The sequence below is a fragment of the Amblyomma maculatum genome, chromosome 2 (genome assembly GCF_055883805.1).
Source record: "Amblyomma maculatum isolate TAMU_Amacu chromosome 2, ASM5588380v1, whole genome shotgun sequence".
Lineage (NCBI taxonomy): Eukaryota > Metazoa > Arthropoda > Arachnida > Ixodida > Ixodidae > Amblyomma > Amblyomma maculatum.
In genome coordinates this window covers 116,094,598-116,158,668 of record NC_139345.1, presented here as the reverse complement: position 1 = coordinate 116,158,668, position 64,071 = coordinate 116,094,598, and the positions used below count along the sequence as shown (strand labels likewise).

The 64,071-nt window shown below is 45.2% G+C and overlaps 1 protein-coding gene across 1 annotated transcript; it reads left to right on the top strand.

The window, feature by feature from the left end:
* The first annotated feature begins 6,019 nt into the window (after window positions 1-6,019).
* Window positions 6,020-51,189, top strand: LOC146199637 (sodium-coupled monocarboxylate transporter 1-like). The gene is made up of 16 exons (XM_084592792.1): window positions 6,020-6,239; window positions 20,193-20,690; window positions 25,386-25,451; window positions 27,257-27,308; window positions 30,478-30,545; window positions 31,715-31,869; window positions 32,669-32,809; window positions 33,560-33,689; window positions 41,079-41,167; window positions 41,717-41,829; window positions 42,690-42,757; window positions 43,913-43,999; window positions 46,709-46,890; window positions 48,615-48,718; window positions 49,851-49,972; window positions 50,285-51,189. The coding sequence occupies exons 2-16, from the start codon at window positions 20,295-20,297 to the stop codon at window positions 50,486-50,488; spliced, it is 1,977 nt and encodes a 658-aa protein (XP_084448918.1). The 5' UTR covers window positions 6,020-6,239; window positions 20,193-20,294; the 3' UTR covers window positions 50,489-51,189.
* Window positions 51,190-64,071: the final 12,882 nt, after the last annotated feature.

Genomic DNA, 64,071 nt, shown 5'->3' with positions numbered 1-64,071 from the left:
GGCAATCACCTATTAAACACCCAACTGCGCCTGGAGAAGGCACTGCTGACTTCGAGTGACTAAATTTTCTTTTGATTTCATTTACTTTCCAAGGGTTTCAAGTGTTCAAGTGTTTCAGGCGACGTTGGTCCGGTGAATTCAAGGATCGGGTACTCTATAGCGTTGGCACAAGCATATCGATTACAAACATCTTATGCACGCAAGAAGTCAACCAGGCACAAACACAATCACAGAGCATTGTGATGAAACTTCTTATTTGCAGTAAAAGGGAAGAATTCGTGTTTAATAATAATGATAATAAACTTTATTACAGAATTTTACCAGCATTACATCATTGGCCTGCCAAAGCCGCAGTGGGCTGGAAGGGCGAGACGACAGGCAGCGTTAACAAACTATAATATCTGAAAACCACAGTATACTTTGAAATAACTTAAGCAGAAACTTGCAAGAAAAGAGCTGACAGCATTGAAGAGAGAAAAAGAATAAGAAGCCACGTAATCTGAGCTAAAATGAAATGTGAAGTAGCACTTCTAGTACACAGTAACGAAGGCAAGAAAAAAAACGATTTTCGACGGCAGTAACAATTCAAAATGAAACAAATAAATGGAACATGATATATTCACATATCAGCAGAGTACAGGACAACAAAACAAACATTCTTCGTGCTTAGCTTACTTAGCTTAGTTGTGTATTTGTGCAGTTATGTAGGACATTATAGGTCTTATTTCAGGACCCATCCCTTCCGCCTATACATTTCTGGTAGGCCTGACATCAATTGCGCAGGACGGCTTCGCTTGATTGCGGGTTGGTTCTGTGATGTTAGGTATATCTGAGATTTTTTTTTTTCGCAGGAAGGGGGGGCGGGGCGGGGGAGGCCCAGATCATGATGCAGAATTCGGACGTCTAGGTTGTGCGTCTCTGGGTTTTCAGCGTGCAGTTTCTTGAGGAAGATGTTAGCTTGCGCTCTCCTAAGAGAGCTTTCTTCTTCCCTGTCTAAGCTTCTGTCTTGAGGATGGATGAGGAGTCGGTAGTGGGACAGAATTTCGGACTAAGTGAGTGGTGATTCCTCGTAGCTGTAGTTCCTGTGTGCTGGAGCTTGGGGAAAGAAAGCGAGAGCTTAGAGGCGGCGAGACTTTTCCCCTTAATGCATTGAAGTTGAAAGTTTATTAGGGAACCCAAAGTTACAAGCATATACAGTGAGAAGTTTCATGGTACACGACCCCAGTTGGGACCTTCAAGGTGTCCATTATATAGAGGAGTTACCTTTCTAGATAAGCGTTTGAACCGTCTGCACGCGTGAACCGGCTGGTCCTACTCCGCCTTTGGTGCAGTTCGTACAGGCCGTTTGCGGGTCTTGAACGATGACAGCCTGTGGGTTGACTTGAATAGCTATTCCGCGATGAAGCTGTCTTTGCACCTAATTGATGCGCTGCTAACTGTGGCGAGCCCTGTGTTGTTGCCAGTATGTTGTCGTCGACATCATTGTCCGTATAGAGGGCATCGGGGATCTATCTTACAACCTTTCAATCTTTCTTGCCATAGCGCTTGTTTTGCACTAGCTGCACGTTTCGCGTTATGGGGCCGAAGCGGATCACTTCATTTCTTTCAAATACGCGCACTAGAAGGAAGTGCGAAGAGCACTTGCGAGGGAAGCTGCGAACGAGTGCTCAAGAACACTGTGCAGAGAACGCGTCAAGATGGAAGACTTTGCACATCCCAAGAGGATAAGATGTTGCGACGTATTAAATGACTTTCGCTTTGTTCCTCTCGCGAAAATGTTTTTCTTGTGATGATGGTATATATATGTTTTTAACTGCGTTTTATATATCTAACTTAATTTCTATTCTCGCTTCACTGTATGTAAAATTAGATTAGTTCTTAGCTAGACAGTTAGTTTCATACTAATTAGGAGATGACTATTGCACACTTTTCAGAAAATATGCACCTGCGGCCTGCATTTATCAAGGGTCATCCCAAAATTAAGGTCTGCATTTCTTTTATAAATCGAAATAAATATTTATATTGAGAAATTTACAAATCACTTAAAAGGCCAACCGTTCTTCTACTTTTCCACATAATCGCCGTTGCTATCTATGCATTTTTGCAGACGCTGGGGCAGTTTTTGTATGACCATGTCATACCAGGTCGCCGCCATGCATCCCAAAATACAGTTGCCATGACTTTGCCGGTAGCCTGTGTTCGCTTGAATTTTTGCGGCTTGAGTGAAGAGGACTGCCGCCACTCACGTCGTTCTTGGTCTCACGTGTGATGTGAAAAGCCCAGGTTTCGTCACTCGTAACAATGGAATCCAAAAAAGGTGTCCTTTTCATTCCATAAGGCCGAAGAAATTCGCGGGAGGAGTCAACGCGTTACCGTTGACGGTCGTCTGTGAGCATTCACGGAACCGATCTTGCGAATACCTTCCGATATTTCAACTTTGCTGTCAAAATCTATTAATATAGTGTTTTAGAAACGCCAGGGACCAATATGCAGAGGTCGTTGACTGTGATTTCCGATCTTGCCGCACCATTTCTTCTTCTCATCAGAATTTGACGGTCTCCCGCTTCTTTCTTCGTCGTGAATTTCAGTGCGACCAGCTGCGAACTCCCGACACCATTCGCGGACGTTTTTGACATCCATGCACGACTCTCCATACACTTCCGTCAACTGGCGATGAGTTTCGATCGGTTGAACGCCTTTTGCGTTCAAAAATCGAATAACTGCGCGAACTTCGCACCTGGCGGTAGCGACAGACGGGAGCTCCATTTCAAATGGCTGCCATGCCAAGACTGACATTCCCTTTCACACTGATCCATGGCTTGTTTGGAAGACGGGGAACAATGAACCTAGCAGCATGGCGAGTAACCGCGCAAAAAGTATCCCTGCGACCGCATTGGAGACCTTACTTTTGGGATTAGCCTTGCAAAAGAGGAAGTATATCGGGTGTATCTGTCTCGAAGGTAACTGCGATCTTTGCTGCCATGCACGCCTTCTTTTTCATCTTTTTTTTTCTACGGGCTTTCTTTTCATTGCACGTGGCAGTGGCCCAGCTGGAGCCAGTCGACATTTTCTTGGTCTTCTTTGTTTTTGCAATTGCAACAACATCCACACGGCAGTCGTATAGAGGCTCCAGTTGGAGGCATGGGGTAGGCTTATGCTCTTTTCTGCCTTTGTTCATTCAGCCTGACCAGCTCTGTTTGCTCATGTCGGTATAAACGTCCTCAGCGCACCGCTTCGCCACTGCCATTACTAGCACCTTAAATTCGTCGGTACTAATCACACTCAAACCTTTACTCTTCCACGTGGTGTGCAAAAGTGTGCGGAAGAATAGAGGATGTAGCCGTTAAAATCATTCCTTCGTTAAAACGATGGAACCTCATTTACCGTGAGCACTTCACTGCAGCTGCTCTGTTGCTGTGTCGTCTCTCTAGAAAGTACGTATTCTTCTGCAGCCCGAAAGGTGAGAGGCGCATATGATTTCTAAGCGCCACAGAGAGCAAACTTTTATTCACCTTGCAGTAAATCTGCGAGCGCGGCAACAATTTCTTTTAAAAATTCGGTGCCTCCAAGCGCTCTCGATCCAGCTACGCATGTCCGGCTTTCATGGACATCAATTTTCATTGCCAGGCAACTTTGCAATATTGTAACATGCTGTTATGGGATTACTGAAAAGAAATGTCCACTCTTCCGGAGCGCATCTAAATATTTCTTTTAAAGTCGGTCCTTCGCTTCGAGTAGATAAAACTGCCATGGAAAACTGATGGGAAACATTTCTGACGATGACAAGAACGTTAAAAGAAAGAAAAAAAAAAGCTAGGAGCCTGCCGAAGGGAGATCTGGTGATATATTGATTGTTACTGTGAAATGTTTCGATATTAAAAAAAAAATGCATTTATAAAGCATTTCTTGCTCCAAATTCACTTGCGCGCAATATTTGTGCACGAAAGATTGATATGCAATTATCAATAGTACCCGCTGTGAGGCCTCTAGGTCCACAGTGTACGGGATGTTTTGAGGCTGAGTCAAGTGACATCCAGACACACGTATCTCTTGCGTTGGGGCGCATCGGAAGGAACAGCGGTAAACTCTTTATGTCGTGTGTTCCGGTGCCAATAGCCAGGGTCCAGAAAACGTTGAGCAGCATTTTGCGTCGATAACGTTACTGGAAAAGAGGTGAAATTCAAGCAAACGTGTGATATTAGGCAGACAAAGACAAGATACGCCGATGAAAGCAGCATTGCGTTTGGAGGAAGCAAACACACGGACGGTTATTCAGTATTTCTCCTAGAACGCATATATATACAACGCGCGGGAATAGGACGGGAACGAGAGAGGAGGTGTTGGGCAAGTAAGCAAGCAAAAAAAATCATAAAGGGTGTGTGAAACACATCTGTGGCAGAACAGGCAGAAAGAGGAACGACTATATGGTATATCAGGTTCAACGTCTGAAAGCGAGATGAACTATAATGGGCGCCGTAGTGTATATAGGGCTCCAATTAATTAAGGCCACCTGGGGTCTTCTTACCTGTACTTACATTGCACAGAAACGGTCGTCTTGCGTTTCACTTGCACCAAACCCCGCAGGGATCAAACTGCCTCCTCGGGAAAAAAAGAGGAGAAAGTTATCTACGTTTATTGCTAATTAAGTCAGCGAACTCTGTGAGATAGGGAGAACTTCTTTAATATTAGAAAAAAAGCAGAACATTTAGCCAGAACTCTTAATCTGCTGACTTGGCGCTGCGGGCAGGGAAGGGAATTGAGAGAAGAGAGGAGAGAAGAGCATGGTGTAGGGAATGAAGAAAAGAAGAATAAAACGATAAATTATGAGGCCATGTGTTTTGGAATGAGGTGCATTGATGCGATGTGGTAGACAATAATTGACATTGCGGTTAAAATAAGTGTGATAGAAAGCAATTGTGATGGAAAAGAAGTGACGTGCAGTGTCCCTTATACGTGCTCAGAGTATCCATCTCTTAGATATTACAGACTGCGCAGTATTGAGGAACGTCAAGTTTTTAAAGTTTTGTCATTGAGTCCGACGTGATACAGATGGGAAAATAAAAACTTCCTTGCGCGTCTGTGCTGCCTGGGGCAGGCTAAAAGACCTAATGCACTGTTAAAGGCACTTGGTTGAGAGTCTCCGTCAGATGTTCTTAAAGCGCACTTTCTTCGGCATACCCTGGGCATTCAAACGGAATACTGTCAGTGTGCAGAGACGCAAAGATGAACCAGGGCTATTGAACACAAAAAGAAAACAAAAAACAGTTAGTCGTTGGGCGACAACAAAGGACTGACTAACTCGCATTTCCTTTGTTTCGGTTCGTTTCCCTTTCTTTATGTGGCTATACATGCCAGCATCCCATGTGACGTGGCTCGTGTATTGAAAAAACGTTTTGCTGTTGCTAAAGGCCCGCTGAAGCCCTTTGAAGCTTACGCCATTAGAGCAGCACAAATCATCGCAGTGTCCGATATATGTGACACGAACGAAATTTAACATTCACTGGCATCAGTGGCGGAAAAAAAGAAAGAACAAATAAGTGGGGACCCATCATCGAACAACGGGCTAGTCACCGTCTATCTGGAAAGTATACAGCATGCATTCCGTGTGCGCACATATACGGCACATACATGGAGCAATTAAGCGATGCAGTTCTCCTGCAGTCGAAGCGCCGATGCTGTAGCGCTTTATCTGAGACCATGTTGAGCTTTGTAAAAAAAAAAAAAACGGCTTCATGACCACAGCTGGAATTAAGCTTTTCTTGTTATTTTCAATTGAGAGTGACAGGATTGCATCAAGCGAGCGTCACGCGGATGATTGCGGACACGTGGCACATTTTTTGTCATAAAAGCGACAGGTACACTGAGGGTTCGCAAACAAGGCCGTCTCCTGAATGCCATTTGTCTGACCTGCGTTGTCCTCAAAAAGGTCGCTTCATCGTGAAACGACCTGCGGTTAATGATTATAATACGAAACCGACTGTTCGCATGAACTATCTGCTGAACATTTGTGCTACACTGTTGCTGAGCTGCGCGGAGCTTGTATTCTGTGTTCTCTTTTGTCATGGCCTTCGCATCCCGCGCGGAGCAAACTGTTGCCACCTTACTCCGCCATTCTTTTTATTGCCGTTTTTATTTGTTCCAGTCTTCCCTAGTGCGGAATTGAAGGCCAGAGAGAGAGAGAGAGACAGAGAGAGAGAGGGAGAAGCATTTTTAACGCCGGCCGATCTGTCTACCTCTTCGTAAGTTAAATATTTGTCTCCCTCCCTTTCGGGTAAGTTGTAAATATTCGTCTACAGCCATATCGTATACACTACGTCTTATTTCTTCAGAAAGCAGAGGTTTACCATTAAGCAAGTCACTTCAGTGTTTTGTGAACATGTACCAAATGAGATTCTGTGCACATTTTCTTAGCTCTTCTTCTATTTGCTTTCCCTATCGTACGGTCCTTACACATGCTCTGAGCGAATGTGTCGGTCCCTTACTTGTCCCGCCTTGCCTAGCGCCGTTTTGTTTCCTTATTCAATCAAGTGTTTGCGGATAGTCGAAAAAAGCAAAAAAAAAAAAAAAAAAAGAATCGTAAACAGTTATCTAAATGGCTTAATACGGTCTTTTCCACAGAACTGGGAGCCTGTCATAATGTTATCCACGTCACCAGCGTAGATGGTAGATTTGGTGGTACCAGTACAAAAGAAGCTGTAGAAACGCTGTGAAGTACGCTATTCGGCCGCAGCTGACGTCTCACTGCGCTGTGCCTCCAACATGGGTACGCACTTATCGGAGCGATTTGAAATAATAAGGACAATGTCCTGTTCTTCGTCACGTTCGTGTATCGCACGGCCATATGAGGAACGGGCCGCTTTACGCAGTTTCGCATCTTCTTTGGGCAGGATGAGTAAAGCATGCGCGATTCCGTGCACCGGCGAACAATCGACAACTAGAAGTTCATGCCATGCTGCGCTGAGAACGCTGAGAAGCCCGCCAGATTGCCGGTATATGCATACTAGGTAGTAGCACCGGACGAATGCATACATTTACAAACAATATCCGCGACATGTCTTGCATCTGCCCGACGACAGTGTGTGAGTGTGGGCCCTTGTCCGCCGCCCAGTCTTGTCGCTAGAACACCTAAAGCACTACTTCGCACCATGCAAAATTGTTGCCCCGCATGCAGTATGTAGAATATAGAGTCGTTCCCGAAGGTAATACACAGAGTTTATACCATCGAGCCTAAAGTAGACGACGTGCACGTGCTCCGTATGAAACCTATACTTCACGCAGTAAAAGCACTTTTCCATTACTTCATGCCAGGGGTCATTCTGCTTTTCTTGTTTTGTTGTTTTATTGAGTAAGCAATACTGCGCCAGGTTTCGTGCCGTCGCATATCCCCGGCGGACGCCGTGCTTGACCTTGAGCCGCAGCTGCGTCGACACTTGAACCGCGCCGAAAGGGAAGGGAAGGGGGGTGTGCTCACGCACGTTCACACACATAGCGTCCGCTCTCCGTGCTGACGCACCGCTCACTCCCGTCCTCACGCACTTCGTACTCCTGGCGTTCCCCGAATCGCACTCTCTCACCGCATGCGATGCGAGCAAGGTCCGATGTTGCATGCACACGTCGAAATCCAGAAACGTGCGCCAAAGCGGTGGTCGGGACGCACCACCCAGGGTCTAAGGGGCGGACGGCCGCCACCCAGGGTAAGGAATCGCGCATTAATAACGTGAACAACGGCTAGCAAAACAGCGAGCGCAAGCCGCTGCTAGACGAGCGCGTTGTGCACCTCTAGACGCTTGTACGTCTGGTGATAATCCTGCATGAAGTCTTCAGAATGCCTTGGACAGCGATGACTCGGCATCAACAACAGGGCGAGAAGAATCAAAGAGCAGACAAGAACGTTGGAATGCAACCAGGCGACAACGACGTGCTCAGGAGGCTGCTGAAGAACGAGAGAAAAGGCTTGAGAAAGAACGAGTTCGCGATGCTGCCAGACAGGCAAAATGGTGTGAAGAGCGTAAAAGACAACTCCCGGCGTTCCCCGTATCGCACTCTCTCAAGGCATGCGATGCGGGCAAGGTCCGATGTTGCATCCGCGCGTCGAAATCCAGGCACGTGCGCCAAAGCGGTGGTCGGGATGCAGCACCCAGGGTCCAAGGGTGGACGGCCGCCGCTCAGCGTAAGGAATTGCGCATTAATAAAAAGACGATCGCTAACAGGAGTGGAAGTGGAAACAGAGAAATAGGAGTTTGCGTCGGGGTAAATCAGTTGCTATGCAATCTTACAACGAGAAGCATAGGCGATGCGCCGAAGCCAGAAAATGGCAACCGGTTCAAGAGATTGCTGAAGAACGTGAACAACGGCTAGCAAAGCGACGAGCGCAAGACGCTGCTAGATGAGCGCGTCGTGCACCTCTAGACACTTGTACGTCTGTTGATGATCTTGCGTGGAGTCTTCAGAATGCCTTGAATAGTGATGACTCGGCATCGCATCAACAGCAAGACGAGAAGAATCACACGCTAAACACGTCAAGTTACACCTGCAGCTACGCTACATGCCGAACCTTAAGCGCAACCTGCCAGGTTTAACCAGAGCTAAACTACTGCCATTTTTTCTTACTCCCAACAGCTAGTTCGAACCCAGCCGTGCTTTTCGTTTTGCTTCTTCAATCGAAAGAAAATATGTGTCTCACATTCTCCCGCCTGCCTGCGCCCCCTCCGCAGGAATGATCGACAGGTATTTCAGTAACAGATACGATAATCCCCTTTCCGCATTGCTAATGACGTTAACGCTTTTGTTGTTGCGGCTGAAAGAATGATGAGGAAGTGCTCCGGCCTGCTGTGCCTGCATATTGACTGGATGCAAGGGGAAGGAAGGCAGTGCGACAGCCCAAATTGAAATTCCACTTATGTATATTGGGTCCACTTGCGCCATAATTAGTTTCACGCGTAGACAAGGAATAGTTTAAGACTCGTGTCGCAAAAACCACGTCTGTCGGAATGACTACTACCTCAACAATGGACATCTCATCCCCCCTTCCTCCTCTCTTCAGGCCATTTCCTCCCATACGACATTAAACAGACGTCGTTATTCTTGCCAGTTCCATATAGCTAACAAAAAGGCTAAGAATAGTGGGAGCAATCTTTATTGGAAAATACTCTAAAAGTCTTCCCAACAGTCCAATACCCCTCTGATCGTCCCCTGCAGAATGGTACAGTCTGTCAGCTTAAGTTGTTTACAAATTCCGGTGGCCAGAAGGGCGGTCGCTCATTAGGCTGAGGTTGATGATAGGTGCTCTGATTGGGTGTGGACATTACCAGATGAAATGGTAGTGTTTAAGATGTGTTGGCTCCGCAGGTTGTCCAATATGAAGGAAACACGGCAGAGTGGAGCAAGCGTTCATGCAAATAAGTTAAAAGGTAGCTTCACGGTGTCTGCGTTGGTTCTTGGCGTTTGCCGGTTCTTGATTCACGGCTGGTACGCTGAATACATTTGTGCGCCGCCGTGAACCAGTTGATCCACCAGGAGGAACGGCTATCTGGGGGCAGCCAAGCGAGCGCACGGGCCTGTTCAACGGCTGCGAGGGGGGCACTTTCGGCGAGTACGCATGATCTGCGCCCGTCTGTCTTATTAAAAGACAGAGTATGAAGACTCCCATTTAGACGAACTTGAAAAAACGGGAAACATATTTTGTCTTATATGTTCATCATAACAGAAGTACCTTTAAAAGATGTCAATGCATACTAAGTGCTTCTTTGTGTATGTTATATAACAGCAATGAGTAGATAGAGAATAATTACAAACAGAGCGTTCATGAATAGAGCTGAGAACTAAAAGCGTGACACTAGCTTACCTTGCCCTAGTTGTAAATGGCATTGGTCTAGTTTTTGCTTTCATTCAGCTTTCTCACTGCATCCCACGGCGGCAGCTTTTTTTTTCTAAATTTTGCTGTGCACCTTGCTCTCTTTTCTTGGATGGCTTCCAGCAGGGTTGCGTATTCTGTCTTATCTCGCTCCTCTTGCAGCATAACTGTTACCACGCGAAGGCACACCACGCGCCTTTCCATACGCCACAAACATTACCTATGTAGGTAAGATGTGGCCATCTCAGCCGCGATAGTTCTCCCCAGCAAGACCGCTCACAATAAAACGCACCTTTGCGAGTTACCTTATTTGCAGTGCTCTGCGATGGTGCGCGGAAGCTACATTATGAAAATCACTTCCTTGCGAAGAATCATATTACATAGATTATTTTTCGCGGTTTACGGTCACCGAGAAAGCTCATCTCAGCTGAGGGGCATACGCTATAGTTAATCTTAAACCAGCTTTCTTTTTATTATAATTCGCTTGGAAGCTAACCAACGGTCTTACACGTTGTTCATCATATTCAGGAATCCATAGTAACCAAGTTAATTTTAACTAGTGTCTACTGTATACGTACCTATTGAAAGTGAAACCCAGGTGTCTGCGACGCATCGTTATCGGCCATTGATATGGTTCAGCAATTTTTCCGATCGTACGCCTATTTTATGAGTTACCGAATCATACTGTGTGCTCGAAGTGATGCAGCCGCGAGAGCATCGCAGCATGCTAAGTCACACGAGCGACGTTTTGCGCCCATTTCACGATACATGTAAAACGTCGTCAGAAGTGAACGCAGCAAGCTATGCAATTAAAGTAATTACTTTTTTTGTCGAAGAGTTTGCCACAAGACATGAGTTGAGAAAGGGGGAATGGGATGCAGGAGATAGAAAGTTAAAAGAAGGAGTGAAGTCCAGTTGCGCTTATGTATTCGAGAAGTAATTACTTGTTGTCTAACGAAACAGGAATGTAAAAACATATGGCTTGGTTTATAGGATTTATCGTCCCAAAGCGACTCAGACTATGAGAGACGCCGTAGTGGAGGTCCTATGAAATTTCGACCTCCTGGGGCTCTTTAACGTGCACTGACATCGCACAGTACACGGGTGCCTTGCCTTTCGCCTCCATCGAAATGCGGTCGCGCAGCCGGGATTCGATCCCGTATTCTTGGGCATAGTAATCGAGCGCCCTAACCAGTTAACCATCACGGCGGGACGTACAAAACTTAAATAGTCTTGCAGTAATCGCCAGCTTGGGTGCCTATCGAGACACACTGTTACATGATATGTTATAGGTGAGCTGTTGTTACCTCAAAAATTATTGTGCTGTCCGTTTAATAATGTCCGGAACAATACCAATACCTTTTTGGCATACCTTTCGACTAAGATTAGCATTATGCGTGCATTCAGTTCAGTTCAGTTCAGTCGTTCAGTCGTGTCCGACTTTTCGTGACACTATGGACCATGTCACGCCACGCTTTCCGGTCTCTCACTATCTTCCTAACATCACATAACTTCATCTGCAGCGCCTCGAGGATGCCATCTAACCATCGCGTTCGCTGCCTACCCCTTCTCCAGCCACCCTCAACCTTTCTCAACATCAAATCTTTCTCCAGCGACTCCTCTCTTCTCATCAGATGACCAAAGTAGCTGAGCTTTAACTTTAGAATTTAGAATTGCGTGCATTACCTGTAATCTTTATTACGTAACAGCCTGAACGGGAAAGTTCTTATTCGCAAACATTTGTGTTACTAGTACTGACACTGCATCTTTGATAAACGTTTAACATTATACAAGATCGGATTTTTTGTTTTTGATTGTTTTTTTTTTTCGAACACGCGCAGAACGAGTTTTAATTCTAGCTCCTCCAGTTGAATTCTTTTCCCTAACCCCTTGACATTTCAATACACATTTGGTCGCAATGTTTACATATCTTGACCGCGGAGAGTGAAAAATAAAACAGTTAATTGAAATAAAACAATTCAGCATATAGAAAGTGAAAGTTTATTAGCTTGAATATATTTACAAAGTGCATAAAAATACAGACAAGGGTCCTATAGTCAGAAGACTGCACCGGGACCCTCGCAGATTATAGAGTTAAGCGTCACTGCCTTAAAATGTCCCTGCAAATAATTCCGTGTATTGTAGCATTTAGTTTGGTGGCAGCATAACGATAAAATAAGTGTCTATACTTCCTTTTCAGGGCTCTTGACTTGTTTCTAAATTTTTCTTTTGGCGCCGAATTACGTACTGCATCGGCTTCATCGTCTTTCTATTCCTTCTTTTTGCGAGAAACATGCATTATCTTTCTTAAAAAAGAAAGTTTCCATGTGCGCTACGGGCAGCATGAGTTCGGCTTCTACTTTGAGCATATCTAGAGAGCGCTGAGCGACAATAACAGAAAAAAAGGCTTCCTCACCGACAACTCCGAGTCATCCACCTCGGAGATATCGGTCATGGTGCCGTATGAAATTTCTATATCTATCAGTCGATCTCTGCGATCCGGAACAAAGCGGTATTTTTACACAGTATATAAATCCGCAACTTCCAAAACTTGTCCAGACTGTGGTAACTCGGTAACATCGCTTACTGCTTAGTGTGTGACACGATCTTGCGCATTTCCATCTTAAATGTTCGATTCGTTTCCTCTTAAGGGCAGATGCCACTCAGAGAACTTCAGCAGACTCTGGTAAGATGTTCTCGCATATGAAAGCTAGCTCAGGATGAATAATCATGCTGTAATTTATTTGAACCAATGAAAGAAAATATAAACATTCATATGCTATGAAATAATTCAGCTTGCAACACTAAACTTCGTGCATTCTATGCACACTTAGCACTCCTCATAAAATGCTGTGATGTTTTCGATTCAATTGCTGTTCTCGCCATTGTCATCTTCATAAACAAATCGGATTCATTTGTACTTTTCCGGGACGGCCGGGAAGACAAAGACCTTCAGTATTTAAAGACTCATAAAAGCTTTTCCGCAAAAGTTAGAAAGCCATTTTCATCGTAAGGTGCTTATTCTCCAGTTATTTCTGTCACGTTATGATGTATTGAGTACGAATGGTAGAAAAGCGTGCTTCTTTAAATAGACAATATGAACAAGGTCGGCAGGAAATTCGGCATAGGCTGGGAAGAGGTAAGAGTCTGCGAAACAACACATTTAAACCGGAATTAGTGTTTTAAAATGTGCCCGAACCTTAATAGTCTTATTATAAATTATTGCATTCAAAGAAACTAGTTTTTAATGGACGTTAATTCATGAGAAATGATCATGAAGAGATATTTCACTAAACCTGCATGAATCTTATCTTATTTGCGGCTGTAAGTGAATAGATTGTTCTTGCTTTCACCATTTACATCAATTTCAAGCAGCACATCGTGTTAAAAATTGGAAGCGCATTCACGGATACATCCAGCAATGCGGCAATGTTCAAATGTTTTTTTTTCCTCAAATGCTGAGCGTGGAGCGAAAGGTATTATCAACCCGGATCACTTTACGGTAGCCTGAAAAAGGAAGAAATAACGCAGCGAGCAGGACTAACGAAAGAGACGAGCCGAACGGAGGCGCCCATATTTTATTGCAACGTTCTTTAGAGCTGTCCGTAATCATTCGCCGCAACTATTATAACCTATACTTTACTCTTACTTGAAGCGAATACGGCTAAAAGAGTGAGAATAGAGCTCCCCGCTCAGTAAATATCGACGAAAGCGATAGGGATGCTCCAACTTGTCCAGCTGCCGTGGTCATCAGCACTGGAAGTTTCTACCTCCTGTCAGCTAAGTTACGCGGAAAAGAGCGGACTTCCTCCTCAGTCTTTTTACATGCACTATGAGAATATTGTGCAGGAATTGCGACGCTTATGTGAAACATTTCTGCATAAAAATACTGCTTTCCGGCGAATCAGCTGCAATGGGTTCGCTGTCCGCGGTGTACCAAAAAAATAAACGCCTAGCTTTCTGCAACGCCCCTTTTCATTAAGAGACAATGGTTGAATATAGTGACACACTGCTGAGAATATATTGATTTGACTTGTCTGATTTTTCAGTGCATTACAAAATCTTGCTTTGAAAATTTGTTCTCTGTCGCACCAGGTAGTTAGGACTGCCATAGAAAATAGATAGGGTGGTTTTTCCCCCAAAACAGTGAGAAAAGTATGGTATGTTGTAGTATGCTGTTATGAGCATAATGATGTAATCGTCTAATCTTCCCATGCGCACCAAATTCACAATTTTAAATTTTGCTGTTCGCTTGCACCGTATAGTTAAGTCTGCCATAAAAAATGGAATGCGTTTCGACGACAAATATCCGAAAAACAAAATACAGGCCTCCTGATAAATGGTCTGTATATAAATACTGATTTGCATTACGCAACCCTACGCTGGGAAAAAATTCCCTCATAACCAACTTTTCGTTCAAAATATACGCATGTCCAAAATTTGGGAGCGTGATGTTTTTTATTTCCCATCACGCGTGATTGGAGAATTTCCTCTACCCCGACATTCATTCGACAGCAATAGATTTTCCAAGCTCACGCTTGTGCTGGTTACAGTATGTCTAGAAGAGAAGAGCGTCACACTATGTTAGGGAATTTCAATATTAGACTACTGGCTCAAACCTCTTTTATTATTATTCCTCAGATTTGTCATAAGGTTTACTAATAAACTCATGTAAAGAATTTTCTTGTAGGAACTGAAGAAGATTTCTGCTCTTATTGCTGTCGGTTGGCCACTTGGTGAAATCCCTTGTCACTCTTTTTCCGCCAGTCTGTGTATTTGACGCTGTTGTCCCTGCAAAAGCCCAGAGCATGTGGTGGACATCCACCTCTACAGCCCGTGTGGAACACTTCGGGCAGGTGGCTGGTCCTATGCATTCTTGAGGGCCCAATTAATATGCGACCGACAGGGCACTTACCCTTCTAAGGAATATCTCCTTTCGATTTAATTATGTTATCATCAGGAGCGGTAAAATGCTCGGGGTGAGGGTACGTGCCATTTTTCTTAAAGAGGATGTTATGATGAGGAGGGCGGAGCGCCCGTCAATGGAGAGCCTGGCAGGAGATGCATTTTTGTTCAGAGCTTGTTATGTAAGGCTGTCAATGTTTATCTGCTCAATGTTCTCAGTATCGTCTTCTGTACTGTGTATCTGGATGCGTATCCTTGTTCTTATTGAGTGCTTTGATTTGCTCGGTGACAGATACTCCCTTTGTCACTCTTTTCAGTTATTTTACGGCGGGTAAAAATTCTGTATTGATGTGGGCTCTCTATATAGACCAACACCGTGTTTACAAACAAAGGAGGCGCTCACGGCGCGGCAGCCCACTGGGGGTGAAAAGTAGGGTTAGCGCCCATAGGAATACATGAAACCGAAAGATTTTAAAGCAGTTTTCTCTTTTCACGGGGCATCTATGATGTCGTTATTCGACACAGAGCAACCATGAACACCCTAGAATAGATAGCGAAAATATAAAATCTCATTACCGAGGCGACGTATTTTTAAAATACCGCGAAACATGTGGGGGTGCGAGTTGGGAGGGTGACCAGTAGAAATACATCTAAACACAACTTACCGGAACATTTTTCTCATTTCGCAGACCATACGAAGTGGTGGCCAGTCGTTAAACGTTGACCAGCACTTTGAAGTAGTGTGTGATTAAGCATGGTGCGTCTTACGGAGGCAGTCTATTTTTAAAACTGCCCGAATAACCTGCGTTATGAATCCAGACACCGCCAAAAGGCAAGCTGGGTGTAGCGAATCGCGCAGTTTTGCTTACAGTCTGATATGCTGCCGCATAGGGTAAGTAAGCTTGATTATACTGTCGCTCCCGTGATACGTCCTAGACAGAATTACATTTAAAAAGCAGTTGTCAAACGCCATACAACAATATGGACCGAACGAGATTCGCGCATTGCAGCAAACGACAGCGCAGCTGGCGATACACACCGCGGCCGCCTCCAGCTCCGGAGCGTCTGCTAGCGACAGCGCCGATGGTGCATAGTCGTCTGCAACTGTGCGCGGTAAGTTTATCGTGTTGTGAACGGTCCCGCAAGTCGTCAAACTTGCATTACTTTCAAGAGAATGTAGTGTGTCATGCAACATGACGTCGGGGCATCGTACAAGATGTTCACCAAAAAATGAGAAGGGTTCAACGCTGCTGAACCGAGCAAAATGTTGCGGTAAGTTGTGTTTACATGTGTTTCTATGGGATCGCCCTCTCAACTCGCACCCTCGTACGTTTCGCGGTGTTTTAAAAATACTTCGCCTCGGTAATGAGATTTCACACTTCCACGATCTGTTCCAGGGCGTTCATGGTTGCTCTATACCGAATAACGACCTCCCAGATGACCCGTGAAAGTAGAAAACTGCTTTGGAACATTTCGCTTCCGTGTATTCCTATGGGCGCTAAGCCTACTTTTCGCCCCCAGTCGGCCCCCGCTGGCGATAGAAGCGCCACCGCATCGTGCTTACGTCACAGATCGGTGTTTGTCTATAGACTCGAGTTTATGACTGCCATAGCATCGTGGATTGCATAAAAGAAAGATTCGGTTTGGTTTGTGGGGTCGAACATTCCACAGCGACTCAGGCTATGAGAGACACCAATAAAAGAAAGGTTTTCCGGGAAGTAAACAATTGCGTTCGTAGTCATTACGCCCTCGTGCACCAAAACGTGACAGGCGACGGGGCTGAAGAAGACGTCATGGGGTGAAGGAGACGTCCCCAGGGCTGCACGACTCTGTGCGCTATCGTTAAGCCATACCAGGTATAGCTTTGATTTTCGGCATTACCGTTTTTGTGTAATCGCCATTTACCTTTTTTCTTCATAACCACCTAATGACCTGCCACAACTGCTTTATTAAAGACACCTCTTGATTAAGCTCTCCCAATTGATATCTCAGATTTTATACTGTCGAGAACACATGCAGTCTCTAAGACGTGTCAGTCTCACAAACCAAGTCTGGCTGCCCGGAGCCGGTTCTGCCGTGAGCACCGTCGCCGTTACGAAAACAGCACCGTTGCTGTTTTCTCTGTAGGCGCGCCACGCATAACACTGTTATCTGAGAGTCGCGCTGCCTGGCTCGCACGATAATAAAGCCGTTCAACGATCTTTATTCGCGTAGGGTGGCGGGGCAGGATGTGTATACGCCGCGTACTACGCGGGCAGCGCAGTCAGCTGTGGGCTCCGCCTCGCGCGTAGAGACGCAACGCCGTGACCGCCACCTTCGCACGCGCCGATCACATTCTCGGTTCGCGTAAAACCGCCGGTATCTCCTTCCTGCGGCCCCGACGAGGAATCCCTTAGACCACCTGCTCGTCACGTCCGCTGTCCCTCCCTCTCTGCACCGTCTGCTCCCTCTTTTCCGGTGCCAGAGAATTAATGTTTTCCGACCAGTACGAAGCGATATTCGCGTGGCCTATATATAGTGTGCATGGAGGAGAGGAAACGTGTGTCTGTTCACTCCGACAAGCTTTGTGAAGCAGCCTCAGCTTTCCGTTTTGTGTTCCCTCTTGTGCGTCTCGCGGAAGCAGAGAAGACAGAGCAGAGCTGGTGTGCTTGACAGTTGGTATCCGAATTTTGACAGGTCCGTGTCCAGAATATTTTTCTAGCATTTCTTTGTTGTTGTTTTTTCCAGGGATAACGCTGATATTGTCATTGTTGCTGTTGTTGTTGCCGTTTGTCGTTGCTGCGGCCGCCGTTGTTGTTCTGTCGAATGTTATTTGCGTGCTTTGCGAAAGTTGGCTCTCAGATATAGTTGAAAAAAACACATTCTCCTTTCTGGGACATATTTCTGCTACCTCGCAAGCTTCCTCGGAATCAGAGTGACAAGTCAAGCTCTCTGTGCAGAGCCGATCATGCGAAGTATTCGGAACAAATTGAATTTCGCCTATATTCATCGGTTACAGCACTATACTTAAAAAAGGTTGTATTCACCGAAAGAGGAGATTTTGTAAGGTTCAATGGCCACTAACCTGGCGACACGTTTGGTCGCAAGAAGCCATTTTCGCTCGCTAACTTTGATCGCGATAAGCGGCGGATCTTTGAGATTGGAGCACATTCCTGTTTAAAAGTAGTGACAGTTTGATTTCATTTGATTTATTTGTTGCTTTTTTCTGAAAAAGAAAAGGAGCAAGAGCAACAGGCGGACAACCTGACGATGGCTCTCGCTCCTTACACTGTTTCGTTATGAACTCACGGCTTGCTTTAAAACCACTGAAGAGTTTCGATTCTGAACTTTTTTATTTTCAATTTCAAGGTACGTAGAGACGAAACGTTGAAGTAATTGTGGACATTTTTCTTCAATCACTCTGGCGGTTTGAAAAGCGTACTGAGTATATTTGCAGAAAACCAGAAACATTGTGTATCCGCTCATAAACACCTAGGTCTCTCTGTGTGACCTTCTGATCCATCTTGAATGTTTTCTCAATTCAAAGTTGGTTCTGCGCTAACATTCAGCTGGCAGAGCAGCGCGGGTGGACACTTTAAGCTCAGTCCTTTTCTATGTAGCAGTTGATGCAGCCTTGAAGGCCGATTTGTGTAGGCTATTTAGGATATAAATCTCGGGGTAAGCCTTTCCGTCTAAAGCTAAAAAAATATAGACAAATGCTTCTTGCTCGCGCCGCTGCAGAAACGTAGAACGTCTCATGGAGCATCACAAATCGTGACACTGGATAATTGAACGTTTGGCTCACCCAGTATATTTATTATGGTCATCACAACTATAGTCGGGTACGAGCGCTGGGAGTATATTAATAATCGCATTCTGCAGTGGGTATGATGAGTCCAGCGTGGTTGGAAAAAAAATCCTCATGCTGCCTTGAACCGTACTAATTACTTTCTCTCTCTCCACTGCAAACTAAAATATCTGGCAGTTTATCCTTGTCCACTACCGATAGCCGGTAGATAGCGCTAGTTGGTGACTTCCACGAAAGCTGTAAATGTCAGCATTTGATATATTAGACATCGTGTTGTACATCAGGTGGCTGTCATGCGGTAGCGGGGTTTTTCTTTTTCCGTGTTCTGTCTGTTGGCAAGTGCCGTCCTTCATTTCACATCTTATTTTGCTCAAGATCCGGCTGTCCTCACAAGTGATGACGGAACTACGGCAACTTATTTTCAATTCATTAACGTGCAGTAGAAGTGCATGCTTAGGACAAGCTGGTGGTTGCCCGAATACTTTGTTTTTGGTCAACATCAGGTCTAATATTGAGAATTGCCGAATGTTTTCGAACGCCTGCTCATAGAAGGCTCGCAAAACCTGAAATCGGTAGACATTGCTTTAATCTGGGTTCGTGTTGCGTCCATCAAATCGTAAAAAATTTACACACTGTGAGACAGTAATATCTTAATATTGTTGATGTTTAGGGTTTTATGTACACGTGTCTAAACAAAACATTCGAGTGTTGTAAAAGTTCATATCTGTTGAAACCATTCTACATACACAAAACACACTCTATGTTCCTAGCTAACTCAAGACATTCTACAATACATAGATATCTCTGCACTTGATGTAGATCGGTTTATATCTGCTTAGGTCATTCATCCGTAATCCATAAAATATTTTATAGAATGATTTAAGACGCGCGGATACATAAGCTCCTGCAGTACTGCACTCTCAAAGATTTATTTATATCAGACAGTGCTCTGTATTGTCCTGAGCATGTCATTATGGCGGTAGTATCTTCCAGCTCTTATCAGACAATTTCAATGTAAAAACGAATATTTCGAAATATTTGTGATTCTTGTGCTTATTTCCAATTGATCGGCTCCACTCCTGAAATTGGACGATGTGACAGACATTTTAACTATTAGCCCCTCATCACTGTTTAACGAATGATTAAGAGCTTAAACGAAGACAGTAAAAAAAAAACAAAAAAAAAAGAGTCGTTCCGAATGTTTATATGCATTTATTTTCGACTAAGTCCGGTGAGAGATACAAACACGCAACCTTCAGAACCCTAGATGCCTTCTTCCAAATAAAGTTTTCAGTTAGACGAGTGCAATTTATTTCATTGCAGGAACGCTATATTTTTCTCGGCCATAGCGGCCTTTACTACCTCGATATCCACTGATGAACGACACCAGTGCAGATATTCGATTCAAACTGAGACACGTTTACTGGGCCATCATGAATAGCTTTGCCTATGCTGATCCTATCTAATAAGCATGCAGAAGCAGATTCGAGAGCGCGAAAGCTGTTAGGAATTGCAATCAAGGCGTATACTGGTCACAAAAGTGAAAAATATCCTGTAATGGGCTCGGTTTAATTCACAAACGGGCTTTGTCCGCGATCATTGCATCGACAGAGATTAAAAGAGCACTCTGATTTCACATTTATGCAGCTCCTGTCCCACTGAGTTCTGCGAAAAGCATCTCGTCACATTGCCACCTCTCCACCAACAGCTTGTCGCGTCCGAAGTAGATTCCTGCACAAGTTCCTCTGCATGGAGTCTCTGTCGTCGCCGTCACCCCTGCAGTTCCCCAGCAGCCAGGAGCTGCTGGCGCGGTTCACGTACTACGACTATGCCGTGTTCGTGTGCATGCTTGCCGTGTCCGGCTCTCTGGGCCTGTGGAGCGCCTGGCAGGATAGCCGCAGCGACACCCAGAGCGGCATCTCGCTCCTTCTCAATGGGGAGCGACGCCTTCCCGCCGTGCCCGTGGGCGCCTCGCTCATGGCCAGCTTCATCTCGGCTGCTTACCTGCTGGGCAACGCCTCCGAGGTGTACCGCAACGGGACGCTGTACCTAATGACCTTCCTGTCGTACGCACTTGCCCTGGCCGTGACCGCGCACCTCTTCATGCCCGTCTTCTACCAGCTTGGAGTCATGACTGCCTACGAGGCGAGTACTTTTTTACAGTCTCTGCGAGCGCCAAAATCAGAATAGATGCAAGTGGAAGGTGGTGTTGGTCACGGGCAGTACTTAGTAGCCTTTTTTGAGATAAAGTACTCCGCCAGGGTGGCCAACTACCATAAATATGAGATGCGGACTCAGGTGGGGTTCTTTCAACTCTAGCGCACCTTCTGGTTGAGGAAAGATCTTACGAATCGCTTCTTCCTGCAGCGGAACCACGACACGTTCCATGAGAATGTACATGAACACTGGCGATGAAGCATAGTGCGTTACTTGGTTGCCCTTGCGCGTGCCCGCTTTTTTTTGGCGTGCTTGTGATACTTTATTCACTGCACCTATTGTCTCATATGACACAATGCTGCTGTCTTGTAGTTGCAATTAATAATACATTGTACATATTAATCACTGTTTTGCACCTATTATTCCTGCTTTTTTTTGTTGGATTTGACATTCGTCTACTGATTTTTGCCCACTTTGCACAAACGTACCTATTTCAACCCTTCTTACACAATGCCTCACATGAGGCCTGTAAGGTAAGTATTTTGCATTTAAACAAATAATGTCGGGTATTCGTAGTCGACGGCCCCTAAAAGAAGCAAGGTAAATTCTACCGGGGGAAAATGTAATTGGAACGGCAGAAAGTTAGAATGGCCAGCACGGATTAGGAAAAGTGCAGTGATAGCATGTCCGATGCTGGAGTAAGACGCGGTTAGCTGAAACTGAGCTGAATAGTCCTTTGCCCTTTGCCCTTTGAGAAGGCGGATGGTACCACGGTTACAAAGTGCAGTACAAGGACTTCAAAAAAATAACAATGCGTAAAAATGAGGGAGAATATAGAGAGAAAACTGCTTGGCCTTTGGGGGTACCATGCGCTGTCAGAAATCGTGCGTCATCAACACAATCTGAGTTGAGCCTAGTGAAGGACGTATGTCTATTGTAATGAGCTTGGATCAGTCCTGTTTTGCTCCAATAGCGGTTATCTGACGGGGCAAAGAAACATTTAAAATATGTCGCTCCATCTGATCTTCTGACATTTTACGGCTCTTGCCGCCAAGTCTGTCACTAGAGCTGATGGCCAGATATCAGTTTTGCGCATTATATGACCGACCTTTGTCCATCTGTGTGCGCCATTACTTTTGTTCCAGAGCGACGGCTGTGTTTCTGTCTGAGCAGGGCGCAATACCCCATCTTTTCTGAGCTAAAGAACAAAACTTTGGGAGTGAAATATTAGTCAGGCAACACTGTGATGCGTCTGCGTGACGTTCTGGGTATGTAATGGAGGTGAACAGCAATAGCAGCAGTCGCTACTAAATTGCAGTTGTACAACAGCTCCTCGTGCTTACAGCACTTGTCGTGCTAAAGCACTGGCCATCACGGATGTAAAGACACAATTTCCTTACGTGGCGTAGTAACAGAGTCATAGCAGAATAAGGAATACTAAGTTAGATTCCTATAACTCTTGCAATGTCCTACAGGTACTCTCCTCGTGATCACATGAGCACCCTAAACATAGAAATAGACACTGACTGAGTAAACCGGTTGTTAGGTCTTCTCCAGTAGTTGTTTACTCCATAGAAATTGCTTGTGAAGTAAAGTGCTGCCATAGCCTCCTTTATAAAGGAGGCTATGGTGCTGCGTGCATCTCGGCATCAGTAGAGGCCATCTGTACTTCACAGGGGACAAAAAATCGACGGTGTTCTTATTCTGTCTGTCCAACGCAGCTATAGCCTGTTTGTCTGCGAATGTCCTGCATCGGCATGGTAATTTGCTGGTTGCAAAGAGAAGGGTGAAGGGAAGGAAAATTAAAAACGGAGGCGTTAACCCCTATAATAAGAAACAGTTTTGCTTTTCTCGAGTAGTGGGATGGGAGGGGGGTATAAAGGTTTAGGATAAAATTAAGCACTAAGAGAACAATGAAGTCAAAATGCTAGCTTTGGACTACGAGATTCATTTTTTTTTTCGCCGGCAAGAAGTGAAGCAAAAGCGTACTTCGGAGTGGAATACCGTTCTCACCTATGCATTGAAGCATAAATGGGAGGCTGTGTTGGCCCATACGGGTCTCTCCGAGGAACGCGGATTGCTCACTGGTGCCCGGAAGGCAGCTCAAGCCATTGTGATCCTGGACTAAGGAAAACCACGCACGAAATTCCGTCAACCAATTAACGTTTATTGTACCTCTCTCTCTCGCTCTTTAGGTAGAATCCTGGTTGACGTACGGGCCGATAATAATTTTTAAAACCTAACTACATAGAGCACACCCAATAAGAATGTTATTCTTGTGCACATGTCTCCGGGAACCTAAAAATATCTAAATATACGTACTGTGCCCAAACAGGATCGAAGCAGGCGGTAGCCACTCTCTTTTCGTGTTGGTCGTACACTTGTTAATATATTGCAAGAATTTACCCTTCGCGTAAGCTTGAACATTAAAATGTTTCGGTCAGATTTTGTTCATGAGTACTAAAAGAGCTTATTGCTGAGGCCTCTGGATCGAAACACACACATAACCGCGTTGTTTTCTTCGTCGCGCAAGCAGTTAGCCTGTGTTGTCACGCATTGCAGTCCGTGCTCTGCTGTGGAAATATACCTCAGGAGTGCTGGTGCATGCAAATTTCCACCATGAAAGGTAGAAAAGTCGTTTATAACCGTTGGGAATGTTTTCGGCGCCACCGAATACAGTGTGCAAATGGATATAGCAACTACGCACTATGTAGCACAGCGATTGCAGCATCATGGCAGTGGATTTGACATGTGGCACCGGGTCTAGAAAACAGAGGACTTCTTGTTACTAGAAGTGCGTTTGTGAATACAAGTCGCTATTAACATCGCTGAGCACGAATGACTAACGTAAACATTTCAATACATAAATTGAGGGTCTTCATAACCTACAATGCCATGTACCCATGTTCTTTCCTCCCCTCTTTTTTTTTTTTTGGCAAGTCCCACTCCCCTTTATAATGCCCATCGGGCCAAGAGGGTAACTGAAATAAATAAATAAATAATTAATTAATTAAAGAAGCCAATAGCCGATGAAATGAAAGAACGCATAAAAGAATATTTTCACGTATGCATTCCTGGGTTCTGCGACATTATAACTTAAATATTACGCGCATATTGTGCCTAAAATATTCAGTATTTTACAAATAATAAATCGCATGTGCAGTGATGATAATTACCTACTCCGATGTATAATATGTAATCTCCCACGTTGACGAAGGTTTTTCTACTCTTGATTCCTGTTATGAGTTACAGCTGGGGCAGACGCATAGCGATGTCTACGACCATCGGTGTTGACCACGAAGGCAAAGCAGATTATATAAATCATACGCGGTTAAAAATTTTTGCTGAACAGTTTCGTAACTTAAATGCTCGCGGGGCCAAGCCAAGCAGCGCCCGCGCTTTAAAACGCATGAATAATTTACAGTCCGAACAAATAAACCATATCGCATCAAAAGCGTGCAATTCACAATAGATCGAAAATACGCCTTCGTCCTGCCAGTAAGTTGCAACTGCTACGTTCACGCGACTGAGCATGTTGTGAGTTGGTAGCCTGCAGGTCTATTGAATGTTGTTCTGAGCAGATGCTACAGCAGAAGGCGCATCTCCTCCTATGTTTTATTTTCTGTACATGTGAGCTATGTAGGGTGTTTCACATATGAGCGATCATGCATTGGCAATTTCCTGGAAATTAGCTCATTCTGAAAATACCTCCACTTGGTTGCAATAACCTGTTAAGCCCATAGTCGGAATGTAGTCAACGAGACGTTTTGTGCTCAGGAAGATCGTAGAAATGCCGCCTGTAAAATGTTTATGGTACAGAAAAGGTGCGTCAGATTGCAGAAATTAATAAAATAGCAGCATAAGTGTCATAAACTCCTCCAACAAACTGAAGGTTTCCAGTTATTCAGAGCTATCCATACTATAGGCGGTTCAAAACCATTTGTCACTCTTCTATTGAAAGAGTAGGAAAGCCGTCAAAGTTTCGCTACATAATAAAATTTTTATTCACCCACCTAATTCGACAGTGTAAAAGAACAATATGCCTATCAAGGTCATTAGCGGCTGTACACACCTCTATATATTGTAGTGAATCATCTAAAAGGAATGGTTGTGCACTGAGATGACTGATGTTAAATAGTGAGATGTCTATTTTTGTATAAATTTCACACGAATATGAATATTTTAGCAGTAGGATAATGTTTGGTTCTATATAGTATGACACATTTTGCTTTTGGCTTGAAAATAAAGCAAGACGTGTGATCGAAGTAAGAAATTCACGGTGTTGCTTGTCCAGAAAGCAGACCAGAATACTTCACGTATTAAGCATCAGGAATATTTTACCCAGATGAAAGTCTACTAGTTCTACTCCAACATCCAAGCTTTGGTTCGAGGTTATAAAGAAGGCGTAAATAACAGCTTTTTTAGCTTTATCTTTTAGCTTGCATTAGGCAGTGCACGGTACGGTATGCGCCAGGCCGCAGCGCTGAGCGCTTCACAGTTATTACGGAATACAGGTAGTCTAACTTATATGCTGGGTTTATGTTAACTAGAAAAAAAAAAAAAGGCCACCGATCCTTGGTCACTGTAGCTGTTTGAATGTTTCATTTGTAACTGCTCTCCGAAAATCGCGACTTTTTCTTTGTTTTGAAATGATGGCGCCTTCCGATTGGTTTCTCCTTACAGTACTTGGAAATGCGCTTCAATCGAACCGTACGAATTGCTGCCGTCATCCTCTACATGCTTGAAATGGTAAGTCATAGCCGAAACATTTGCACTTTTCACTTTATCTCTTACTTTCCTAGTTACCGAAGAAACCTGAAAGTTTGTGCCGCAGTGCGCAGGAAGCTTATTACATTTATACAAGAGAGACTACTGCGAGCTGAACTAGCACCTGGCGTACCCTTCTAGGGGTCTTTGCACTCAGACGTGTATAAATCGGTGGTGGGAAGTTGGTCTCATTCATACATTTATAACTGAGTTGAGTACAGACAGAAATGTGGGGGTGTGGTCTGCTTTCAGGGGTGCGTGATAACCTGGAGTTATATATATTTCCAATACGGTTTCTGCATGTTCACTGAGGCAGCGATGACTTGTATAACAGCCTTATGCTGTTTATGGAAGGCAGCTCTGACTAAAAACATTTTTTCTCGCGACAGCATTGCGACCCTCATCGCGACTAAGCGTCTGTTGTCTATCCTAATAGCTGAGGATTAGCTAGGAGGAAGTGACGTCATCAGACTGAAATATTCCCACTGCTTGAAGAAAAGTCACAGCACCAGACCAAAATTGACAACTGTGCATTACGACTCAACTGTTTTAAAACCCATGCGTCATTTACAGATCAAACAAATAACCCATATCGCATGAAAAGCGTGTAATTCACGGTCGATCGAAAATACGCCCTCATCCTGCCAGTAAGTTGCAGCTGCTATGTACACGCGACTGAGCAAGTTGTGAGTTGATAGCCTGCAGATCTATTGCATGTTGTTCGGAGTAGATGCTACACCGGAAGGCGCATCTGCCCCATTGTTTTGTGCCGTCACTTGTAGACACCCTCAGGGAAGTATAAACACTAGCTGGAGGATCCAAACAAATGTCTGATATACTCAAACAGATATCAAGATCCTCAAACACAAAAATAAAATAATGACTCAAAACGCGATGTAAAGGACATCAACAGTTTCTGATGTGACCACACTGCCAGTACATACTGATACAATTAGGTGTCTGTTGATTTTTTCTTCACATCTAAAAACGTGTCAATGTGGAAATCACGCACTGACAACTACGCCTCATATAACTATTCAAGGGTGCTTACAAACGCACCCGCGCAGTTTTATTTTTCCTGGTAATATTGATTTTCATAAACAATTGACTCGGAGTGTACATAGAAACAAACCATGTCTACAACAGCCTAGCTAGCAACGTCTTCGTGCTTGTTTTCGCGGGGTAGAAGCGTTGACTTCTATACAGACAGTGCCGACGATTTCTGCCGAGGTAAGGGTAATAGACGCGAGGTAAGAGACGCCTGCATTGAAAGCAGTGATAGCTGCCGACTACGCACAGAACGTCACGACGAAGTTTAAACGTGATCGACCTGTCAGGATTCTGTAAGCACCGCTGCAAATAGGTCTCTATCACTGGCGACCAGCAGGCGTAGAACTTAATATGCTGAAAAGGCAGTGCTAGTAGTCTGACTTCATCTCCGGTGCTAGCGGCCTGTCTTCGCGGCTACATAGTCGCAGGGAAGATTTAAAAGGCTCACCTAAATTGTTATATCTTTAAACTAACATACTTCAGCTCATTCTTTCACTGCTGCAATTGTTATTACATATGTGAAATATATCAGTACACTTTGCCTGTGTAACGAGCACGGATTTGTTGCTCCGTGCTTAGTCAGAACTTCAAACTGAGAAGAAATTACTTCCAAAAATAGCAGACCCTTTGTTAGTGTACCCCCATTTTATGCACACAAAGAACACTTGCAAACGAAATGCGGATTTTCGCTACGTAGCAGAGTGCATCAAATCACAGTGATCAAATCTGTGTTTCAGACCGTTTACATCGCCATATCGCTGTATGCTCCAGCGCTTGCACTTTCACAATGTGAGTACCGGGTCATCGACCTTGCTATTTTTCCGGTAGCCTGTACTTTACCTTCTTTGCGGCGTTAGTCTTATTTGCGACCATTTATTTTTTCTATCTTGAGAGATTTTACACTGGAATCGGGACGTCTAGACTATATAGTGCAGTCACGCGGTCGTTCGATGTAGCCGGCAGCATGCGCGTCCAGCCTTGCGAAATAACAGAATAAGGCACGCTTCACACTGAATCCCTCATTACACGTGCATGAGGCTATCTCTCAGAACATATCACAGCTGTCAGGTCATATACGCAGAGAAATTCTTGGAAAGCACATGGACGCTCACGTGGCCTTTCCACGTGCGGAATCCGACTCATGAGTTGACCTCACATTCTGAACCGAGCACAAATACCTCTCTCCACATACGTCGCTGGCGCACTCGTGACTGAGGGGACATTGAAAGCATTCGGCTGTTGCCGTTGTGGAGCAGATGTAGCACGTACGCTAGGAACGGCTGTGATCGCGAAATAAATAATGGAGGAAATACCTAGCGTACCTACAGTGCCCCTTGACATCTCGTTGTTTGCAAACAGAGATAGGCGTGCAGTCACACAGGATGTGGCAGTCAAATTACTATAACAACTTGTTTGATATCCAGCTTTCTAGAAATCCCAAAGAAAAATGGAGGCGCTTAAACTTAGTTTTAAATAGAAACACACACAGCAGGAACATAACGAGCTTAATAATCGATGGTAAAGAGACCTCAGGTTCATGCCTTGCAAATGCATTTAATAAATTCTTTTCCGAAGTAGGTTATAGCCAATTCAATGCCGGAATCGCGAATTTCTTGAGTGACAAGATAGAGGCATCTCTCTTCTTAAGACCAACGGACGAAAGTGAAGTTTTTGCAATATGCCGAAAATTAAAAGACACCTGCAGTCTTGATGCACATAATATACAGAGCCGACCAGTTAAGTACATTCTTGACATAATTACGCCATGCCTAACCTATATATACAACACCGCACTTATTACAGCTCATTTCCCTACTGACATGCAGCTAGCCAGGGTAGCCGTGATATATAAAAAAGGCGATGCGAACAAGTTGGGAAACTATAGGCCAGTGTCTGTACTTCCGTACTTTTCTAAGGGTTTAGAACAACTGATTCGCATCCGTTTGCAACATTTTCTGCAGAAACATTCCGTAATAACCGACTGTCAGTATGGCTTTACACAAAATAGGTCGACGGAGCATGCGCTACTCGTCCAAAAAGAATACATTTTAAATAATTTTGAGTCACAGCTTCTAACTCTCGGTGTTTTCGTTGATTTCAGTAAAGCCTTCGATTGCCTAAATCACGATATTCTTTTTGCAAAACTAGAGAACTATGGCATACGCGGACATGCTCTCAGCCTAATCAAATCTTATCTGAATTCACGCTCTCAGTATGTGGTGATTAATCATTCCTCTTCACAGATTCTAGGAATTTCGAATGGCGTCCCTCAAGGCAGCATTTTAGGGCCACTCTTGTTTAATATATATATAAATGACATCCCTAATATCAGTAACCACGCAAAATACATTATATATGCAGATGACACCAGCCTATTTTTTTCTTCCAAAGACGTACAAAGCTTAGCAGACACCGCGAATCGCACGCTCTTATCGCTTGCCACATGGTCATCAGCCAACTCATTAAAGATAAACAAAGAAAAAACTAAAGCAGTACTCTTCCTTCCTAAAGGAAAACAAGTACTTTACCGCCCCTCGTTATACCTCAATGGCAGTGAAATCGAGTACGTGGACACATTCAAATCATTAGGTGTAACGTTTAGCAGTACGATGACATGGGATGCCCATGTTAATAATATTGTGTTAACGCTTTCTAGAATTGTCGGAATTACTTCACGTAACAGGCATATTCTACCTATCAAAACTAAAATTACTTTATATTATGCATTTTTTTATTCGCACCTTAGCTATTGCCTTCTTGTCTGGGGCCATACAACGGTATCCAATGTCATTAAACTGCAAACATTACAAAAGAAAATGCTTCGCGCAATTGTCAACGGGACGTATGATTCGCCTACTAAACACATTTACCTACATTATAATATTGTACCTTTCAACAAATTGTTTGACTACAGATTTACATGTCTCTATAAATCAACGATAAAAAAGGGTGATTCATTTTTTTCTGAAATTGTTCCTATTACATGTCGCCACTCATCATACGACATCAGACTGCAGAGTAGGTTTGCATTACCAAAGTGCAGAACTAACTATGGGTTTTGTATGTTGAGATTTATTGTGCCAAAGTTTCTAAATACCCCTTTGAGTGACCAAGTGAATATTATGTCTTTTTCTTCCATTCGTAAAAGCTTCATTCAGCAATCTATGCTACAGTGATGTCAATTGTGTTTGAACGTACTGTGCCACTCTGTGTTATAGCTTCACGGTCTTCTGCGTCTATTATTGCTGCCAGTTATGAGATATGTTCTGTCAACCTTGTTCTGTAGATGCACTTGTATTCATATTTTTTTTTTTTTTTTTTTTTTTACCAGTGGTTGTTCTTGCCTTGTGCCTACTGCTGACTTGTAGGGGTGGTGAGGCCCGTCAAGCGGTGCATAATTCACTGCTTTTTTCTCACCAACCCCAGTTTGTATGTACAAACTTAAATAAAGATTGATTGATTGATTGAAATGTGGCACTCAATTACCCTACGCATTCCCGCTCCTTAAGGCGCTCCTCTTTTGTAAAAGGTTTGGTTGGTTGGCTTGGTTTATGGGGTTTAACGTGCTAAAGCGACTTCGGCTATGAGAGACGCCGTATAGTGGGGGACTCCGAAAATTTCGACCACCTGGGGTTCTCTAACATGCACTGCATAGCACAGCACACTAACGCCTTGCTTTTAACCCCCATAGAAAAGCGGCCACCGCAGCTAGGGTGCGATCCCGTATTTTTGGGCACAGTAGTCGAACCGTGGCCGTAACAACCGCACCACCATGGTGGGGTTTTGTAAAAGCGCCGCAACTATTATTTTAAATAGGGCACGAGTAGAGCCAAACACATCGCGGGAAAGGTCAAAGCTGGAGAAAACGCGAATGTTTTGACAAGCGCGGCACAAAAAAAAAAAAAAAAACTATACAGAACAGTCCTTTGTAACGCTTGGCCTCATCTATATTTTACAGTGACTGGAATGACATTGTGGTCGGCAGTCGTCGCTATTGGACTTGTCTGCACTACGTACACCAGCATCGTAGGTTTATTGTTCTTATAGATTTTTTTCAGACTTGTCAAATACGCTTTTCACGGTTAGATGAATTTTGTATCATCTCTGAGCTGGCTGAAGTTGTTCAAAAAATATGAAAGCTGGAATATTAAGCGGAATCTAGCTTTCGTAGGCACCACATTTGGCTCTAAGGCAAATGTGAAATATTGTAAGATATCATTACGAGCATTTTGGTGGCAATTTTCTATTATTCCAATGCTTCGCAAAATCTCGTTTCGAGATTTTACCTGCGCTCGCACTGAGTAGTGAAGAAAATGTCATTAGAAACCAATGGGTTTCGTTTTGGCAATAAATAGCAGAAAATTACAAGGTGCTGAGGGAGAATCTGCAAAAATATTGATTGTTATAGGGCACTCTTACAATATCTGTGAACAATTAATTGCCTTAATAAGCAATTTTCTGTTCAAAAATTGCGCTTGCGCAGAATTTCTGGGTGTTCTAAAAAAATAAACTCCGGGGTAGAGGAATGTCGAGCAGCGCAATGGAGCCGCAAGGCCGGAGAGGAATATCATTAACACAGCAGTGTGTCTGCCATCTTTTTATACTAACTTAATCTCCTGTAACCACTCTACCAGTGTACTGAATGAAGCATCTCCTGTCGGAGGAGAGGTTATCTTGATATGCAAGGTTGCCCTGGGTTTGCACAGAAGGCGTGCCCGTTTTAGCAAGCAGACCTTCTGAGGATTTGGTTGTAAGCTGCAGCGCAGATAAATAAAGCAGCAGATATTTAATTTGACATCGCAACCGTAAGTAGTCGACTCGACAGAAAGAGTGACTGTGCTATAATCCAGAAATAGTCGCACCGTACAAATATGTGTCTTGTTGTTTAAGTAGCAAATAAGTTTCACGTAAACCTCAGCGCCAATATTGCAAGTGGTGTCCTCGATTACCAGCTGGGTACATTTACTCTAGCCTGAACGGACATTAAGTTAACGCTACACGAGTCAATAAATCGAGTCAAGTCATCCTACGAATAACGCGCTAATGGTCGACATTGAAGCTTTTCGATATCGATTGATTCTTTTTGCTTTTTTTCTATATATAACCCGTGGTGCTCTTGTCTGACGAATAAATGTACATTGACAATACGTAATGTAGCGCTGTGTTGCTCATCGTGTATGCGTGGTGTTTTGCAGGGCGGTATCAAGGCTGTCGTGCTGACAGACACATTCCAAGCCGTGGTGACGGTGGTGGCCATGGTTGTCGTGGTGGCTTTGGGGGCGCGTCAAATGGGAGGAATCCAGGCCGTTTGGGAGACCTCACTCAGTGGTGGACACGTACAGTTCAATGTGTGAGTTTTTTAGAACAAATCTATTGTGCACGACACCTACTACAGCCCATGAAACATCTACAACTTTCCGCACTATAGCTGTGGTCTTTTCATTTGGTTACAAAAACTCTTGCTACCATCCAAATATTTATACCGTGTCTGGCTCTCTGCACTGTACTTTTACTGTGCAAACCGTTGCTTAATTGGCTGACTTCCGGTGATGCTCCGAGTACAGTGGTACCTAGTACCGTGCAAAGAATATACGAATGGCCCGAAATGAGGAATCCAACATCCACATCTTCTTTTCTATGTCAGAGCTGTCCAGAGAGTGCATAAGTATCTAAACAATTCAATAAGCAAATGTGAGCATGTTCCTCAGAATGTTATAAGATTTTATTTTATGTCATTGTTAGTTCTCGCGAGCTTTAATTTGGAACGAGACACAATGTCATACAATAGTAAACGGAATCGAAATTGAGAGCTTGACGCAGACTGAAGCAGGCATGCTATGTGTACACCTCTGCACCTATTGCTTTCTTTGATCGCAAGAATGCAATATTACTGCCTTTTCAACGCCTCGCATGCCGAGTGAGACACGTATCTCGCTTAGTTTTGGACCGGAAATCTTTTTCTCTTAGGCGTAGCGCTTTAGCCTTGTACCCCTTGCAATGAAACAAACAGTCAGGCAATACGGAAAAAGGTTACCATTTTTTCGCAAAGCCGCTTAACAATTCAGTGCGAGGAGCTCGTACATTTTGCCGCACCAGTAAACATGCAATTAACACGGTTAGCGTTGATACCCATTGAAACGACTCTGCAGTATCGACCCGGATCCGACTATTCACTACACCGTATGGGGTTTGGCCATCGGAGCTTTCTTTTCCAATGCTGCCAGCTACGCCACCAACCACATGATGGTGCTACGCTACCTCACGGTGCCGACTCTGAGCCAAGCCAAGTTGTGAGTGATCTCAATCTTATCCGATGGCTTCTACAAGGCACGGCTTCTGATCTCGCGAGCAAGAGAGCGAACGACCAATAAAGATAAAGACGGCTCATGTTACAACCGTTCACGACACTTGAATAATATCGAAATACGGGGGCATCATTAAAGAAAAGCCGCGCGAACATTATAGTCAGCGTAGACGTCCTGAGGTGGGAAGGATGCGGTATACCAGCGTGGACATACCTTGGAGGGGTTACATGATGAAAATGAGAAGGTTAGTTAAAAAGATTTTATTGTTAACCTTAATTAAGTGGATGCTTACTGCCTCCACTTCACTGACCCTGCAATTGTGTTATCTTCAACAACCGAAATGACTTATCCAATAACATTGTGTAGCCCATTTTTCAACAATGTCCGCTTTGCGTGTCTTCGGTATAAGGTTACAATGCAAAAATATACTGACGAAAAGAAAAGAAGTGGGTGATACTACATCGTTCCATTTATGTGTGCATTTCCTTTTCCGCCGCAACCTTCAACAGAATATGTACTTAATAGTTTGGCAAAAAATATTCTTACTTTCTGCACATCTAGCGTCTTCGTGTATTATGATTCGCAGTATTATGTAGTTCGATTTCGCAAGATGCAGCCCGCTTTCTTCACTGGTTGATCACATTGATTTAAAATAGCAGTTCTAATTAAGACAAAATACCATTTAAGCGAACTTTTGTGGTGCCTATAATTTCGTTGCCCTTCCCTGTCCTGCAGTGTGGTGTGGTTCAACTTCCCCCTGCTATGCACCGTACTCTCCTTAAGCTGCCTCGCGGGTCTGCTCGTCTACGTCAAGTACGCCAGCTGCGACCCTGTGACCGCTCGCCAAATTTCCACCGATGACCAGGTTAGCCATTCGTCATAGATTGGAACACTGTTAAATAAACGGGGTCGAATTCAGTGGAGGCACTGTTCGCAGGCAAATAGTGGGCGTACATGTCGACGCACAGGGCCTGAAAAGTACCTTCTATAGGCCACTTCGTTTGCTGCTGATGCCGTCACCGAGCCATGCTATAAGGTTTCCTTTCCTCACCAAGAAGATACAAAAACCTTGCGGTTAGGAAGCATTACATTTGGTAGCCCGCTTTTTTTTTCAGTATATATATATATATATATACATATATATATATGTATATATATATATATATATATATATATATATATATATATATATATATATATATATATATATATATATATATATATATATATATTGTGAGCCTTCTGTGGACCTTCTTTCATTTGTACATACCATCATCATCGTCCCGCGGCACCGGCTCCGGCGCGCGCCTGGGTTCGTGATCGGATTAAAATGCTAGACAAGGCTTGGCTGTCCTTGCCGTCACGACCTCGCCGTCTCGACCTAGCTTTCTTTTACAAGTGGTGGAGGCGAAATTTGATCCCCTTGCTGCCTTGGGCCCTGCCTCTCGCTGGAGCTACGTTCCGGTCGCCGTTTGGCAACTGCCACCATCGCTATGTCTACCGACAGTACCCACGAACAAGCCGGACCCTCTACCTCGGCTGCACCACCCCCTCCGACTGTGCCCACACGACAGCGCGACCCGCCGCTGTTCGCTGGTCGTCGCGATGAAGACGTCGATGACTGGCTTGACACCTACGAACGCTGCAGTGCCTACAAAGGGTGAGACGATGCTCTGAAATTTTTCAACATCTCTTTCTATCTTATTGAGGTCGCCAGGACTTGGTTCATCAACCGCGAGCCCCACACAACTAACTGGACCACCTTCAAACAGCAGTTCCGACAGTACTTCGCCGACCCGGCAGTTCGGACTGAGATCGCGAAGACCAAGCTCGCTTCACGCCGTCAAGGTCCTGATGAGTCATATGCGCCTTACATAGAGGCCATACTTGCACTCTGCCGGCGTATTAGTCCCACCATGGCGGACATGAACGAGTACACCACGTCTCGAAAGGAATCAATTCTACGGCGTATAACATCCTAGTTGCTCAGAGTCCTTCAACTATTGATTCCATTATTACGACCTGCCAACGCATCGACCAGCTGCAGTCCTCCCGATTGCAGCCCGCCAACGCTACTGGCCCGACCTATGCTGATCTCGACCTGCGGGCACTTATTCGAGCCATCATCCGCGAGGAGCTCCAGGCCCTCAAGCCTGTCTGTCGACACGGGTGCGATCACTCTTCCGCAACATCTAATGACGCAGGTCTCCGCAGCATCATCAAAGAAGAGCTGGCAACAATCACCGAACCTATGACATCTGGCCCTCCGGCACCCCGCTCAGTACCGACTTACGCGCACGTAGCAGCATCCCCCCTCCTTTAGTTCCCCCGCCTCGACCGGAACCAACCTACAATCTCGTCAATGCAATAGCGACGGCTCAACCTGCACCACCCTATTACGCACCTTGGCGCCCCTCCCGACCAATTTGCCATTATTGTGGCATTAGAGGACATAAATCCCGCGTCTGTCGTCGCCGCCTCCAGAACGAGCGCCGTGGTTACAATACCTTTGAAAGTAACATCCCTCCAACGTCATATTATCAGCGCCGGTTTATTCCAAGCCCACCTCGAACATCATCCCCACCTCCAGAATCCTCGTCTGAGCTTCGTGGAACCCATGCATCCCGACGTCGGTCCCTATCCCCATACCGCCGCTCAGTTTCCCCTCTCCGACCCGCAACAACTATCCCTGTCCGCCATCCGGAAAACTAAGCGTTGCAGTTTCCGGAGGTCAAACTGCACTCTGCGAACTTACCAAGTCCTCCAGATCGCCCGTATAATGTGATTTCTGTTTTCGCTGAAGGATTACCGGTCGAAGCATTGATTGATACAGGAGCTGCAATTTCTGTCATTCACGCTGATTTGTGCTACCGTTTGCGAAAAGTGACGACACCATACGATGGGCCTGAACTCCGTGGAGCCAATGACGTCCCTTTGCGCCCTTTAGCAAAGTGCACCGTACGAATTGTTATTGACGGCGTCCGCCATCATGTGCAGTTTGCTGTTCTCTCACCATGTGCGCATCTGATGATTTTAGGATGGGATTTTTTGTCAACCGCTTCGGCGTTAATTTCTTGTGGCGACCGTGTTATCCACATGACAGACAGCGATTTTTCATCTGAAGTTTCTGAACGACATCATCCCCTCGTTGCCGCCGTTGATACTGTTTTGCCTCCTCAGTGCGAAAAACTGCTTACCGTTGTTTCTGACCACATCACTGACGGCGACGTACTCATCGCACCATCTCATCGTCATCTTGCACGCGGTATCGCCTTCCCGTCTAGTCTTGTGAGGTTCTGCAACGGCTCAGCGACAGTAGCGGCCACTAACACTTCACGTGAATCCCTCGTGCTCCCAAGAGGAACTTCTCTCCCCTGCATGGTGGATGTTCAACCTTTGTCCTTGATGGTGCTCACCGCCCCTCTGCCTCAGCGCCGTGTTTCGCCAGACGTCTCTCTTTCTGTTCTCACAAAGACTATTAATCCTAACCTCACGCCGCACCAACGCCAAGAACTGCTGACATTGCTTCGACACCACCAAGCCATTTTTGATGCCACTTCCCCACCACTGGGACGGACTAGTGTTGCGCACCATCGCATCATTACTGAAGGTAACTCTATCGTTCGCCGACGGCCTTATCGGGTTTCCCTCTCTGAACGAAAAGTAATTGAAGAAAATGTAAATGACATGCTCCATCGCAATATTATTCGTCCCTCGACAAGCCCATGGTCCTCCCCAGTACTGTTAGTTAAAAAAAAGGACGGCTCGGTACGCTTTTGTGTTGATTACCGGGCACTCAACAAAATTACCCGCAAAGTTGTATACCCAATGCCAAGAATTGATGACGCCCTTGACTCTCTCCAAGGCGCCGAATATTTCTCGACTTTGGACCTCCGCTCAGGTTATTGGCAAATACCTATGCACGAGGACGATAAAGAAAAAACCGCTTTCTCAACTCCCGATGGCCTTTACGAATTTAATGTTATGCCTTTCGGACTTTGTAACGCACCAGCGACATTGTAAAGAATGATCGATACTGTGCTTCGTGGCCTAAACTGGAGAACCTGTTTATGTTACTTGGATGACATTGTCATCTTTTCGTCAACTTTTAACGACCATCTCACGCGCCTGAATGAGGTCCTCACGTGTCTCGCTTCAGCGGGCCTTCAGCTCAACACCAAGAAGTGCCACTTTGCACAGAAGGAAATTAAAATATTGGGACATCTAGTCAGCCATGACGGCATTCGTCCAGACCCTGAAAAAATCATCGCGGTCTTGAACTTTGCTCGTCCACAACGGATTACAGAATTGCGCAGTTTTCTCGGCCTGGCGTCTTATTTCCGGCGTTTTATAAGGCATTTTGCAAGCATTGCTACTCCACTTCATGAACTACTTAAAACACGCAGCCCTTTCGTGTGGACTGAACAGTGCGAAGCCGCTTTTAATAATCTGAAGCACGCCCTCACATCAGACCCTGTTCTTGGCCACTTCACTGATAGCGCTCCAACCATCCTGCACACTGATGCCAGTGGTCTCGGTCTTGGAGCTATACTTCTGCAGCGCGATGCAACTTCGCGTGAGAAAGTGATTGCCTTCGCCAGTCGGACTATGACTCCAGCTGAGAAAAACTACACCATTACCGACCAGGAGTGCCTTGCTGTCGTCTGGGCTGTCCAAAAATTTCGCGGGGTGGCGCAGTGGTTACGGCGCTCGACTACTGTTCCCAAGGACGCGGGATCGAATCCCGGCCTCGGCGGCAGCTTTTCGATGGAGGCGAAAAGCAAGGCGCCCGTGTGCTGTGCGATGTCAGTGCACGTTAAAGAACCCCATGTGGTCGAAATTTCCGGAGTCCTCCACTACGGCGTCTCTCATAGCCTGAGTCGCTTTGGGACGTTAAACCCCACAAACCAGCCAACCAATCTTACCTATATGGTCGGCATTTCACAGTTGTGACCGATCACCATGCTCTTTGCTGGTTGTCTTCGCTCAAAAATTTGACAGGCCGACTTGGCCGTTGGATTCTACGCCTGCAAGAATACAATTCCGACGTCACTTATAAATCGGGTCGCCAGCACCAAGACGCCGACGCTCTTTCTCGCTGTCCACTTTCGGAATCGGCTTGCTGTTTTTCTTCCCAATGCATTTCCACCTATGACCACAGCCGACCATCTCTTTCCCCGACGTATATCACAACAGTTTCATTTGACGACTCTGAGAACAAACACGCTCTCCGCTCACAGCAATTAGCCGATGCCTACTGCCGACCCATCATCGACCGCCTTATTGGCGCTTCGGACCCACCCAATGCTCGGCTTCGCCGACAACTTCGCAATTTTAAGCTCGAATATGGCATCCTACTCCGTTTCGTATATTACCCTGATGGACTTCGCTGGATCCCAGTCGTGCCGCGTGTGCTTCGCCCACGTATACTGGCGGCTCTCCACGATGACGCTACTGCAGGTCACCTTGGTGTTGACAAAACCTACGACCGCGTGAAAAAAACGATTCTTTTGGCCCGGCCTATCTTCCTGCGTTGCCAAATACGTCGCATCCTGCCCTCTGTGCCAACGTCGCAAACGGCCGACGTCTTCGCCCGCTGGCCTTCTACAACCTGTTCCCTGTCCCGCCACGCCATTCGACGTAGTCGGCATCGACTTATATGGTCCCCTACCTCTCTCCGATGGGGGTAACCATTGGATCATAACAGCTGTCGACCACCTTACACGCTACGCTGAGACAGCACCTGTACCGACCGGTTCCGCTCAAGAAGTAGCAAATTTCTTTTTGCGATCAATTGTATTGCGTCATGGCGCTCCTCGGGTGCTCCTAAGTGACCGCGGGACGGCCTTCTTGTCGGCAGTCGTTGCCGAAGTTCTTCACGCGTCATCCACCCTTCATAAGACAACCTCAAGCTACCATCCCCGGACTAACGGGCTGACTGAGCGATTTCACCGCACCTTATCGGATATGATCTCCATGTACATCACACCGGACCATCAAAATTGGGACACTATTCTACCATTCGTCACTTTCGCCTATAACACAGCAGTACAGCGGACTACCGGTTATTCTCCATTTTTCCTCGTTTATGGCCGTCCTCCCACTACAATTCTCGACGCTTCCTTCTTCTCTACGCCCGACTACTCCACATCAGTACCTACCCAGTTCTTATCTCGTGTGGCCAGATGCCGTCATCTTGCCCGCCTAAACACAGCAGCGTGCCAGGAAGACCGCAAGAGTCGCTACGATTCTACGCATCGCGTGGTCTCTTACCGTCCCGGTGACGAAGTACTGCTGTATACACCACTGCGCACCCCTGGCCTTAGTGACAAATTCCACCACCGCTACCTTGGTCCCTACGAGATTATCAGCCAAACTTCTCCAGTTAACTACAAAGTCACGCCTGTTGATCCCCCAGCCGATCGACGCTACCGTGGAACTGAAATTTTTCATGTTTCTCGCTTGAAACCGTTTATGCGCCGCGGTACATCGGTTAATTAGGAGCGGCCAGGCAGGCCGCTTCCGACCCCCCGGGCAGACTGTGTGAGCCTTCTGTGGACCTTCTTTCATTTGTACATGCCATGATCTTCTTCTTTCATTTGTACATACCATCATCATCGTCCCGCGGCGCCGGCTCCGGCGCGCGCCTGGGTTCGTGATCGGATTAAAACGCTAGACAAGGCTTCGCTGTCCTTGCCGTCACGACCTCGCCGTCTTGACCTAGCCTTCTTTTACAATATATATATATATATATATATAAATATAAATAAATATATATATATATATATATATATATATATATATATATATATATATATATATATATACATAAATCAGCAGTCGCGGTGCAAGCGCAAATTTTTGTTTACTGCTCCGGGTGAGATGTGCTCACACTCTGAAATTCAAGCTAAATATAGAGAAAAAATAGTACTGTTGTCGTAGGAGACTTTCAAGAAACGCTGTACAGGGAGGCAAAAGCGAGAATGGCATCAAAGACGTTTGCAACGATTTTTCGGTTCTTGTAGTCGAGTTTATGAAACTATACCGTGTCCGTTGTTTTTTAGTCATTGTACATGGACACCATTTGCGTCTACAATCACTGCACTGCAATAAATGTGGAGCGTAGCTCAGCTCTTTGTCATAATTTAAACACGCCGACCGTCGTTCTGGATAGCACATTTAACTTATATCGAGCTCGATGAATGCATATTTCAGCGCAAAAAAAAAGAAGAAAAAAATACTGGACGAAGAAAGGAGGCAGGCGCATAATGAACGCTGAACTTCAACTGTTGAAGGTCAGTGTTCGTCCTGCGTCTGTCTCCTTTCTTCGTCCTGTGCTTCTTTTTTTTTTTTTGCGCTTAAATATGAATTTGTCGTACCAAAACCAACTAGCCCGTCTTTCCACATTAAATATATCGGTTCTGTGCAGCTAAACGTTTCATCTTTAGCGGCAGAGCTGTGCTTATGTCATTTGCTGGTATTACAGTTTTGTTCACCGCTTTTGTTTTTGTTTTGTTTTTTGTTATACAATAAAGTAAAATGAAAAACCCACGCCCCACGCTGATGTCACGCTCTCCTGACAGTGTCCCAGAATCTTTTATCTTATTACTGTCATTATTGATCGAAAAATAACGCGCAACGAAATCTGAGCGGCTGGATTTTGTTAGAATTTCACTGCACCCCTTCGTGTCAAAATGTGTGTGGGGTGGAGGGGGGGGGGGGGGGGTGTATTTGGCAGCGAGCGGTGTTTGTGAACTTTCCGGCTTGTTCTTGCTTGCTTGCTTTCTCGCAGTGATTACAACAAGAATCTTCAAACATAGATCTTATTAGAAAATTTACGTATTTAACATACAATTATGCCAGAAGTAACGATAGTTTACCCCAAATACTGAAGGTTTGTTGTATTTTGGCGCTAGACTGCTCAATTTTGAGCACTAAAGACTAAAGTCGAAACTTGTGACTTTTATTATTCCTGACATCAATGCATGAGAAAGAGCCATCTAACATTGATCGCCACATCATATGGTCATAAAAAAAGAACAATGCTTTAGCAGCATGCAACCCTTCTTCGTATTGAGAAACAAGCACATCTAGTGGGGAGCAACGAGTCGCATAATTTTTGTGACTAGTCCAGTTTGTATTGCATGATCATGAGGGCACTTGGCAGTGAAGTTTTTCCGGCATTACACTGTGATGGTCACAGTCCTCGTTCCATTAAAAATTCACGGAGCTCTCCATTCTTTTGCATTGGTAGCTGCTGCCGTACTTTGTGATGGACGTGCTGGGAAAGATGACCGGTGTTCCAGGCCTGTTTGTCGCCGGCATCTTTGCCGCCTCGCTAAGGTAAATATTGACCGTGCAGTTGTTTTAAAAATCATCTCAGAACTTTGTAACGCAGACTCATGCTGCATGGCAGCACTGAGGTGTAGGGGGAATAAAAACTTTGTTTCAGACAGATCAGTTTGGAAATTAAACGTAACTCAAGTACGATTTTCTTCCGGAAGGATAATACTTGATCATAAACACCTTCGCAGTCCTGTAAACCTTAGAAGAAACACCTATTCTGCTTCTAATGATAGTGCGTTTTCAAAATTTGATTTCTATGCGTACACCGAAACTCACAGGACAGCTTCGTAAGTTCTCTCAATGGCGACGTAATTTTTGTAATTGTTAAAAGGTCGACGTACAAGCATGGCATGCATTACTGACAGGCAAGAACCTTGAAGCAATGGAATACACCTTGCTTTCGCTCTCACGCCCATGAAAGTTTCAGATTTATAAACTACGCTGTGTTATTAACGGTCATAATTTATTTGTTTAATTATTATTATCTTACTATAGGTCTAACTTTGCGATTGTAAAATCACTTTATTTGATCAATATTCTCTGTAGCTCTATATCATCTGGTGTCAATGCCCTCTGCGCGGTGTCATACGTGGACGTCATTGCCATCATCAAGCCCGGAATTGCGGACCGAACTGGAGCGAAGATTATCGTTGCGTTAGGTGGGTGACTGTACTATCGACACACAAACTTTAAAACTAGACCCTTTCAGTCTTTTCTTTAGCGCACCAGAGCAGAAAATTCAGGAAAACTTTAGCCGCATATTCTCCCGCCATTATGGTCCATGTTAGGATGACTCTATAATTTTTTACGAATCTGCAGACTCTGCCGTCATTTATTCCTGTTAAATTTTAATAGGCTTGTTTGTTATCCGTTTAACGCGTCATGCGAAAAGACATCGTTCTTTATAAATACCAGATAAGGTCTCGAAAATATTTTATTCAAGTTTACATTTTTGCGTATTTACGTAAATCTCTTCAGCTTTTTGCAACGAGTGCCAGCGGCCACCTTTGTATTTTTGAGTGTCATGTCAACATTAAAGAAACCGCGTATGCCATGACGCATTTAGTTATACCGGTGAGGGGGGGGGGGGGATCGAGTTTTTGTGTAACTGTAGCCCGCGCCACAGTGCAATGGAAGGCCAGAATAGTTGACCGTTTGGGTAATGCGAAAAGCAGCCCCCAGGCTGTGCCCACCTGCACCACATCACTTCATTTGACGAAACATTCGCCAGTTAATGCTTGCGCCTTCACATGTACTTGGTGTTTTTTTACTGCCGCTTTAAAACGTTTTGGAATGTCATGGAGGTGGAGGAAAGGAAGGCATTTAGAAGGAAACTTATGCCGTACAATGCGATACTTGGATACATAGAAAATTAGAACGCTTGCGTTGCTGTTTTAAAGCTATGGCTGCATAAGGAACTAGCTCCGAAAGTAAATTGGTAGGATCTCGGCTCCTTTGCTAATCCATTCCCTAGATAAGAAGTGACCATTTCAATCACTACTGTGTATGCATCTTGCAGGCGTGTTCTTCGGCCTGCTGACCATTGGCCTGGTAGCCATCGCGTCTCGGATGGGAAACGTGCTGGCTGTGAGTAGACGCTTGCGCTTCCGTCGACCGGAGTTTTGCCTCCTGGGCGTTCGAGGGGTGTCTTCATCGGAGCCGGTCGTGAGACCTTCTTCCTCCCCCGCAGAGAGAGAGAGACGAGCTCGGGAAAGGATGCCGCAGAGCAGTATAGTTGCGCTTATTTGCCAGCCCTAAGCACTCCCTGCTAATATATTCAGCGTGAAGCACACAGGGTATTTGAAGAAAGAGAGTGATACCATCTGCATATAACTCTCAGCTTCTGCCATTATACTCATCATACCACTGCAAAACGATGAATCAAAGTTTCATCGCAGAGGAAATATATGAAAGAAACAATTTTTTTTCAGGAAGGAGGGAGCAACGAACAGAAAGTAAGCACCGCAGCAGACAAAGGCACCATTGCACCATGATCACATTTAAAACGCATGCAACAACTCTCTAGTCAGTGGCCATGGCAGGGCTGGAAAAGGGAAATGTTTCTCTTGGTCGTAGTTGCAGGCTCACGCTACGTATCTAGTGGCTTATATCTCTTCTTTTTAGGCGTGATATTTGGGAGCGCGCCTCACTTGCGGCGTCCATACCGAGTTCATACACAACCCACGAGCTTCGAAAAACACCTCGTGAGCGCCCCGAATGCAAAACCCGGAATATGACGGAAATGTAAGTTGCTTCTCATCGCACGACTATGCGTTCTGCAAACAGGTATCGAAGCATCGTTTAGCGACGCTTGAGGTTGTTTGGAAAGTGTGACTCGCGGCTGCTGCAAGGCACACTAACATTCAGTAGATGTATTCCTGCAACTAAGATTTTGATCAGGATCGCATGCTTTTATATGTAATTACAAAGAAATAATGCAACACAGCCGCTCTAACCCGTTTACGTTCCCGCAAACAAAAGTTACTTGCGAAAGAAAACAAATACGTTATTAGGTCATCCACACCGTGGACATTTAACCTATAATGGGAGAAAAAAAGATTGAGCTTAGATTGTAGAGGAAATGTCAGAAAAATGCTACAAATGTGTTGGAAAGTTTTTACAACTACACTGATTTCAACTAATTAAATTATAATTAAAACAAGAATACAGCTAAACTTCTGTCGATTTTCTTGAAATCGCTGCTTTGTCGGCATGTTCCTTCTTCCCGCTGGCCTCTAATAGGCTTCCCAGGTTATCAACAGCGCCATCGGAGGTCCACTGCTTGGTCTGTTCACCTTGGGAATGTTCGTGCCATGCGCCAACAGCAAGGTAAGGGCACATGCGAATTGGTGGTTCTTCGCAGAATGACACGAGCTCAGAAAAAACCTCGTGACAAAACACTAAAACGCTCTTCTGTCACGGCACTTATTAGACAAGAAAGTGCTGCTTTCTTTGTAAATTACAATACTTGTGCCTGTGGCGCTGTCTCTGAATGAGGATGGTACTACTTTCACTAAGACTTTCAGATTTCGTTTTGGCTTGGACACAAAACAACTGACACTGTGTTTAAGAAGGAAGCTAGCGTGTCGCAGTGTGTCACAGGTCGTCAGAGTCAGCGTGTCAACCTTCATGTGCAATTTGCGAACTGATTTTTAATGCTACAGTTCCACGGAGAAAAACAAAATACGCGTCGGTTACATCACTCCCAGATGCGGAAGTGACGTTACCAGGCGGGGAGTGAAAGCCATACTTTTCGATATAACTTCATTGCGTTATTGTCGCCACCTCTAAAACCATTCGAGGGAACTTCTAACCGCAAGATAGCTCACCCTCAAAAGCGCCTATTGTGCACAGGCACACGTGCAGCATTCCACAAACACAGCGATTAGCCAATGACCAAAAACTCGACGGAAAGGCATCAACATCTTGTAAGGCTATCGTATTGCCATCGCATTATGTAATTATGTGCCTATGCAATTTTTTTCACCTGTTTGTTGTATACGTTACGTTCGTGCAAAAGTATCTCAACCTACGTATGTGCATTAAATCTGCGGGCTGTGCAGGTCCATTACTGGGAGGCATACCATGTCAGCGATTAGTGAAATATATTCAATGAGATAAAGCTACTCGTCGAACTGAGTAGATCAAATAAGGCAGAAATAAAAAGGGACGGAAGGGGGGGGGGGGGGGGGGACTTCTATGTCGACAGTTGCCGGGTTGCTCCGAAGAAATGAAAACTATCTTGGTTGCTCTTAAACGCACAGCGAAATCTACTAAACTCGGGCAGCAAGAAACATACCTTTGGTTTAATGCTTCTACAGATGACGATAAGAACAAGGTGTGGCGAGGTGTACATGTTAGGCAGGAGGTTTCATGAACCCCACAAAATCGGGTCGAGCCAGTCTGTTGGCCTAAAAACCGGCTGTAGTGCTCATGTATACGCTAGGGTGTCGAGGTAAAACGGCCGTTGAGTCTGGTTGCGTCAGCCCGGCCCTACAGGGGTAGGTTGGCTCGACCCTACCCGCAGGGCGAGGAGTATGTATTACACTGGGTGCATTCGATTATCAGTTCCGGACTGTCAGGACTACTTGCTGACAGCTGTCCGGCATTCGATTTTCCTCGGGCAGCCCAGAAGCCCCGCTCACCAGTAAAAATACTGGGTCGGTGGCCATATTAAGTTTGACTCCGAGCGCATTTTGAGTACTTTTCGGGTCCTGCAGACAATATCGTGCGCTAAATAATGACACAAGCTTCAGCTTCCAGAGTCCAGAAGAGAGAAACAGCAGAGTGAGAAGCGTCCAGAGCCCCAAACACGGATTGTTTGTTCGGGCTCTCAAGTTCTCCGCATGCTCTGCAATCTTTTCTTCGCGCAGGTCTGAAAGCGCCGCAAATGAACCGCTGTGTACTGGAGCAGCTAACGTGTATCGTACATGTCTCTTCAAATGCTTGTGTTAGCTTTTTAACGCAGCGAGCTGGGCCATTGGCTCTTGGAGGAACTTCGCTAGCAGCAACGGCAAACCAACCCCGCACTGAGTTCTGTAAAACGGTTCGCATTCAGGCATGTCACGATCCTTTTGCATAAAAGCACCAATTGACTGGCGCCTCTGTTATCTACTACACATGTCAAAAGGTAAACGTACGTGCGGCATCACTGCGAAATAACTTAGTCGTACGTGTTAGCGTGATTATTGACATTGTCTGCTGAAACCAAACGATGGAAGGAGCTTGCAAGATCATGTGACAGCACGCTGCCTACTGTTAGAGCGGAAGCCGAGGCCTGTCAGCAAGCAGTTGAGACTGGAAACTGGAATGTATACCCACTGACGCGTCGGGCCAGCACCTCCTTCCTCGCCTCCTTGCAGGTCGGGCAGCAGCGAGGGATGGGATCATAATATGTTCGTCTGAGCATTCCTCCTCTTCATCCTCTCCCGCCTATGCCTGCTCGCTTGCTCGACGCAAGGTGTAGCAACGACCTCCGCCCCACAGAAACGGGTTCATATAAACTAGGGCGGGTCGGGATGACTCAGCCCGACAACCGGCTGGCCCCGACTCGACCCGCTCATAGAGATAGATATTGACCCGGCGTCGGGTGCGTGTATACAAGGCTATATGCAAGTCGGCCATATACGCTTAACACAGACATGCGAAGGTGCTTTTTTATTTTATATTTATGTAAAGTACCCGCAGTTATGAACAAAAGAACAAATAGCCCAGTTTTATCAACCATCATTACATACATCTCAGCTACTCTTCTGAGAATATGAGACACTTTATTATGGGCCCAGGTCAAGGATAGATAACCCAGACTACTGGTAACCATGTATCCATGAAACATTAATTCTGCCGAGAGCATGAAACACAGTCCTTTGCAGTTTGCCTGCCGGCACTGCTTCTGTCCGTTTGACTCTTCGTAGCTTTGGGACAATCTTATCTTACTTTGCGTTTGCTGCATACATTACCAGGCAGCCACAATCAACGTATACCCCGAATAGACTGAAATCGAGACGCACCCTAAAGATTGCTGTACTCCTTGTGCAGGGGGCGCTAACAGGCCTATTTGTGTCACTGGGAGTCTCCCTTTGGATCAATCTGGGACAGTTTGTCACCTCCATGGCGCTTCCGAAGCCGCTGCCTTCGATGGATGGGTGTCCGGCCTACATCCGAAACGCAACGTTTTCTGCTTTGGAAGACATCCCAGGATCACAAGAAGAGGACGCAGCGTAAGCGCTTCTGATATTATCACGAATAGCCTGTTCAAAAGGTAAAACTAGCCAGCGGGGCTAACATTGAAACGTTGATTAAGGAGAACGTTAAAATAGTGCGTCGCTTGAGCTTTGCAACTGTCCAGAACGCTCGTTATGAAGCTAAGTGCCCGGCAAAGTACTTCACTGCTTAAGAGAACTTGCTCCTGGGCGAGTTGACGAATATGTGTAATTCGCAGAAAAAAACTGCCTCCAGCTGGTTTCAACTACAGGAAGAGTAAAGCGCCAGGATGTTTCCATAGCGTGACTATGAACAACAATGGCTTATGGGCTCTCGTGCTTTTTCTATAGAATGTTCTATACTTATCTTATTAGGCTGTCGTGAGTTGCCGATGCATAGAGCGGATAAATGGTAGCGCCTCCATCCTTCATCTATGCGTGCATATCTCATTCACTCCATACGTATATCTCGACGCGCTGCTTAAGCGCGGAGCAGCGATTTTGTTATCATAGCCACGAACCTGGAATTGCATTAACCCGTTACTTCCTCGCTTCCTGGCAGGATTGAATATGCGTAATTCACAGACGGTTCTCAAACAATCACTGCTTTTGACGATTCCTGTGATGTAGCACAAGATGCGCGTCACTAGAAGTTACTTAACGTTTATGTATTTAACTGCAATTACGCACCTCCTGAAGTTTCATCATGACTTGCGACGTCATGCGAAATGACCGAGACATTATCTTAAACATGGCGTAAGCAACTTTTTCCCAGTGTCAAGTTTGATAAAATAAAAGCTACCGTTTTTTTTTTCTCTCGGTTACTAAGCAAACGACAGACGTAATTGTTAAAGGTGATATTCTTAATATGGCGTATAATAATTATAACAGAAGGAGCTGCGTTAGCTGATTAATGGTGTAAAGAAGTTCTGCTAGCGTCATATTGAGGAGGTGGAAAGAGGGTGCTGGACATCAGCTGACGTCTAGCGGATTCTTGATGCTGTATTTCAGCCCTGTAAATTTAGAGCTCTACAGATTTATTTCTCTTCCCACTGTATAAAACTGTGCACGACGTTTTTTTTTTTCGAAGTTGCTCATGCGAAGAGAAATGTCGTGCCAGAAAGATCTCATCATTCGCACAATCGAGAAGAAAATGGTACAGCTGGCTCGAATGGACCACGGGTGTCTTATCAAGCTCATAGCAATAGCAAAAACTATGACCAAATCGAAAATCGCTATCCCCATTCAACAAGGCGCGACCACCTCCCACCCCTTGCAATCCCATATACCGTTTCTGACATCAAACTACAGCTTTCAGACATAACTTAGCGACGTAAGTTTACCATCATGTAATTGGTTTTCTCAATGGCTGGTGTACGAATATTCCCCAAGATTTGGTACTCTGGGATCAGAGGGCTGGTGACTATATTGATAATATTTAGAAGGGAATGATTAACCTTTTTCATGCCCCGAGCAGCGCTAGCTATTCGAAACGATCTCGGATAAAATCCAACTAGAAAGGAAGGAGAAACCCGCCCAGGCAGTATAAAAAAGAAACCAGTATTTTTATCACCCTTGTCCCAAAAAGCAGACGTGCTTGTGTTTAGGCCGTTCCAATCCAAAATTTCTGGATTTCTGTGAATAGCATGTCATCAACTTGATAAGTTTCTGACGAAATGATGTGAAAATAATAAAAAGAATAATTAAAAAAAAAAGTAAAACAGTTCCTGCCTTCATTTTAGCTCTGGACTCCTGCCCGACGTCTACGCTCTCTCAACCCTCTGGTACAGCATGCTTGCATGGTTCGTGTTGCTCGCGATTGCTGTTCCTGTGAGCTGCTTCACATGTAAGTGATCCAAGTTTTGAGGCTCAGTGCATTTGTAGATTTTTTTCCACAAACGAGAAGCTATGAACTGGATACAACGGCATGTTTAGTTCAGCCATAAATTAAAAACGTAGTACAGCCTGCGCTTAGCGCTTGCGAGTTTTTTAATTTGAATTCCTCACCGTTACCAGCTGCACGCTATTTCTGTAATGACATTCATAATGATATTCATAATGACAGTACAGGCCCAGGGCCTGTACTGTGTTCTATTACTGCTCTTGATAAACTATGTTGATAACGTTTCTGCCAACATAAAATACATGCACACACGTGTGCGTGTGCATTGCTTATGTTCAAGATGATTAGAATCACTAACGAATTCTTGAAGGTCACAGCATGGCGTGACCGGTATTAAATGAGCTTTGACTGTGAGAAGGCAGTGTCATGGGAACTATATCACATGTTAAGCCCCTTTTGTTTCCACATTGTGCTTAGGACGCTGCTCTTGCAGAAATAACTTTTGTATATACCCCGGTTTTTACATCTCTAATGATTTGTTATCGACAAAACACATAGCTACTGCCAAACATAGCACCCTCCGTAAAAGTGATTTTTTAGAGGGTCATCAAAATCTGCTGCACCAGCTGCACGACATCTCGCATTAGGGCCACTATTCGTCCAGCGCTTCAATATACCTTAATAATTCCGAGTCTGTTAACGCCATCTAACATGAACAAATAGAACGCATGCAACGCGAAACAATAAATTTTATTTCAACAAATTTGCCTAGATTTCTCTTTACCTTATGTGTTCATGGTTTTCATGGCGTGTACTTTACAATAATCGTATTACTAACGACAAAGTCAAGACTTGTCAACGTCGCTTGAAAAGCATCTAAAATACCCTATTCATATTGCCTATCACTGTGTGATTTTTTCTGCATATGCTGATGCTGCTATAACCTTGAAACGTTTTCTGTATAAATTAATTAATGAAATATTATTAGGCGGAAAGTGTTACTACGCTTTCATCATTACAATTAATTCCCTCACTCACACGCTGAAAATGGAGTTGATTACTTTCTAAATGTAAACATTGAAGGCGGTTGTGAATATCAGACCGCTCTGTCTCTTTTTTTTTTTTGCATTCTCAGCATCCTCATCAAGCGCAGATACAATGAACCCGAAGCTGATATGCCAAGTGGGAGACGTCATCTTCTGGTTTGCACCCGAAAAATTCCGGTGCCATCTGAGGTTCAACGTCGGAAAAGACTACGTAAGAGAAGTCTGCAAAAAATATTGAAAACTTTCTCCATGGTTTTACAAGCTATTGCATCGTATTAAATACCGCAAAAGATCAATATCTTCAGGGCAAAATGAAGAAAACATTTAAGAAACATGATTACCTTCAGCAAGTGTCCAGCTCTAGTGTCGTCTGACGGTGTTTCTTCTGTCCCAGCCGTTTGTGCACTGCCTTTTGAGGAGTTGTTTAGCTAGCCCAGTTCAACGATTGATGAATTTTCGTTTTATGTTCATCCCTTACTTGAAACTGTCCCTTACTGACGCCCATTTTGCTTCTCGCTTTCAGGTTGAACCCGAGAAGAAGGTGGCGCCCGAAAAACCACAAATCGCGAAGCTTGTCTTCGAGTGCACGAAAAAGGAAGGCAAGGACAAGGCTACTCTATCGGCCGTCTCGTACGTCCGTCGAGGAACGAACGCCTCTTTATCACAGCCTCCTCCTCCGCCTCCTCCGCGAAGACCATCCAAGTGCGATTTTAGCACGCACATGTAAGGAATGTGCTAGTTCTGTAAGGAAGTTAGCGTTCTGGAAAATAGCCTCGTGCACTGCGCACTTCTGGAACGAAAGGCGCCTGGAGGGGCCACAAGTACCACGTGGAGATCACTCTGATACGAAGACTGCCTGTGCCCTTGTGTGGCCGCTGTGTGCCACACCATCAGGGCTATACCACTCAAATTAAGCGAGAAGAGAAATCCTGTGTGCTCTTCGTGCTGGCAAGATCAGAGACCAAGACTTGCGATTGGCTCGCGCCAATCCGGGAAACTTGGAGAAAAGACAGCGTAAGCGTGGTGCAGTAGGAGTAGATAGAAGTGTCCGCCTTCCTTTGCTCCAAGCACGCTGGCAGCGAAAGTGAAGAGAGCGGCTAAAGACATCGAGAAGTCTAAAATCCGAACGGCCACTACAAATGGATTCAGCCGTCGACAACGTCCCTTCTATGGAGACCGAGTACTCCGAAGGAAGTTTCAGAAGCTTCCAGGACTTACGTACTTAGTTACGTATGCAACAAAGAACATTCCAAGATCTCTTCCATGCCTTTACAATACTATACTGATTGCAATGTGTACGATGCCATACAAAAAATGCCAGTTTTTTTTGCAATGTGTATGTCAGCCCGCCGAAAGCGAATTGTTTATAAAAGGGCGCAGCCACAACCTAACAGTAATTTATTTGTACATATATAAACGTCGCAAAAAGCCTTCGCCCACTCGATCTATTTATAGTCGATGTAAATAAAGATTGTCCATCGTGTACGCTCGCATTTTTGTTGCATTGCACCTTGTGCACTGGGTATTCAATGGCCTCTATTAGTCTGATTGACCGCGCAGCGGCCTACTAGCACTACACTGGATATGCAAAAGCAAAATTTTTCCTTTATCTGACTTCACTGTACTTTGAAATCGCGAGTTTTCCTGAACACAGCCAAATATTTCCCAAAGGTTCTCAATGCCAATCAAGAACATGACCACCATACCAGGTGTCCTAGCTGAATGTAAACAAGATTTTTAAAGAAATGAGGAGGGTCTTGGCCTAATCTGAGAGTTGTTCAGTGTAGTTGGACATAAACTTTAGTATCCGTTCGTTTCAGAAAGTCATTTGATTACTAAATATAAATCACCCAGGTTTTTTTTATCATTTCTATCAGAACAAAACATTCTCTCAGAAATAGTAGATCCTACTAAAAAACAGCATAATGAGATTTTTGCGCTATGGTACCGTTCATGTAAAATGGTTTTTCATCATCATCATCATCATCATCATCATCGTCGTCGTCGTCGTCGTCAGCAGCAGCAGCAGCAGCAGCAGCAGCAGCAGCAGCAGCAGCAGCAGCAGCAGCAGCAGCAGCAGCAGCAGCAGCAGCAGCAGCAGCAGCAGCAGCAGCAGCAGCAGCAGCAGCAGCAGCAGCAGCAGCAGCAGCAGCAGCAGCAGCAGCAGCAGCAGCAGCAGCAGCAGCAGCAGCAGCAGTAGCAGCAGCAGCAGCAAGCAGCAAGCAGCAAGCAGCAGCAGCAAGCAGCAAGCAGCAGCAGCAAGCAGCAAGCAGCAAGCAGCAGCAGCAGCAGCAGCAGCAGCAGCAGCAGCAGCAGCAGCAGCAGCAGCAGCAGCAGCAGCAGCAGCAGCAGCAGCAGCAGCAGCAGCAGCAGCAGCAGCAGCAGCAGCAGCAGCAGCAGCAGCAGCAGCAGCAGCAGCAGCAGCAGCAGCAGCAGCAGCAGCAGCAGCAGCAGCAGCAGCAGCAGCAGCAGCAGCAGCAGCAGCAGCAGCAATACCCACTACAGGGCGAAGGCTTCTTCCATATTGCACCAGTTAACCCGGTCCTGCGCCAGCTGCATCCCCTTGACCCCTGTGAACTTCTTTACTTCATCCGCCCACCGAACTTTTTTCGGCCCCGACTACGCTTTCCTTCCCTTGGAATCGAATTTGTTACCCTTTGTGACCATCGGTTATCCTCTCTTTGCACTACATGACCTGCCCCTGTCCATTTTTAGAGACTCAATTTTACACGCCGAGTTGCTTGCCATATGAGGAGCCATCAACACCATTACGACAGCTACAGCCACAATAGATAATTTTAATGAATATCGAATTTTAACCGACTGATACGCAGCGGTTGCAGAGCTGAGGGCACCAACTACAGAAGACGCAGCGACCAACGCATCAGAGGGAGGCTGAAGCGAATGCGGGAAGTTGGAAAAGAAATTCCAATTATATGAACACCGAGACATACTGGCACGGATGGTGGAAACGCAGCCGCGCGTGCGGCCGCTGCGCAAGCGGGTGGGCTGGCTGACATGTACAACGCCCCACACCCAAACTCCATGCTTAAGCCGATAGACTCAAATCCCTACCAAACATTGGTCACTAAAGGCTCCCCTGGCAGAGCGATGATGCACTATGTACGCACCAAAATAAAAAATGACAACAGGCTTAGGTTATATGAAGCTACACCAATGCCGGTGTTTTACAATACGAAATGGCTCACTCGACCACAAGATATATTTCTCAACAAAGTAATAGCGAACGTAGCCTACATACCACGTATATTTGACAAGTGGTTTCTCGGTAGACACGAAATACTCAAACACAACACATGCACCACTGTCAGGAACAGTGTACAGCAGACCTAAAACATCTTATATTGCAATGCGCATCTTTTTTCACGAGGAAGAAGCAAAATTACACATGTTCCACATAACGACATGCCTACCCTAGCACATCAGATACTATCAAGCACCGCTATACATGCCATTGCCGCCTATGGCAGTGAGAGCGGCCTGCTTCGAGAAGTGTGGGAAAGATCGACTTACAACGCACAGATCGGCAGCATGGCAAGCAACTAGAAACAGCTTGAAGAACCGTGAAGAAGCGAGAAGCTACACTCCCAACCCTCCTAACTTCCTAACTACCCAAACAGCGCGAGAGAGACATCGCTTAATTCAATCAAATAAAGGCTTTGTTCACTCATTCATTCATTTCCACTAGGATGTCATCAACTCGAATTACTTCCCCGACACATTCTGCACACTTCCTATCCCTTAACGTTAAACAACCATTTTCCTTTCCATAATTGTTCACAGCTTTGAAAGGTTATTCGCACAATAAAAAAAAAGCTCCGCTGTGATGGTGTTGCATCGTGTCTCGGAGAACAAAATCTACTTTTTTATTTCTAGGGTGCTCTCCTGAAAAGTTCTTTGAGTGTGCACTGGTCAAGTAATATGCGTAAGCGGTTGGTCACGTGATAGGCTCCCAAAGCATCGTTGGGCGGCGCTGCGGCTCCTGATGGGCAGCGCCATCTGTGGCAGAAAAACACACACTGGGACGCCGCCGGCTCGGTTCGCTGCCTTCGCGACGTGCGCCGCGCGCTTTCTCTCGAACAAGCACGCGCCCTGACGCGCCCCCGCAGACGCATCGCGACATGCCGCCTGCATTCCGTCTTGATGATTGGACAACCTCCCGCGTATTTCCATGGAGGAAACGTAATTATAGGCGAGAAAAATTTTATTAACGTCTGCACTGTAGAGCAGACGACAGACGGCGATGAGTAAATATTGATTGTGAATGCGTTTCCCACGTTAGCGAAAACGTAGGAAGTTTATCTCGAGGTAAGTCAGCTGTGTAACTATATTGTCGTATATTGTCACGTAGCCGTTTAGGCCCGTAACCAGAAGGTTGGTTTTAATAGGGGGTTGATCTAGCAGGCACAGGAGAGCAGGTCGAGCACCGAGTGACAGCAGCCGACTTCAGCTTCTTCTCATCGAACGCCACGGGGCCACTTCTTCGAGTCCGCGCACGAGACTCTCGATGAGCAGCTGCCTAGCGGCTGCTGTTGCACACGCTACATTATAATATGTTTAAGAACTGCGGAAGTATTATCAGTACTTTGAAATAAAGCTGCTCGCTTGTTGATCATCGTTTTGGCCTGTAGCATGATATCTATATACGGTTTTGTTTTTATTCTTACGACGTTACTAAAGCAAATCTTGCAGTAGAATAAGCTATAGTCCGAAGGATATGTTTCTTCAAAGGCACGAACGCTAGCAGTCTCAAAAGCACATGCGTGCTCCGCGCGCTGCACGCGACATAACCGGCTCGCTGGCTCGGAAGGAAGGTGAAATCCAAGCTTGTACTACAATCCTGCTTTATTTCGGTTCTTACTAAATGGTTGTGCTTCATTTATATTTGGTTTGCATTTACGAAACCTGTGACGCGAATAGGGTGCTCCGTGCAAGTAGTGTCAATCGAGCCATAACTAGGATCGCTTTTGTATTGCACTTCCAACATATTTTTGTTATGAATAATAATAATGTTGGGTCATTTATTGGCAAATTTGCGGAAATCTGTAAAAGCGGCTCAGCCAAGCATGTTCCCCCCCCCCCCCCACACACACACACAGACAAAAAAAAAAAGAGGCCTCCTTCCTAGATATTTTCTTGGTCATAGGGCACATTCACACATCATTGTCGATCGCGGACGTCGCACGCTGGATATCTGTTGATTTGGTTGTTTTCAGAGCACTCGCAAAGCAGGAAGAGAGTACAGAAATTTGGCAAAGCAAGACACGCGCGGAGCGAAGAGCAGGATAATCCTCCACCCCCTTCACTTCGTATACATGGTTGTACTCCATTGTACTCTTGTACCATTGTACTCTTTTGATGCGTCTCTAAGACGTCTTTGTCAGCTGTCGAACATTTTTGAGTTTATGGAGAAGGGGAAAATTAGCCCTTTTCGTTTCCACAAAGAACGCGAGACTTCTCAGAATGCTGTCATGCGGTTGGAAAACAGGTCTTGTGGAAACGCTTCCAATGAAATCTGCAAAGTTCCACACGTGAACCTCGTCTTTTGGCGCTTCGCCTACTATTGTGGCTACCCATGACACAATGCTACTTAGTACCTCCGTTTCGCATCCACGGAAACGTTTTTGTACCGCCAAATAACCGCCAGGCGCAACTCGATCGCCGCACATGCACAGGAAGCTAGCGGAGCGTCTGCTCCGGCGACGTCCCATCGTTTCACATTTCGCCACCATGCCAGGAATGCGGCGCTGCCATCGCGCGGCGAAACTTGAGCTTGGGTTCCCTATAGCATTCTTTGAAGGCTGGTGAATAAAGCAGCACAAAAGGTGCCTCGCAGCAAACGTTGGAGCCAGCTGTTTTCTGGGCGACTAAAACTTCCGAACCCTTTGTGCCTGAACAAATACATGAAATTTACCAGATGAGCATTTACTAAATAATTAACTTTGACTAACAAGCATATGCAAGTCTAGCTTTCTGGGACTCCTTTTAGTTGTAAGACAACTTTCGGATGTTGTAAGAAGCTGTGATGCATTTATAATGATGGGAATAATTTAAGTTTCCTACACGTAGCAAATTTCGGGTTTAAAATTTTGCTGCACTCGCACCGAGCACTTGAAATTGCTATCAAAAACAACAGGCTCCATTTCTGAAATAAAAAATAGCTGGGGTTTAGCTTTAGTTAAACCAGGTAGGTTGCGTAGGCAAAGCCGACGCGGCTTCCCCTATTTCTTCTTCTTCTTCTTCTTCTTCTTCTTCTTCTTCTTCTTCTTCTTCTTCTTCTTCTTCTTCTTCTTCTTCTTCTTCTTCTTCTTCTTCTTCTTCTTCTTCTTCTTCTTCTTCTTCTTCTTCTTCTTCTTCTTCTTCTTCTTCTTCTTCTTCTTCTTCTTCTTCTTCTTCTTCTTCTTCTTCTTCTTCTTCTTCTTCTTCTTCTTCTTCTTCTTCTTCTTCTTCTTCTTCTTCTTCTTCTTCTTCTGCGGCGCGGCGTGGCTACCGACCGGGTTTAACCGATGGCTTGAAGAGGGGTCCCATCTGCGGTCGCTCTAAAGGTCAAACGTGGCTACCAGCCGGGTTTACGCGACGGGCTGAAGCCTGGCGTATTATTGCTTACGCAATAAAATAATTGCCGGGCAATTGTGGGGTGTCGCAAAATGCTTTATGAACGTATTGATAGAAATGTACTCAGGATTGGATGCCTAGACAAATGTTTCCTCTGAACTTTGTCATGAACTGACAGCTTGAATTTGTTCAAAAAATTTGGCCATGTAAAGGCCATCGACAGCATTCATTGGGCGAGTTTGAAAGGCTTGGTAATATTTTTCTAGGACACCTGATATATAATCCGTTCCAAGTGTCATCCTGAGGTTGTAAGGGGTATAGAAGAAATTATTGGCCCCGCCGCCAGGTTCGATGACACAGGGCAATCGTACCAACTTCTCGAGTCCGTCACGGACATGTCGGAACAGGACAGTACCGAGGAGGATCAGGGAGGAGAGGATATTAATTAGGCTAGCCTTGAACGTTGTGGGAAATTGGTGGCCGCTAAAAGAGGAGAGAACTGTTCTGCCGTGAGGGGGACGTCGGACACGATTTAAGTATAGCTGGGGATAGTGCCAAAAAGGGAACAAGGCTATTTCAAGCTCCGCAAAACAGTCAACCCGTCCTGAATGTTGGAAGAAGTTTGCGCTATGGTGACGGGGTTTCTAGTACATGGAGACGAGATTAGTAGATGCCGGAGTTGTGCTGCTCTTGTGTTGGACTATCCGAAAGGCACGGAAGCGTGCGTCATGGAGAGAGACTGCTGTTTATTTTAACGCGATGCCGTTGAAATCCTCGTTCTCCAGAAAATCCGGCGTCGAATTTATCGGCGTTGCCGGCATAACGAGCTAAAAATCGCGGGCGTGGCTCCGGCGGGTGTTTGTAGGCAGGTGAAATGACCGCGCACTGACTGGTCGTCGGATGATGTGACGCCATGAGACCACGTGAGATGGTCGAGTTGGCAGGAGCTGCCAATTCGGGCTTTGTTGAGCTGGTATAGGTGACATCGGGATCTAGCGTTCCAAGACCCTTGATTGCCGAGTAAGACACGCTGTAACAGCGCACGTTCGCACGGCTTAGGTTGAAGCGTGGATTTATATCTCAGTCCGGTAGTTGTGCATATTGTTTGGTATCTTACAATTGCAACCTTATAATGAAAATGGGTGGATTATAGAGGCAGAAATAGAGGTTTTGTGAATAAGCGCTTCACAAAATGAATGGACGGGAACGAGAATCCACAAAAAGGACTCGGCATGTTAAACCATAAACGCTGTCGCGTCGCACCGTTAGAGGTGGAACTTAAGTGCTACCCCAATTTTTGGTCGTACATGTCCTCGTCCAAGACATTGCCTTCGAAGGTGCCGCCATAGTGCGTGAGCTCAACAGCCACATTCTTGCCTCGAATGACGGGAGTGCACGTGTGATTTGCCTCTCCTTCGTCCTCTGAACTGCCAGCAGATTCTGCGAACAGCAAACGCCTTGCATCTGTGCATCAGTCCTCTTCATCATTGCTGAGGCAGGTCTGGCCAGCGAGGCACTCAAAAGTATGCGATCAACTTGCCCTTGATCTTAAGAGTAATGTGGTCAGTGCTTTGTTTAAGAGACCACAGCATTCTGGACGCAAAGCCAATGCCGAACTTGTTGATATTGTTACTTCTGTATTCGCTGTTCGTGATGAGGATGAAGAAGTGCAACAGACTCCGAGAAGACGACGACGCTGAGTGTCGTGAAATCAGTGCCCTCATCAACGTTAGCTGTGCGGAGAGCTTTCAGACTGTAGATCTTCCACGTAACAATATGAATGGAAGTAGTGTGGCCTTCACTTTTTGTGGACGGAACAAGGACGTTTTCACATTTTGAAGTTTATTATTTCTTTCCCGAAAAAGACATCTTCCGAGAAAAGTGCGCAACATCTCCCATCCCTGGTCGTTATTAACCAAAGTCGTGCGCTTACTACGTTTACTAGGTTATAACCTGATCACCCTGCAATTAACCGTTGAATATCCAAGTCAGAGTCGATTAGCATACCATTCAGGTCCAATCGCGCGTCTGAAGAAAGTTAGGGTAGAAGTAGCTGTTCTTATGCGCAGCCTTAGACTTAAAAGCGTAGCAATTAGGTTAACTGGTAAAACTATGTCCACTTTGGTTTGAAAAACTAAACATTTTCTGATTTCTAATCCCCTAGTGCAGTGTTCCTACATTGCATGTCAAAAATCTCTCTTTAAATATTTACTGGTGACAAGGCTTTTGACCGAAGGTCAAACGTTTATGTAAGGCCATAATTCGCATTTAGACTCCGGTCACTGATGCAAGGCACCACTTCGGAATGGGATCGAGAAGAACACGATATACCACGCTGGAGTATCGGGCACATGTTGCCATTGGTTTCTCAATAGCCCTTCTTCATTATCCTACGCCCTTCTAATGCCACTCTGTATGGCGAGTGACAACTTTGTCGTTATCGTTATTGTGATTCGAGCATGTAAACCGTCCCGACAGGTCCATACTGCATACGTAGAATATAAGCAGGCCCACAGAATGAAAAGGAGAAAGAACTACCCTAAAAGAATTGTGCCGTAAACCCAGCCTACAGAGCATGCTTTAAAATTAATGGATTCATGTGCAAGATAAATTCGAGTGACCGTGATTATTTTTTTTTACTTTAGTAAAACAAAAAAAAACTAATTGCGGCATAAATTCGCGGAATACGTATACCTGATTTCTACTCGATTATTTACAAAAAGCATCCACATTTGATCCTCGATTTTAAATAAAATTTCAAACTTCTAAAGGAGGAACTTGAGGTATAAGTTGTACACTGAAACGTATGTGATGAGTGGCGCAGTGGTTACGGCGCTCGACTACTGTTCTAAAGATGCGGGCTCGAATTCCGGCGTCGGCGGCCGCTTTTCAATGGAGGCGAAAAGCAAGGCGCCCGTGTGCTGTGCGTTGTCAATGCACGTTAAAGAATCCCAGATGGTCGAAATTTCCGACGTTCTCCACTACGGCGTCTCGCATAGCCTGAGTCGCTTTAGGATGCTAAACCGCACGAAGTACCAAAAATAAGCACCACATAATGAGCAAGAGGTGTCATAACCGTAATTGTGGTTAAAATCGGCAAAAATAATCGAATATCAAATATATTGGGAGTCCCTTTTTCATGTCAGATATTAAACAAAAATTACTCTCCGGGTTTTGTAGTAAGATCAGGCGCAGAATACCACAAGTAACCTACCTCTACAAAAAGAGTTAAAAAGGCACTTTTCGGAAACCTTGTGCAAATATATATTATAATTCTGCACAGAACATATTAGCGTATTTGTTAACGAATTACTTTATGATAAATGTCGTCCTTTTTAAACTATATTATCTGGGCCCATGTGTTGGCTGCCTATACCTAACGATAAACGTTTATTTTTCTGGTTTCTGTTCAATCTGTATCCCTACTGTGCTGAAACACCGCCTTTCCGCAAGAAACCATGTCACAGATAAAGGGTGCTTATAACTTTAACCGAAATATAAGACAAGCTGATGATACATTATTTCCTCGCTCTTAGTGGTTTTTCATCACGAATAATAATTATTTGTTCAAGAATATCAGGTACGTGGCTTTGTAGAAGTATTTAATGCGGTGAAACTTATCACATTCCCTTTCACTTAAGTTTCGAAAAGTTTTGAAAATTTTTCTTCGTATGCTTCGTGTTCTGGCAGCCAATCTGAAACATCCTACAGGGTACTCAAGGTCAGCGACGAAAGGCGCCAGCATTTTATCGCAAATAATACCTTATTATTAAATACATACGCAGTAAACATAGATAAGCGTTGGGGGTTAACTTGAAGCTTGTGAATGGGATCAGAGCCAGTAGAATCTGTATCTATCTGCGTTTATGTGGAGCGGCGGCGATTCTGAAGCGGCGTTGTGTGATAACGGAACAGAAGAGCTGCACAGTGACGACGTATTCACGACGGCGCAGTGCGAAGTGTCTTGAAAACGGGTTCGAGACCAACAATGCGGTGATGCCGGCGATTAGGGTGAGCAGGCTGTAAATCAGCAACAGACAATGGCTGCTTAGAAATAGAAAAGTATGAGACGGCGTGAAGGAGATCCTTGCATCGCAAAATAGTCGCAAAGACAGAGGTACAATCGTCGAAGAGCACTTTGGAACTTCTTTACTGTCAACGACAACGGCTTTACCAACAAGAGAAGATCGCAAGTTTCAATGTTACCATGGAAGCTGCCATAGTATAGAGCTCTACTCGAGTCGGAGCACAGTCGATGACAACATCATGGAGGGTTACGTTAGTCCCAGTCCCATATGAATACGGCGGCAGAATGATTACCTGAATATTTTATAGAATGCCTTGCACGGCCATTCAAACAGTGCTGTGGAGATGAACCACGAATACTTGTCATCGGGTCATCACAAATATATTTTGGCAGGCCCCGCTGTGCCAGGCGGCAACGAGACATCGAACCGCTTGCATTCAGGCCTATAGCCACGTAGAACGAACTGCGCGTGCCTGGCAGACATGCTGAGCCTGTCGTCTTCTTCTCAGCCGAGACGACGATTGCATGCCACAGCCCCCCCTCTAGCGATGAAGCCATGAGCGAAGGAGAATGGCGAAAAGCGGACGCTGGGAGTGTGAACCGTACGAGGCGAGAAGTGGCATGATCGGGAGGGGTTGCAGTGGCACAGTTTGCGATGACATCTGAGTCAAGGTAGGCGGGTTTAAGGCGATCAACGGAGACCGTGTCCTCCCGGCCGTTGATACGCAGTAGAAAGTACTTAGGAGCACGCCGGAAGACCTGGCACGGACCATCGTATGGCGGCCGTAAAGGTGGACGTACAGCGTCGTGGCGAACGAAGACGTGTGTGCACCGCTGCAGGTCGGGGGGAACGTGGATACGACGGGAATATTGGCGCCGCCGTGGTGGAATGACATTGCCCATAGCGTTACGTAGTCGGCAGGCGTAATTTGTGACGTCAGGAGGCGTGGGTGGCGAGGGCTCGAAGAACTCGCCAGGGACACGGAGAGTGGTGCCAAACGTTAACTCCGCTGCAGAGGTGGAAGAGTACCTGCGAAGTATGGCGTGGAGACCAAGCAGGACGGCACTCAATCCATGGTGCGGAAAAGCGGACGCCATAAGTGAAGCTTTTAAATGCCGGTGAAAACGTTCATTGATACCATTTGAAATAGGGTGGTAAGAGGTCGTCTTAATGTGGTCGTATTAATAATAATAATCATCATCATCATCAGCCTGATTATACCCACTGCAGGGCGAAGCCCTCTCCCATATTTCTCCACTTAACCCGGTTCTGTGCTAGCTGCATCCACTTGACCCCTGCGAACTTCTTAATCTCATCCGCCCACCTAACTTTCTGCCGCCCCCTGCTACGCTTTCCTTCCCTTGGAATCCAGTTTGTTACCCTAAGCGACCATCGGTTATCCTCTCTTCGCCCTACATGTCCTGCCCATGCCCATTTCTTCTTCTTAATTTCCACTAGAAAGTCGGTAACTTGAGTTATTTCTCTGACCCACTCTGCACGCTTTCTATCTCTTAATGTTACCCCTACCATCTTTCGCTCCATAGCCCTCTGGGTTGTCCTCAACTTACGCAGAGCTCTCTTGATTAGCCTCCACGTTTCAGCCCCATAGCTGAATACAGGCAAGATGCAACTGTTGTACACTTTCCTCTTGAGCGATACCGGTAAGCTGCTAGTCATAATCTGCGAGTGCTTGCCAAATGCACACCATTCCAATCTTATTCTTCTTGTTATTTCCTTTTCATGGTCCGGATCTGCGGTTACTACCTGTCCTAAGTAGACATATTCGCCTACTACTTCCAGTATTTTGCTACCTAATGTAAACTGCTGTTCCTTCCCGAGGCTGTTGAACATTACCTTAGTCTTCTGCATACTGATTTTCAAGCCTACCTTTCTACTTTTCCTGTCTACGTCATCAATCATTATTTGCAGTTCATCCCCCGAGTTGCTTAGCAAGGCAATGCATCAGCAAATCGCAGATTACTGAGGTATTCTCCATCCACCCTTATCCCTAACTTCTCCCATTCCAAGTCTCTGAATACTTCCTCTAAACAAGCTGTGAATAGTATTGGGGAGATTGTGTCTCCTTGCCTAACACCTTTCTTTATGGGAATTTTGTTACTTTCTTTATGGAGAACTATGGTTGCTGTGCAGCCACTATATATATCTTCCAGCACTTTCACGTACGGCTCGTCTACCTCCTGATTTCGCAATGCCTGCATCACCGCCGAGGTCTCAACTGAGTCAAATGCTTTTTCGTAATCAATGAACGCTATGTATAAGGGCTAGTTATATTCCGAGAATTTTTCTATCACCTCATTGATGGTATGGATATGATCGATAGTAGAGTACCGTTTCCGAAACCCTGCTTGATCCTTTGCTTGATTGCTGCTAAGGTTGTCATGATTCTATTAGCGAGTACCTTAGTAAATATCTTATACGTAACAGACAGTAAGCTGATTGGTCTTTAATTTTTACGGTCCTTAGAGTCCCCTTTCTTATGAATGAGGATAATATTTGCATTCTTCCATGGTTCCGGTACCGTCGATGACACCAGGCACTGCTTATGCAGGGTGGCCAGTTTTTCTAGCACGATATCCCCTCCGTCCTTCAGCAAATCTGTAGTTATCTGATCCTCTCCAGCTGATTTCCCCCTTTTCATAGTTTCTAGTGCTTTCGTTACCTCGTCCTTCGTCACTGGTGGAACGTCTGACTGTTTTTCCCTACCGCCAATCTCATTACGGTCCTGACTACTTTGGCTACTGTAGAGATCTGTATAGAACTCCTCGGCTACTTTGACTATCTTGTCCATATTAGTGATGACGTTGCCCGCCTAGTCCCTTATCGCATACATCTGGTTTTTGCCTACGCCCAATTTCTTCTTTACCGCTTTAAGGCTTCCCCCGTTCTTTACAGCATGCTGAATTTTCTCCATGTTATACTTCCTTATATCCACCACCTTGCGCTTATCGATTAGCTTTGATATCTCGGCCAATTCGATCTGGTCTGTTGGATTGGAAGCTTTCATACTCTGGCGTTTCTTAATCAAATCTTTCGTCTCCTTAGACAGCTTACCGGTATCCCCTCTAACTATCCTACCGCCTACTTCTACCGCACACTCGGTAATGATATCTCTGAAATTATTGTTCCTTGTCTCTAGGGTAATGTCGCCATCCTCAGTTGATTGATTGATTGATTGAGGCGAGGTAGGTTAGCAAATAATTCTGGGTCAAACTGACGACCACGATCAGTCGTAATGGTGGAAGGAACGCCGTAGCGACTTATCCAGAGTGTGATGAGCGCTCTTGCGATCGACTCCGCCCTTATGTCCAGAAGGGGCATCGCTTCAGGCCACCTCGTGAACCTGTCAGTGCAGGTTGACAGGTAGCGGTGGCTCCCGCAGGGAGGAAGAAGACCGACAATGTCAACGTGCCGATGGCTACTGACGTGCAGATGGCTACTGAGAATGAGGGCAGGCTAGTGACCATTGAGTATAAGGATTCAGAGTATATCTCTAATTTTATTTCTTGCTAACACATCACTGCGCACAGAAGGTCTCATATTCAAGGACATGGCGAATTCTACTTGGCAGCGACGAGATCGCGCTCCTTGTGTCTTCGCAGTTGTACGTTTACTGCTGTGTGGTTGATTTTACCGGGTGCGCGGCATTAAATAATAAATAAATAATTACACAACTGTCACTAATTGG

Coding starts and splice junctions, on each gene's coding strand:
- LOC146199637 (XM_084592792.1), top strand. CDS start 20,295: ATGGAGTCTCTGTCGTCGCCGTCACCCCTGCAGTTCCCCAGCAGCCAG. Junction 30,546..31,714: donor GCACTACGTACACCAGCATC/GTAGGTTTATTG, acceptor GGTGTTTTGCAG/GGCGGTATCAAGGCTGTCGT. Junction 44,000..46,708: donor TGCCATGCGCCAACAGCAAG/GTAAGGGCACAT, acceptor CTCCTTGTGCAG/GGGGCGCTAACAGGCCTATT.